This window comes from Gopherus flavomarginatus, chromosome 20, assembly GCF_025201925.1.
Source record: "Gopherus flavomarginatus isolate rGopFla2 chromosome 20, rGopFla2.mat.asm, whole genome shotgun sequence".
NCBI classification, from domain to species: Eukaryota; Metazoa; Chordata; order Testudines; family Testudinidae; genus Gopherus; species Gopherus flavomarginatus.
In genome coordinates this window covers 2,030,267-2,090,226 of record NC_066636.1, presented here as the reverse complement: position 1 = coordinate 2,090,226, position 59,960 = coordinate 2,030,267, and the positions used below count along the sequence as shown (strand labels likewise).

The 59,960-nt window shown below is 49.1% G+C and overlaps 1 pseudogene; it reads right to left on the bottom strand.

Moving 5' to 3' along the window:
* Window positions 1-664: 664 nt before the first annotated feature.
* On the bottom strand, window positions 665-58,448 carry LOC127038019 (interferon-inducible GTPase 5-like; annotated as a pseudogene).
* Between the last annotated feature and the right edge of the window lie 1,512 nt (window positions 58,449-59,960).

The window sequence follows — 59,960 nt, the reverse complement described above, 5'->3', positions numbered from 1 at the left end:
ACACACACACACACACACAGAGCAGGGCTCATCCCACACAGCAGGGACACACACACTTTAGGGGTCTGTCAGCACTAGAAGGAAAGGTGTGGTGTTGTTAACGTGTGTGAGCTCACTGGTGTTAACATCCTAACGCAGGCCAGGCCAATTGTAGCTCTGACATGGCTCAGCTGGCTGAGATCACCCATGAGATCCCCCGTTTAAAGCAAGGCAGCCCTTTTCCCCAAGCCCAGACAAAGCTTTGGCTTCTTTGGAAGTCAGGAGGCTGCTCTCGCCTTCCATTTCTTCACAGATCTAAAAGTTCATCGCAGGACGCACCCCCTGTGTGACTGTCCGCCCCCTTCTTTGGAACCCTGGTTCAGCAAAGCATTTAAAGGCCTGCAGAACTTTAAACCCCTGAGCAGCAAAGTCACTGACGTCTTGTGTTTAAAGCGATGCTTAAGTGTTTTGTTATAGTACTGGGGAGTAGCAGTGTTAACCCACGGGACTCCCTGCCACTGGGAATTAGCGGGGTTAACCCACAGGAATCCCTGACACTGGGAATTAGTGGTGTTAACCAGTGGGAGTTCCTGTCACTGGGAATTAATGAGGTTAACCCACAGGACTCCCTACCCCTGGGTTTTTCTCTCTGACCATTGTCGTCATGATCTACATAGAGGCTTAATTCAGGTTATAAGTGAATTTATTACATGATACGACTATATCTGCACGAGTAGTAATCATAAAGAAACAAGCACACTAATTATTGATACAGCATAAATGCAGTTGCACTGGGTGATAGACTGTACAGAACAGTGGTTTTCAAACCGTGGGTTGTGACCCAGTACTGGGTCGTGGAATGTAAGGCACTGGGTCACGATGGTTCTGGTCAGTGCACCCGACCAGCCCGTTAAAAGTCCCATCGGCGGTTAAAAGTCTCATCCCCGGCCCCACCTCAGAGCCTGCACTCCCAGCCCAGAGCACTGACCCCCTCCCACACACCAACCCACTGCCTCAGCCCAGATCCCCCTCCCATACCCTGAACCCCTCATTACCAGGCCCACCCTGCAACCCTCACCCGTGCACCCCAACCCTGAGCCCCTCCCACACCTCAGCCCCTCAGCCCCAGCTCCATTGGGTCACGAGCATCAACAATGTTCTTCAACTGGGTTGCCAGAAAAAAAGGTTGAAAACCACTGATATAGAATTTAGCTTCTATAACCAGCTTGTAGCAACATGCTGGATTGTCCAAGGGCTCACACAGGCTGTTGGGATCATAATATGATTCAATTGCTCCTCGGATCACCTGATGGAAAACACAGCATTGCTACAGTCGATACAAGAGTGCTGCAAACTCTTGTGATTCTTGTAATTATTGATATTTCCCTTTAAAGCTTCCCGGAGACGTGTGGTCACAGGAGAATCTTGGATTTTATTTAAAAAGAGAAGTTGTTTCTGGCCCTAGTTTCTAGTGGCTGTGCAGAACAGCAGAACAAGGTGACCAGCAAACTCTCAAAACAGGAGTCAAAAGAAAAAAAGCCAAACATTTTTTAAAAATCGTATGATTTTGAGGGGGCTGAATGGTGATTTTTGAATGCTTGCGGTGACATTACTGGGAAATGCTTGTTCCAGCCCCCTCATTCATTTGTAACCCGGCTGCTAGCGCACAAATTAGCCGTCATCTTCAGTTCTTCAAATCAAAGGCATTGTTTAAAAGGGGCACAAAGTCTGCTATAGGCACTGGCTGGACGGTTGTGCAGGCTGGGTACTAAAGAGACAGCAGCAAATGGCAAGGTTGATTGCTACATTGATTTACATAAGTTGAGGATCTTGGTATATTTTGTTGGATTTCCTATATTAGACAAATGGTTTGGCTACCGTAACAAGTCCAACAGAAAGCCGAGAAACCCGACTCACTGGGGGAAATTAAAGAATGAAAAGGCTGCTTCTTTTCGGCTTGATTTTTCACATTTGGGGATGTGGTGGCCCAATCTCCAGCTGAGATTGGGTCTCTCATTCATGAACACGCCTGCTGATCATTTACGCTTTTTCTTGTCTTCCTTCAAGGCGGTCTTCCGAACTCTTTCAGCATCTTCAGCCACTTCACTGAGAAAGCTGGACAGCATGAAGTAGGTGGTTAAAAAAGAGATTCCCACAGTTAACATGGGACCAAGCACTGGTAGATTTGCAGTTAATCCAGGCAAACCCTTCACCTCCTTTAGAAGTAGTTTGATTACAACACCTCTGGTTATTTCTTCTGCCCTGGGAGATATGATAACGGCCTTCAGCTCTGCTATCGGTTTCCCAGCCTGCCTGGCCAGATTAGCCAAGGATCTGTCATCTAAGCCAAAGTACTTGTTGAAGCCAATCATGGATCCTAGCAGGATGCCAATATTACAAGCAACAGAGAGCCCTGGGGTATAGGAATGACATTGACTAAAGCCGAAGCGAGAGAGATTAGCCATATCAGCTTCTTCAGGTGAGCTTTCTTCTTCGCTATGATTTCTGCAGACAGGTTTGGCAGACTGAGCAGATAGGCAAGTCTCTGCAGACCTTGGAGATCATCCTGCAAAGCCTTGACCAGGGCAGGAGCATCCTACTTGGTGAATTCACAGCTGGAGAGAAGGAAAATCTCTGGGTTGCTTATTCCTGCCTTTTGCAGGTGTTTCCTGCAGTCCATCCTGAATCGTCCCAGGACGCTTTCCTGACTGAACTTTCTAGGGTGATCTCTTTGTTGCGCAAGTCTTCATCCACCTTGGAGAGCACAAAATAGAACCTCTTCCCCATCTTCTCGATCTCCCGGGCCAGGACTATGGGGTAGCATTTGAAGCACTCCGAAGCGATGACCACGAAGAAGTCATAGAGTTTGAAGTTCACCTTGTGCTGGTATGTGTTTGGCTGAAAATCCAGGGTGCCAATGCCGGGCAGGTCCCACAGCCTCACATTGGGGCTGTTCGGATAGGGATAAACAGTTGGCTTCTTCGTTGTTTCTGTCACCCCAGTTGGGGCAGCCGCGCCATCCTCAGCAGTGAGCCCCCGCAGGGTGTTGATGAAGGATAATTTCCCGGCGCCCGTCTCCCCGTGATGGCGATGTTGAGCATGGTGGATTTGAACGACTCCAGCTCCGCCTGTGCTATAGAAGCCACTTCAGCCTATTCTTTGTCTTTGAAAAGATCCATGATCTCTTCAAATGCCTTTATGGAGTCATTGAAGAATTCCTTTGGGTCCAACCTTAGATGCAGAGCTTCCATGCGAGCTGAGATTAACTCCATATCCTTCCTGAGCACTGGGGCGGACTCCATATCCTGGCACCTACAAGAGATTCCCTCTTCCCTAGACAAGAAAAGGAAAAGACATGTTTCAGTTAGTGTAAATGCAGCCTTAAAAAAATAAAACTATTCACGTAGCAACTTACAGACTTGCACCCATGGAGCTGGTTTCACCCCCACCAGCCTGTGTGCTGAAACTTGCATCCCCGTCCCCGCTGTGCACAAACCTTAAGCACTGTTAGTACAGGTTAACCTCCCTGGTGCATGGACTATTACTCCTGGGGGAATTCTGTGCTACTGCACACATGTAATTAACAAGCGGTGCATATTTTTTTATATTTTGGCACCGAATTCTCCCAGGAGTAGACTATGGGGCCATCAGTTGTGCTGCTCTGCAGAGCCAGGAGAGCAGGATGTCGCCATGAGGGATGTCTGGTGATGTCTGGAGTATGTGTTGCGTTTTGGGATGTGTTGAAGATGGGAGTGAAAGCCAAGGCCCACCCACCACAGGCACAGGGGGGAAGGGAGAGAGGCTCAGACAGCCCTCCGCCAAGAGTAAACCATTCCTAATTCCCAACTTCCATATGGGGGCAGGCTGCCCCCCCTTCCAGATCCTGGCTGACATGAGGGCTAGTCAGGAGAAGGAGTCTGATACTCTCGGATTTTGGTACACACCTGGGAGGAGACTATGTGGGGCTGACACACTCCTTCACCCCTCATCCCTCCCCCTTTCCCTGCCACTCACCTGTGTGTCACCCATCCTAGCATCCCCTCCCTCTAATCCCCACCCCTTCCCGCTGGGATGGGCCCCAACTCCACCCCATCAACCACCCTATTTATCCCTTTCCCTTCACTGCAGCCCTAAACCACAATAACCAGAATAAAAACCTACTTGGGCAGAGGTCATCTAGACCACTCCTCTGCACTCATGGCAGGACTGAGTATTATCTAGACCATCTCCGACAGGTGTTTGTCCAACTTGCTCTTAAAACTCTCCAGTGATGGAGATGCCACAACCTCCCTAGGGAATCTATTCCAGTGCCTAACCATCCCGACAGGAAGTTGTTTCTAATTCCAACCTAAACTGCTTGTTGTCCTATCCTCAGAGACCAAGGCACAAAATGAGATCAGACTAGCTAGAGACATAAAGGGCACCAAGAAAACATTCTGCAAATACATTAGAAGCAAGAGGAAGCCGAAGGACAGAGTAGGTCCGTTACTCAACGACGGGGGAAAGACAATAACAGAAAATGTGGGAATGCAGAGGTGCTTAATGACGTCTTTGTTTCGGTTTTCACCAAGAAGGTTGGTGGTGATTGGATGTCTAACATAGTGAATGCCAATGAAAATGGGGTAGGAACAGAGGCTAAAACAGGAAAAGAACAAGTTAAAAATGACTTAGACGAGTTAGATGTCTTCACATCACCAGGGCCTGATGGAATGTGTCCTAGAATACTCAAGGAGCTCACCGAGGAGAGATCTGAGCCAAAAGTCAAGGAAGAGGAGAGAAATTCCGGATGACTGGTAAATGGCAAATATAGCACCAATCTATAAAAAAGCAAATAAGGACAACTGGGGAATTACAGACTAGTCAGCTTAACTTCTGTACCGGGAAAGATAATGAAGCCAATAATTAAGCAATCAGTTTGCAAACATCTAGAAGATAACAAGGTGAAAAGTAACAATCAGCATGGATTTGTCAAGAACAAATCATGTCAAACCAACGTGATAGCTTTCTTTGACAGGGTAACAAGCCTTGTGGATGGGGGAAGTGGTAGATGTGGTATATCATGACTTTAGTAAAGCTTTTGATACTGTCTCACATGACCTTTTAAACAATCTAGGGAAAAGCAACCTAGATGGAGCTTGTGACGGGTTCAGTCATGGAGACCCTCCACCCCCTTGGGACTGTCACCTGATGTGCTGAATTTACCTCTGAGCCCATTTTCCCTGACAGCTTGGACTCTAGAACTCTGCCTTGTTGAGCCAGACATGCTAGGTTGCTACAACACAGACTCAGGTCTGGTCCACGCCCCCAAAGCTGCAGACTTTAACCAAAAATTGCTCAGCAGGTCACCTATCTGCAGCACCCAGACACTCAGTTCCCAATGGGATCCAAACCCCAAATAAATCAGTTTTACTCTGTATAAAGCTTATACAGGATAAACTCATAAATTGTCCACCCTCTCTAACACTGATAGAGGGAGACGCACAGCCTTTTGCTCCTCCAGGTATTAATCACTTACTCTAGGTTTACTAATAAACAAAAGTGATTTTCTTAGGTATAAAAATAGGATTTAAGTGGTTTCAAGTAATAACAGACAGAACAAAGTAAGTCACCAAGCAATATAATGCCAAAACACGCAAGTCTAAGCCTAATACATTAAGAAACTGTTTATAGGTAATGTCTCACCCACAGAGATGTTCCAATAAGCTTCTTTCACAGACTAGACTCCTTCCTAGTCTGGGCCCAAATTTTTCCCCTGGTACAATCCTTGTTAGTTCCAGCAGACATCTTAGGTGGAGAACAAGGGTGTTCTCATGACTGGCAGCCCCCTTTGTCCTGCTCCACTCTCTTTCATAGCTTTGGCACAAGGCAGGAATCTTTTGTCTTCCTGGGTCCTCACCCCTCCTTCTAAATGGAAAAGTACCAGGTTTAAGATGGATTCCAGTATCAGGTGACAAGTTCACATGTCCTGTGAGACCCCAGCCTCCATTCTTCCAGGGCTGGCCTGCGTGTACCCAGGAAGGTTTGCAGGTAAACAGAGACATTTACAGGTCATTGATTCTGAAGGACCCTTAATGGCTTCTGCTTGCCATGTTTACATCAGTAACACAAGTTTATATGTTATTCTCCTAACTCTAGACATAGAATTAATACATGCAAACAAAGGAGATGAACACACTCAGTAGATCATAAGCTTTGTAATGATACAAGAGACCTTTTGCATGAAGCATATTCCAGTTACATTCTATTCACACTCATAAGCATATTTCCATAAAACATTATGGAGTGCAACGTTACAGAGCTACTATAAGGTGGGTGCATAACTGGATGGAAAACCACTCCCAGAGAGTCGATACCAGTGGTTCAGAGTCATGCTGCAAGAGCATAACGAGTGGGGTCCCGCAGGGATCAGTTCTGGGTTCAGTTCTGTTCAATGTCTTCATCAATGATTTAGATCATGGCATAGAGAGTACACTCATAAAGTTTTTGGATGATACTGTGATGAACTAGGAATGTTCTTAATGTTTCTCTGAATACTGTGTTGGTGCCTCAGTGTCCCCATGGCAGTTCTTAAGTATCTGGCAGAGCAAAGGGACAGTGCACCTAAATGCCTGACCCTCTGTCTCCTAGCAACTGATGGCCTGGGCCCCTCCTCTGCAAAGGTGCCAGCTGAAAGTGTTGGAGACAAAGGGATCAGGTGACCTCCTGGCCCGGGAAAGGGGCTGAGCAGAGAGGAGGGGCTGGGAGGGGTTGTTAGTCTGGAGCTGGCTGGGGTCAAGGGTGGAGGGCAGACCTGGGGGTCTGGCTCACTGCCCCCCAGAATGGACCCAGCCGAGGGGTCCGGTTCGCTGTATCTACAAGCTCTGTTTTAGACCCTGTTCCTGTCATTGAATAAACCTCTGTGTTACTGGCTGGCTGAGAGTCACGTCTGACTGCAAAGTGGGGGTGCAGGACCCGGTGGCTTCCCCAGGACCCTGCTGGGGTGGACTCGCTGTGGGAAGCGCACGGAGGGGCAGAGGATGCTGAATGCTCCAAGGAGAGACCCAGGAGGTGAAGACGTGTGAGCTGCTTGCCCTGAACAAGTCTGCTCCAAGGGAGAGGAGGCTCCCCAAAGTCCTGGACTGGCTTGGTGGGGAGCAGTTCCAGAGCATCACCCGGTGACTCCGTGGCAACTGGTGGCAGCGGCGGGACGTACTGCACCCCGTGAATGGCGCTGCTTGCAGTAAGTGACTGGGGAGCAGTAAAACAGAGGAGGGATAATGAGGACCAGGCATGCTGAAGGCTCAGAGTGGGACGGTTTCAGGGGGTGGTTAACCTCTGGGAGTGTGTGACCAGCGAGAAGGACTGTTGGAGTAACAGGGTCCCCCTGAGAACTGCAGCGAGCAGTCTCAGGGGCGGAGGAGCTTGCCGCTCGACCCTGGGAGAGAGAAGGATTTTTGCAGTAGCAGGGTTCCCCAGGGGATTGCAGGAGCAGTCCCAGGGGTGGAGGAGTCTGCAGCTCGACCCTGGCAAAGAGGTGGTGATCACGAGAAGGGCTGGCACACCAGGGGTTCTTCCTGGAAACCATGGGGGAGCCAAGAGCACACAGGCCTGTGAGTCCAGAGCCACTTGGGAACGGTGAAGTGATGGCCTATCACCATCTCCTTGAGAAGGACATTGTGATCCTGTGCACAAAGAGAGGGTCACGCATGGGGAAATTCACCAAGGCACAGTTAATCGTGCAGTTGAAGGAGAAGCACCGCTCTGAGGAGCAGATTCCTGGCCCAGATGGGGCTACAAGAGGATCTGAGAGCAGCTGGAGCATCAGCCAGGCATCCCCGGGAGTCTGGTCCCCAATCAGACGAGGGTCTTCACGATTGGGTTCCCCATCAGGAGATTGGAGACGGATGGGATGGGAGCAGAGCCCGAGAGAGCGAGAGGACCGTGAGAGAGAGCAAGAGCCCGAGGAAGAGCTGCAGGAGAAGCAGCAGCAGCGTGGACTGGTGATGGTGGATCAGAGAGACATAGGGGACTGCCCAGGGGTTAGTGGGGAAACACGCCTGCGGGGGCGAGACCCTGGGACAGAGAGAACTGTGGTGGTGCAGCCCCAGATGCTGAGGGACTGTGGGACCTGGGTGAAGTTCCCTGGGGTGAGGCCCCTCGGCCTGCCTATGGCCCAGATCCCTGTGCAGACCCAGAAGGGGTCGGGCTGGCTGGTAGTTGGGGTTCTCCAGGATATCGGCTGGGAGGCCCTGTTGGGGGGTGACTGTCTCCCCATGGGACAGGATCCAGGCCCCGCTCCTGTAACGGCCGAGGGTTTGAATTCAAATCCAGGGAACCAATTGGCTAGGATGGAAATGGTCAGTGAAAATGCAAATGACCTGGCTGGCAGGGGGGAGGGGCTGCTGGGCTCAGGATACCTGCCTACCTATAACCAGCCCCCTGGGGCTGAATGGGAGGGAGAGATGCTCCCCGCCCCCCTGCACACCGGAGAGGGGGCTCACGCTGGCTCTGATGCTGTGACCAGAGCAGAGAGCTCGCTGCCTGCCCCCACTGGGACAGCAAGGGCAGCGCTGAGCACGGGGGGAGCTGAGACCCCAGCTGAGTGCAGGGACACCCGGGCAGGGCAGGTCGGCTGCCAAACAGGTTTGCCTGGTCCAGACGTGCTGCTGGGAAGTGATTACACAGCAAGAAGGGAGCTACCAGGGACAAGGCTCAGGGGGGCTGTGACCCCAGGCCCAGCCAGCGAGAGGGAGCAGGTCCCACTCCCTGCCCCAGCTGCTGGATCCCAGACCGAGCTGCAGAAGGATCCCTCCTTGGAGAAGCTGAGAGAACTTGCTGGCCACAGCGCTGCAAACCCCCTTGGGGAAGGCTGCAGGGACAGAGTCCTGCAGGAGGAGGGATTCCTGTACCGGGAATGGGCTCCCAAAGGGGAAGTAGAACTGGGGGGAATCGGGAGACAGCTGGTGATGCCCCAGGAATCCACAGGGTTCTTCCCGTTCAAGCTGCTGGATGGGAGGAGAGTGAGGGGACCCCTGGACCCGGAAAGGAAGGATTGGGAGGAGAAGGGGGAAGACCCCCTGGGGGATCTCTTCCCTGAGGTGGGAGCCAATCTCCCCATCAGGTGTTCCCCATTCAGAGTCACTGGGAGAGCAGCCCAGAACTTGGAGAGAGAGGTCAAGGACCTGCTGGCTTTAGATGGGATCCAGCCATTTTACAGCCCATGGGCCTCACCCGTGGGGCTGATCCCCAAGGGAGACAGGATTATTTGGTTTTATGGGGGCTATCAGAAGCTTAAAGCCATCACAGTGTCCAATGCCGACCCCATGCCTAGGCCTGGGGAGATTCTAGACAAGCAGAGGGGGATGGAGAACTTGGCCCTGGCAGACACTGATAACATGTGCATCCTTAGCCAGACCTGGGAGGAACAGGTGTCCCAGGTGAAGAGGGGGCTGGGCTGCCTCAAGAAGGTGGGACTGACGTTAAAAGCTGGAAAGTGCAAGGTGGGACGGCAGAGGTGTTGTGTCTGGGCCACAAAGTGGGAAGCGGCTGCCCAAGCCCAGAGCTGGCAAAGGCCAAGATGGGGGCTCTTAACCAAGACAGCCCGAATTGCAGCCCAGAGTGCTGGGAGAAGACCCCGTCCCAGTTTGAACCCCATGGGTATTGGGGTAGCAAAAGGGTTCAAGCCGCATAAACCTTCCCACATGCGGCCTGCAAGTGCCATCAAGCACACCCGACCTAAGGGAGGGCGTGAGACTGGACTGTCCTGGTGTAACTCACAACAAGGAATGGGAGAGATGCTGGGGCATCCATGGGAACGTTGGTGGGTTCGAACTTCCCCAGGTCACTGGCTGAAGTGACCTCGCTCAGTTCGGTCTCGAAGGGAGGAGAGATGTGACGAACTAGGAATGTTCTTAATGTTTCTCTGAATACTGTGTTGGTGCCTCAGTGTCCCCATGGCAGTTCTTAAGTATCTGGCAGAGCAAAGGGACAGTGCACCTAAATGCCTGACCCTCTGTCTCCTAGCAACTGATGGCCTGGGCCCCTCCTCTGCAAAGGTGCCAGCTGAAAGTGTTGGAGACAAAGGGATCAGGTGACCTCCTGGCCCGGGAAAGGGGCTGAGCAGAGAGGAGGGGCTGGGAGGGGTTGTTAGTCTGGAGCTGGCTGGGGTCAAGGGTGGAGGGCAGACCTGGGGGTCTGGCTCACTGCCCCCCAGAATGGACCCAGCCGAGGGGTCCGGTTCGCTGTATCTACAAGCTCTGTTTTAGACCCTGTTCCTGTCATCGAATAAACCTCTGTGTTACTGGCTGGCTGAGAGTCACGTCTGACTGCAAAGTGGGGGTGCAGGACCCGGTGGCTTCCCCAGGACCCCGCTGGGGTGGACTCGCTGTGGGAAGCACACGGAGGGGCAGAGGATGCTGAATGCTCCAAGGAGAGACCCAGGAGGTGAAGCTGTGTGAGCTTCTTGCCCTGAACAAGTCTGCTCCAAGGGAGAGGAGGCTCCCCAAAGTCCTGGACTGGCTTGGTGGGGAGCAGTTCCAGAGCATCACCCGGTGAATCCGTGACAGATACCAACTGGGAGGGGATGCAAGTGCTTTGGAGGATAAGATTAAAATTCAAATTGATCTGGACAAACTGGAGAAAGGGTCTGAAGTAAAAACGATGAAATTCAATAAGGACTAATGCAAAGTGCTCCACTTAGGAAGGAACAATCAGTTGCACACATTGAAAATGGGAAATGAGTAGAAAGGAGTCCTGTAGAAAGGGATCTGGGGATTAAAGTCTGGAGAAGAGAAGACTGAGGGGGGACATAAAACAGTTTTCAAGTACATAAGAAGAACAATTTTTCTCCCTCCTCCTTGTAACAACCTTTTATTTATTTTAAAACTGTTATCATGTCCCCTCTCAGTCTTCTCTTCTCCAGACTAAACAAACTCAGTTCTTTCAATCTTCCCTCATAGCTCACGTTTTCTAGACCTTTCATCATTTTTGTTGCTCTTCTCTAGACTATCTCCAATTTGTCCACATCAATCCTGAAATGTGGCACCCAGAACTGGACACAATACTCCAGCTGAGACCATAGAAGTGTGCTGCAGAGCGGAAGAATTACTTCTCATATCTTGCTTACAACACTCCTGGTAATACATCCCAGAATGGTGTTTGCTTTTTTTGCAAAAGCGTTACACTGTTGACTCATATTTAGCTTGCGATCCACCCTGACCCCCAGATCCCTTTCCTCAGGACTCCTTTCTAGGCAGTCACGTGCAATTTTGTATGTGTGCAACTGATTGTTCCTTCTTAAGGGCTTGGCTACACTGGAGAGTTGCAGCACTGGTGGTGGGTTTACAACGCTGCAACTTACTCACCGTCCACACTTGCAAGGCACATACAGCGCTGCATCTCCCTGGCTGCAGTGCTGGCCGTATTCCTGCTCTGCCTGGGGAATAACGACTGCAGCGCTGGTGATGCAGCGCTGCTCCGCCCAGTGTGGCCACCAAAAGTGCTGTAATTGGCCTCCAGAGTATTCGGCGGTATCCCAGAATGCCTGTTCAGCCACTCTGCTCATCAGTTCGCACTCTACTGCCCTGGCCTCAGGTGATCCACCCTTTAAATGCCCCGGGAATTTTAAAAATCCCCTTCCTGTTTGCTCAGCCAGGTGTGGAGTGCAATCAGTGAATCTTTCCAGCTGACCATGCCTCCACAGGCCAAACGAGCCCCAGCATGGAGAAACGGCGAGTTGCTGGACCTCATCAGTGTTTGGGGGAGGAAGCTGTGCAGTCCCAGCTGCACTCCAGCCGTAGGAATTACGATATCTGTGGGCAGATCTCAAGGGCCATGCTGGAAAGGGGCCCTGACCGGGACACGGTGCAGTGCAGGGTTAAAGTAAAGGAGCTGTGGAGTGCCTATTGCAAAGCCCGCGAAGGAAACTGCCGCTCCAGCGCTGCCCCCACGACCTGCCGTTTTTACAAGGAGCTGGACGCGATACTTCGGGGTGACCCCACGGCCATTCTGACCACCACGATGGACAGTTCAGAGCGGGGAGAGGAGGGGGAGATGGAAGGGAGGCAGGAGGGGAAGGGGAGGAGGAGGTGGGGAGGAAACTGAGACTGAGGGTACTGGGGTGAGGGGGGACATCCCGGAATCCCAGGAGGCATGCAGCCAGGAGCTCTTCTCAAGCCAGGAGGAAGATAGCCAGTCGCAGCAGCCAGTACTTGGTGAAGGACAAGCAGAGGAACGGTTTCCCGGTAAGTGGCTTTTATTTTCAGGATGGAAATGTTTCGAGAGAGGAGGGGGGGCTAGGGCTGCATGCATGCATGCCTAGATGTGGAATAGCCCGTTGATGTGGTCTATCATGTCGCGGTAATCGGCCTCGGTAATCTCTTCGAAAGTTTCAGCCAGAGCGTGGGCAATGCGCTTGCGCAAGTTTATAGGGAGAGCCACTGTGGTCCTTGTCCCAGTCAGGCTAACGCATCCGCACCACTGTGCAGCGAGGGGTGGGGGGACCATGGCTGCACACAGGCAAGCTGCATAGGGGCCAGTTCGGAATCCCCATTGCTGTAGAAGACCCTCCCGCTCTTCCCAGGTGACCCGCACCAGTGAGATATCTTCCAGGATTAACTCCTGTGGAAAATGTTGGGAGACTGTTCAGTGTAGATGCCCCCTGCAGCAGTTTGCTTTCCCCAACACACAGAAACCCCTGCACAGCCCTAAAGCAATCAGTCCCCCTTACTCTCCATTTCGTGGCTCCTGTGGGTTAGGTGCGCTTTGTTTGGTATGGGAAAAGTATGCTAAAGTGAAGACTGTAAACTCCTTCACTCTGTGGGAATAACTGTCTGGGTGAGATTATAAACAATGGTGCCTCTGTTAACTTTTGCCATTTTTGCCTTTCGAAAAGTGTCCTTGACTACTCGACTGCCCGTATCATCCACTGCTCAGAGGCTACAAAACCTCAGGAAGAAGCCGTGAATAAGCAAAGAAGACATGCTGAAAGCAGTTATGGATCACTCTGCCAGAGAGAGTAAAAAGCTGCAGGACTGGAGGGAAAGAGAAAACAAGATCCGCCAGAGAAACGCAGCAGCTAAGAAGAAAAGCACAAAGCAGCTGATAAGCATCCTGGTGCGCCAAGCGGACTCTATCCAGTCACTCGTAGCCATGCAGGCAGAGCACTACCGTGCCAGCCCCTGCTCCCAAAGCTCTTTCCCTTGTGTCCCAATGTCAGCTCCAAACCCCCTTCCCCAGCCTCCAGGTTCTTACCACCACCAGCTGCCTCCAACACCTGTACGTTCCCCTACCAGCCCTGAGAACTACGATCCTTACCCTCTGCACTCAACCCCCATCCCCATGCAGTATAGGCATCCTGAAGTGCAGCAGTCATTGCACAGCCCTCCAGAAAGGACTTGGTTCTGCTAGTGAAGGCAGGGGGCTGGACTCAATGACTTTTCAGGGTCCCTTCCAGTTCTAGGAGATAGGTGTATCCCCATCTATTATATTCTTACTTATTTCCAGAAAGCCTTTGACAAGGTCCTGCACCAAAGGTTCTTATGTAAATTAAGTTGTCATGGGATAAGAGAGAAGGTCCTTTCATGGATTGAGAACTGGTTAAAAGACAGGGAACAAAGGGTAGGAATAAACTTTGGTAAATTGTCAGAATGGAGCAGGGTAACTAGTGGTGTTCCCCAAGGGTCAGTCCTAGGACCAATCCTGGTCAACTTATTCATAAATGATCTGGAGAAAGTGGTAAACAGTGAAGTGGCAAAGTTTGCAGACAATAGTAAACTGCTCAAGATAGTTAAGACCAAAGCAGACTGTGAAGAACTTCAAAAAGATCTCACAAAACTAAGTGATTGGGCAACAAAATGACAAATGAAATGTAATGTGTAATAACCCCAACTATAGATACGATATGTTGGGACCTAATTTAGCTACAACTAATCAGGAAAAAGATCTTGGAGTCATCGTGGATAGTTCTCTGAAGATGTCCACACAGTGTGCAGAGGCGGTCAAAAAAGCGAACAGGAAGTTAGGTATCATTAAAAAAGGGATAGAGAATAAGACGGAGAATATCTTATTGCCCTTGTATAAATCCATGGTACACCCACATCTTGAATACTGCATACAGATGAGGTCTCCTCATCTCAAAAAACATATACTGGCATTAGAAAAGGTTCAGAAAAGGGCAACTAAAATGATTAGGGGTTTGGAATGGGTCCTATATAGGGAGAGATTAAAGAGGGTAGGACTTTTCACCTTGGAAAAGAAGAGACTAAGGGGGGATATGATAGAGGTCTATAAAATCATGAGTGATGTGAAGAAAGTGAATAAGGAAAAGTTATTTACTTATTCCCGTAATATAAGAACTAGGGGTCACCAAATGAAATTAATGGGCAGCAGGTTAAAAACAAATACAAGGAAGTTCTTCTTCACGCAGCGCCCAGTCAACTTGTGGAACTCCTTACCTGAGGAGGTTGTGAAGGCTAGGACTATAACAGCATTTAAAAGAGAACTGGATAAATTCATGGAGATTAAGTCCATTAATTTCTATTAGCCAGGCTGGGTGAAGAATGGTGTCCCTAGGCTCTGTTTGTCAGAGGGTGGAGATGGACGGCAGGAGAGCGATCACTTGATCATTATCTGTCAAGTTCACTCCTTCTGGGGCATCTGGCATGGGCCGCTGTTAGTAGTCAGGATACTGGGCTGGATGGATCTTTGGTCTGACCCAGTACGGCCGTTTTATGTTCTTACGTTCTCATTTTAATTACTGTCTTCACTCAGCCTTGAAAGTGAGCGCTGGGCTTTCATGGAGAGCCCTGGCTCTCATCCTCCCTGCTCTAACCATTAAACCCCACTCCCCTTTGTACACAACCCTGCTGCTGTGTGGCACTCATTGCCCTTCTGGGGAAGCAATGCTGTCACCGATATGCAGGGTGAAAGCTGAATCGATGCTGTGAGAGCCGGGGCCAATTGCGTCAAGGAAGCCCTGCACCAGTCAGTGCAACTGCCCTGAACGCAGCGAGGGGCCACTGGAGCGAATGCCACTGAAGAAGAAAACACAAGTCTTTGGGTGATAACGCTCCACATACAATGACACATTTACTTCAGCGATCTCTGCATCGCCCGCAGACTTATGCTAGCTCCTCCCCGAGTGACATTAGCTGTGACCACGGGAACCCTCATCCGCTGGCATGGCTGGGTCTGCACTGGGCCTTTTGTCAGCAGAGCTACATCAGCCAGTGGTGGGATCCTTTCAGTCCTTGACTCATGCTCAGACCCAGTGTCGTGGTTTTTCTCTGTAGTCTACCTACAGTGTGTCCCCAGCGGAGCTTGGCCGTTGACTGTCGGCAGTGGAGGTGGAAAGCTGGCGGAAGCAGCTCTGAGCATGACCCTGAGAAGAACCTGGGGATGGAGCCTCTGGAGCAGAGATCTCACTGTAGTCAGGCTGGGGGCATGTGTAGTTCATTGGGCACGCAAATGATAGAAAGCCGAGGGAGGTGTCATTTCAGTTGTACACATCCACAGAATCACAATTTCAGTGGTTTCCCCTCTGCAGTGTGTGTGTGTGTGTGTGTGTGTGTGTGGGAAACGCTGCCCCTCAGCTCCAGGTGCTCCGCTTGGTGGAAATTTTGATAATACAGCATTGCTGGAAATGGGACAAGTTGGGTATCACTGAAAAGCCCTTTCCCCCCAGACACCATGGCAGCAACTATGACAAACCTAAAATATTTCTCTAGCTTCATAGACTCGTAGCAGTAGAACTGGCAGGATTGTCCCTAGGTCATCTGGTCCAGGTCTCTGCGCTGAGGCAGGACTTAGCTTTATCATTCTAGACCATCCCTGACAGGTGTTTGTCCGACCTCTTCTTAAAAACCTCCAGAGATTCCACAGCCTCCCTAGGGAATTTGTTTCAGTGTCTAACCACCCTGACAGTTAGGAAGTTTTCCTAAAGTCTAACTGAAATCTCCTTTACTGCAATTTAAGCCCATTGCTTCTTGTCCTCTCCTCAATGATGAAGAACAATTTATCACCCTCATATTTGTAACAACCTTTTACATTCTTCAAGCCTGGTATCATGTCCCCCATCGTTCATCTCTTCTCCAGACTAAACAAACCCAGTTCTTTCAATCTTCCCTCATAGCTCATGTTTTCTAAACCTTCCATCATTTTTGTTGCTCTTCTCTGGACCTTCTCCGATTTGTTCTCATCTTTCCTGAAGTGTGGTGCCAAGAACTGTACACAGTCCTCCAGCTGAGGCCTAATCAGTGCTGAGTAGAGCACAAGAATCATTTCTCATCTCTTGCTTACAACACAGTACATCTCAGAATGATATTTTGCTTTTTTGCAACAGTCTGACATTGTTGACCCATATTTAGTTTGTGATTGACAATTGATTCTTCCTTCCTGAGTGGAGCACTTTGCATTTGTCCATTTTGCATTTCATCCTGTTTATTTCAGACCATTTCTCCAGTCTCTCCAGATCTTTTTGAATTCTAATCCTGCCCTCCAAAGCGCTTACAACCCCTCCCAGCTTGGTATTATCTGCAAACTTTAGAAGTGTACTCTCTGTGCCATTATCCAAAGCAGTTATGAAGTCATTGAATAGACCCAGATCCAGAACAGATCCCTGCTGGACCGCACTTGATAGGCCCATCCAGCTTGACTGTGAACCACTGATAACTACTCTCCAAGTACTGTTTTCCGACAAGCTGTGCATTCCCAATAATAGGTTCTTCTAGGCTGTATTTCCCTAGTGTATGAGAAGATCATGTGAGGTGGTATAAAACACATGTGTATTCGAGGAAATGTTTAAAAATCAATGTTGATTTAATTACACTTTAACACGGGCAAGTCAAACGTGCAGCCCTCACACATTTAAATAGTGGCCCTCGGCTGGCAGTGCGGGGTTAGCCATTAACACTCGGAACGTGAGACCTGCTGAATGTCTGTAATGTTACAGATCTCTGCCTGAGGAGGGAGAGCTTCAAACTGGCTTGTCATCGACAGCAAAACAGAAACCGTTCAGAGCTGTAGATGATCAGCTTTGTGTATTATGCCAAAAAAGAAAGTGCTTGAGATGTCAACATCCAGCCAGAAATAACTGGCTGGATGCTGGAAATTACTGGAATCTGCCCACTGTATGGTGTAGACACAGATCCATAACATAAAACAGCCTGGCCGGCTTCTGAACAAGGAAACTGGCTGCTGTTGTTTGTTTCTCCTGTGTCCGGAGAAACTGGCCTTTGTACACATCTGCAAAGCAACCCGCTAATCCCCCTTCACACTCTCCTCTGCCATCGTGCCTATAAACAGCTTGACAATGGTTAGGGAGCGGGGCTGCTCAGACCCCCTCCTCCCATCTCTCATGCTGACTAGCGTTGTGCGGATAATTGATTGTTCATTTTGTTGGTGGCTCTGAAAAAGATCTAAAGGAAACATTTAAACTTTTTTTGGCGTTTGTAGGGGGGTTTGGGGTGTGACTGAAACAATTTGCTGAACTCCACGCGCGTTCGTTAAGTGTTTCAGTCAAACCGAATCTGCATTTGTTGGCAACATTGTGGCCAAAGAATTTCACCCAGCGCTAATGCTGTCTGATATCGTCTTATTGTTTTCTTGGGCTCCTCCATCTGTCTCCAGTTTTCATCACTTGTCTTATACTCAGGTTGTCACAGCTCTTTGGGGCAGGGACCACATTTTTATTCTGTGTTTGTGCAGCACCTAGCGCAAGGGTGTCCTGGTCCATGGCTGAAGCTCCTGGGTATTACCATAACACAGCTAATAAATAGCAATAATAATGTACAGTGCCTAGCATGGTGGGATCCTGGGCCATGACTGGAGGACCTGGGTGCTACTGTAATACACCCAATAAATAGCAATAATAATGTACAGCTCCTAGCTCAGTGGGATCCTTCGTGGGTGCTGCCCCAATACAACTTTTAAATAATAATAAGAAGCACAAACATTCTCATGGAAAGTGCCTTCTTTCCTCAATTTCCCCCTCACTCCCCTCTCCCCCAGGAAAATTGAATACTGAAGATTTTCAGCTGGAATCTGAATTTTTTTCAGTTTGGTAGATTTAGGCTGAAAGATTTGGGGGGACTGGCAGGTGTTTTGGGGGCTCATTTTCTGTTTTTGATGAAAATTTAATTTTCTACTGAAAATTTTGAGGCAAACCAAAAATTTTCTGCAGAATCCCTCTCCATTTTCCAGCCAGCTCATACCGAGAACGATGCAGTGACCATCTGTGTCACCTGAGCACATGAGTCACCTTTTGGTTCCTTAGACAAAGCTTCCCGGGGCACAGAAGTTGTTGTCATCTCTAAAGAACGATTTGTTTTAGTGGGGGCAGCTCCCAAAGTTGGCACGATAAGCCCCATCGAGTGCCAGCCGAGCTAACCAAAGAATGCACAGGTGTATTTATAGCTACGCTTATGTTTAAATATAACTCCAGGTATTGACTTGGTGAATGGATGACATGGGTGTGGTACAGAGGCCATGTGACTTAGTGGGTAGGAAGCCTGAATAGGAATCTGGGTGCTATTCCTGGCTTTGAGCAGGCAGCCAGGACTCCTGGGTTCCTCCTGTGGCATTAGGAAGGAGGCGGCCTTGTGGGTAGGGAATGGGACTCAGGACTCCTGGGTCCTGTTTCCAGCCCTGGGAGGGAAGTGGAATGAAGTGCTTAGAGTAGAGGGTAGCTGGGAATCAGGATTCCTGGGATTTATAGCAAGGGGAGAGGGCTCTAGTGGTCAGAGCAGAGGGGATGGGAGCCAGGACTCCTGAGTTCTATTCCAGCTCTGGTAGGGGAGTGGGGTCTGGGGGGGTTAATGCAGGAGGAAGGGGATTGCTGGGAATCGGGACTCCTGGGTTCCGCAGAGAGGGGATTATGGTCTAGTAGTTATAGCAGGGGGGAGGGGAAAGACGGTCAGCATTCTTCAGATCTACTCCAAGCTCAACCACTGGCTCACTGCACCGCTCGGGAAAAGCCACTTGCTGGGCTAGACTCAGCCTTGCAAAGCTCAGCTTTGACATGTCCAGGGTCCCCATTCAATGCACGGGGAGAGGGGGCCTGAGAGTGGGACCCACAAAGCCAGCCAGCTGAGTGGTGGAAATGCTGAGAAGAGGGGTGTGGCCTAATGGAGTTAGGCTCCTCCCTCTCCATGGGATTCGCAGCCAGGAGCCCTGTCCTGGATCGCGTTACCCAGAGGGCATAGGATGAATTGCTACCACACACCCCAGCGCTTTGCTCCCAGAGTGAGTCCATGGGTCAGAGCAGAGAGCCCAGGGCTAAATCTGTGGAGACGGGTACTCCCGGAGCTAAGCTCTGGCACCAGGGGATGGGTCCCTCCAACCTGTCTGTGCACCCCAAGGTGTTACACTCAGGTGCCCAGTCCCTCGACTTCTGGACATTGATTCACTGCCTCGGTGCAAGCAGCGTCCCCCGTTCACGAGCTTCCTCTCAGTTCAACCCTCTCCTCAGTCTCGGCACTTAGTTGTGTCTAGAATGAAACCAAACATTTATCAGATACAGCTTAAAAATAAAGATTCCAGTAGAGGCAAGTCTAAGGATCGGACCCAAACGCTCACAGATAAAAGAAAAATGTAAAACCCAACGTAGAGCCTGAACTGATTAACAGGTTCCTCTCCTGTCTAATAGGCTGTTTCTCACCCAAAGGTCAGTCCCTAAACTGCTTGTCCTGGGGAACCAGCTGGGATCTGCTGCTCGTGACCTCCCAGGCTGGTAGAGTGTCACCTCCACAACGCTCCAAAGTCTAGTCAATGATTTATACAAAGTGGCACAGCTTCACCAGGAGAGATGGAGAGAGATTACTAGTTTGGTTGATAAAAGTAACAGTGTTAATGTCATATAATTTGGATCAGCAGAATTCCATTTTTATTTTTTTTATAATTTTCCTGGATAATATTCGAGTTTATTTTTAAGCATTTTCCCCCAATTTTTATTAATCAAAATGTTAACGTTATCAGGAAATTATGTGGGGTGGACTCAGACAATAATAATTTCATAACAGTAGCTGCTGAGATTCAAAAAGTTAAAGTTTAATAATCTGTTAGACACTATCAGCATCCCCTGTTGAAACATACAAAGTAAATAGCCATAAATCAAACCCTAATAAGTTCTCACAGTGCATTTTTCTGACTTTGACTGTCTGTACATTTTGATTACCATGCATGAGAATATTTTTTCATCGGATTGTGTGTATGTGTGTGTGTGTGTGTGCGGTGAAATTAATATTTACCAACAGTTACTCATAAAACACTCATCTTTTCAAGTGTAAGCATACCTCGACTTCTGTAAGGCACCTGACTTGGTACCGCATGACATTTAATTTAAAAAACATCCGAAAGATACAAAATTAACACGGCACACTTTATATGGATTAAAAAGTGGCTGACAGCTCTCAGAACGTAACTGTAAATGATGAAGCATTTTTGAGCAGGTGTGTTTCTAGAGAGGTTCCCCACCAGGATCAGTTCTTGGACCTATGCTATTTAACATTTTATCAATGAAGGAAGCATGAAATCCTGACTGTAAAGTTTACAGATGGCACACAGATGGGGGGAGTGGCAAATGAAGAGGACGGGTCACCGATACAGAGCAATCTGGATCACATGACAAGCTGGGCACAAGCAGACAATATGTGTTTCAATATGGCTCAATGTCAATGTGTGCAGCTAGGAACAAAGGTTTGAGGGTCATGGTGGATAATCAGCTGAACATGAGCTCCCAGCGTGACGCTGTGGCCAACAGAGCTAATGCGATTCTGGGATGCTGGGACAGAATGTACCCTGTGTTCCCTGCTGTAATCTTTGCACAGAGTGAGAATTGTGAGGTACCGTTTGAGAACTCATAACCTGCTGGTCATTATTATCCTGGCAAAATGTGTGTAGCAGCATTGCATGCAAAGGTATAAGATTCCACTGGATGGTGCTGTTCACGCATGTCCCAAACACAGCCCTGGCCAAACAGCAGGTGGCAAACAGGTCTGTCGCAAATCAAAGAAGGTCAGGACAGGACTTAAACTGAACTTAATGAAAGACAGGGACTGAGCCGTAATATAATGGGAAGTTCTTTTACAACTGCTGCTGCACCTTCCTCTGGGTCTCCAGTGCTGGCCACTGTCAGAGACAGGATACTGACGCAGACGGACCTCGGCTCTGACCCTGTCTGGCAATCCCTCCATTCCAGTGATTGTCCCACCCCCATTCCAACTCCATCCCCAGAGTCCCCACCGTAACTCTGCCCCCTCCCTGCCCCTATCGGATCCCTTCCCCAAATGCCCCCCTTGGCCCTCCCTCTTCCCTCAGCATGCCACATTCCCCCCTCCCTGCCCCACGAATCAGCTGTGTCACAGTGCGAGCGCTGGGAGGGAGCAGGGAGAAAGGCTCAGGACCTGTGTGGGGAGATGCAATCCAGCCCACCCTGGGGTGAAGAGCTCAGTGAGGATGTTGCAGGGAGACACCGGCCCCCTGAGTCCCTTTCGTGCATTAAACGCCTCGGAGGCGTTGCTTAGAGGCAACATCCACAGGAACATGCAGAGGCGGCTGCTTCGAATGGAGTCATGTCCACCAGGATGCAAACGACGAGAGCAGCGTCCTGTGAAACCCCAGAACCAGGCTCCCCCCAGAGCCTCCTCTAGTCGAGGCAATCAGTGAATCACCTCCCGGCTGCAGAGCGTAACTACTTAGGCAAGTTATAAAAGGTCATAGAGGATAGGCCCATCCATGGCTATTAGCAGGGTGGCGAGGGACACAACCCCATGCTCCAGGTGTCCCTAAACCTACGACTGCCAGAAGTTAGGAGTGGATGACCAGGGATGGATCACTGGATAATTGCTTTGTTCTGCCCACTCCCTCTGAAGCATCTGGCATTGGCCACTGTCAGACACAAGACACTGGGCTAGATAGACCTGTGGTTGGACTGTGTGAAGGGGTTCTCGGGGTTCATCCTGACTGTGGGACCCACGAGCCCCCGTCCCACCAGCACTCTGACACTGTGATGCAGTGCCAAGCTACAGACCTCTGGCAGGTGCTGCACTTGCACAGCCATCCCCAGGAACATCCAACTGAGTTACATGAATGATTTCCCAGCCACTCATGAACCAACAGTAGGGAGGCTCCAGCCAATTTCCCCCAGCCCTGTACTCCAGAGCTGTGCCTTCTTGCCCAGGTCAGAAGCCTGGCCAGTGTCAGTTCATTACCCAGGCCGCCGCTCCCTTGAGGTGGAGAGGACACACACTACCTTTGTAACCTGAGCTGAGATATCCCACGCACTTCAACCAAACATACTATTTAGGTAGGATATAAAACAAGTTTATTAACAGAGAGATGTTGGCTGATTATAAGCAGTGAGCGTAGAGATCACAGTTGGTTACCCAAGAAATCAAATAAATACACAATCTGAGTACTATAAACTAAACAGGCTTTGAATTAAGCCGCGTAGCACCCTGACTGATGGTATTAACAGGTCCCAAAACTTCTAAATGCAGGCTGGGACTCTCTTCCAGCCCGGGACCTCCCTCCCCAGTCCAGAGTCTTTGTCCTCCAGACGTGTTTCCAGGTATTGAGTCATGGGGGGAGAGAGGCCAAGTCATGATGTCACTTCTCGTCTTTTATAGTTTCTTCCAGCTGGCTGAAAAGATCTATGCTTGTGACATGAGGGTCTGCCCCCATTGGTCAAGCAGTCTCCATTGCCTACGTGCGCTCTCTGAGAAGTGGCCATTGTACCCAGTTCCTGGGATAGTTGATTCTCTTTAAAGGGCCAGTGACAGTGATGAATATGGGGGTGCCAGGGTGCTACTTGAGGTACAGAGTGCCATACTCAGTATGGCCGTTCTTATGTTCTCTCCCTTGTCTTATACCTCCCCTCCTGCCCTGCCCTTCTTTTTCATGGGAAAATGTCAATGCAGATGCATTTTTTCCTCTTGTCAGGAAATTTCAAAATTAAAAATTTCTGAATGTTTGGTGTTTGGAAATGTGCAAGAGTTTGGTTTTCTTTTTCCAATATTTGGCTGTTCATTTTTTCTTCTATTTTAATTTTCCCTTCCCTTTTCCCAATGAAAAGCTTAAAAAAATGTGAGGAAGGAGAGAGAAACCTACTTTTTTCTTAATGATTTAGAACAGGAAAAAGTTGGGCAAAAGGAAGAACTTGTCTACAAAAACTAGGTAATGGGCTCTTCAATCTAGCAGACAAAGGTCCCATTGACTCCGGCTGGAGGTCTGGCTCCATTGCTCCCAGCTGGACCCTGTCTATATTTTACATACCTGCCCCCTCCTGGGTAATCCCAGAGCAGAGCAAGTGAGTGGAAGACACTAGTCCAGTCCCAGCTCTGATGGGAAGCCTGGTCCAGTTGCTCCATGGGAAGGTGCATGACGCCCCCTAGTGGGCACTGATGGAATAATCTGGGCCATGGGGAACTGGCTTTATCCTGCTTCCTCAATCGGAGATTGATGGGCTCAGAAACAGGCAGGCCTGTGTCCCTTTTACACCCATCTCTCTAATGAGGCTGTGGATCATCTCATGGTCCATTGAAATGGCCAGTCATGTCTGAATCCTGGGGCTGGCAGTTTCCAATGGCAGGAAGTTCCACAGGTTAACGAAATCTCAACAGAAAAAAGTTATCATTTATCCTCTTTAAATCTAAGGCATCATCCACATTATCCCAGGTGGGTGGGTCTCTGTTGATTCTGTAAAAGCAGCAAAGAATCCTGTGGCACCTTATAGACTAACAGACGTTTTGGAGCATGAGCTTTCGTGGGTGAATACCCACTTCCTCAGATGCATGATTCTGTTGATTCTCTCGCTTTCCCCCCACCCTTTCAGTGAGATGATTTACTGTAGCACCAATGTAACCTGGATCCATACCAGTGTGTGGCTTTCACTCCCTCTCGTGGCTGGATCCTGTAAAGTGGTTTAGGGAGCTGTGATGCCGCACAGCTGTAGATGGGTCTCCTTTAATTCCAGTGTTAAACACTCCTGTGTTTATTTCTCCCCCCACCCTCCAAGTCCAAGGTTCAATCCTGGTGCCCGGTATCTTTCCAACAAGTGCTCTGTGCAGGAAGCAGAGCTGCCCTGGCATCCCCAGGTGTGACAGGGGGAGGGGAGGCCACTTTAACCCTTTGAGGTCTCCAGCCCTGCTTGGTGGGTCCTGCACAAAAAAATATTTACAATTTAAAAAATTCAGGTTTTTTAGCTGAACGTTTTTCAGTTTTTTGACAAAAACATTGGACTATTCTAAGAAATACCACCTCCACCCCAGTAAACAAACCCTATTTTCCAACAGACTCTAGGATCTGTAGGAGGGTGGGTGTGGCATGGGAGATGGTTGTGTTCCTATAGAATGTATATGCCTGAGTGTGTTTGTGTGTGTGTGCTCTCCTTATTCCACTGCTGGGAGTCATCCTAGTTCCAAACAGCTGCAGAACTGGGCTTCTGATAGCCCCATGACCTTCACACATGCACATACACACAGACACGCAGTATCACAGGGTATGTCTACACTACGGGATTATTCCAATTTTACATAAACCGGTTTTATAAAACAGATTGTATAAAGTCGAGTGCACGGGGCCACACTAAGCACCTTAATTCGACGGTGTGCATCCATGGTCTGAGGCTAGCGTCGATTTGTGGAGCATTGCACTGTGGGTAGCAATCCCGTAGCTATCCCATAGTTCCCGCAGTCTCCCCTGCCCTTTGGAATTCTGGGTTGAGAGCCCAGTGCCTGATGGGGCAAAAATCATTGTCGCGGGTGGTTCTGGGTACAGCCTCACCCCTCCCTTCGTGAAAGCAGCAGACAACCATTTTGCGCCTTTTTTCCTGGGTGAACTGTGCAAACGCCATAGCACAGCAAGCATGGACCCTGCTCAGATCAATACCGCAATAGTGGACGTTGTAAACACCTCATGCATTCTTGTGGAGTCTGTGCTGAACCGGGACCTGCAAAGCCAGGCGAGGAGGAGGCTGTGGCTATGGCAGAGTGGCGACGAGAGTGATGAGGACATGGACACAGAATTATCTCAAACCGCAGGCCCCTGCGCTTTGGAGATCCTGCTGGTAATGGGGCAGGTTCTAGCCATTGAACGCCTATTTTGGGCCTGGAAAACAAGCACAGACTGGTGGGACTGCATAGTTTTGCAGGTGTGGGATGATTCCCAGTGGCTGCGAAACTTTCGCATGCTTAAGGGAACTTTCATGGAACTTTGTGACTTGCTTTCCCCTGCCCTGAAATGCCATAATACCAAGATGAGAGCAGCCCTCACGGTGGAGAAGTGAGTGGCAATAGCCCTCTGGAAGCCTGCAACGCCAGACAGCTACCGGTCAGTCGGGAATCAATTTGGAGTGGGAAAATCTACTGTGAGGGCTGCTGTGATGCAAGTAGCCAAAGCAATCATTAAGCTGCTGCTACGAAAGGTTGTGACTCTGGGAAACGTGCAGGTCATAGTGGATGGCTTTGCTGCAATGGGATTCCCTAACTGTGGGGGGGCGATAGATGGAACCCATATCCCTATCTTGGCTCCGGAGCACCAGGGCACCCAGTACGTAAACTGCAAGGGGTACTTTTCAATGGTGCTGCAAGCACTAGTGGATCACAAGGAACGTTTCACCAACATCCATGTGGGATGGCCAGGAAGGGTTCATGAAGCACTGCTCTGTTTAAACTGCTGCAGCAAGGGAATTACTTCCCAGACCAGAAAATAACAGTTGGGGATGTTGAAACGCCTGTAGGTATGCTGGTGGACCCAGCCTACCCCTTGATGGCATGGCTCACGAAGCCATACACAGGCAGCCTGGAAAGTGGTCAGGAGCTGTTCAACTACAGGCTGAGCAAGTGCAGGATGGTGGTAGAATGTGCATTTGGCCGTTTAAAGGCGCGCTGGCGCACATTACTGACTCGCTCAGACCTCAGCCAAACCAACGTCCCCTTTGTTATTGCTGCTTGCTGTGTGCTCCATAATCTCTGTGAGAGTAAGGGGGAGACCTTCATGGCGGGGTGGGAGCCTGAGGCAAATCACCTGGCCGCTGATTACGCGCAGCCAGACACCAGGGCGATTAGAAGAGCACACCAGGAAGCGGTGCGCATCAGAGAAGCTTTGAAAATGAGTTTCATCACGGGCCAGGGTACCGTGTGACTTATGTGTTTGTTTCCCCTTCATGAACGCCTCCCCCCTTTATTGACTCCTTCCCTGTAAGCAACCCACCCTCCCCCTTCGATTACAGCTTGCTTAAGGAAATAAAGTCACTATCATTTAAAAATCATGTATTCTTTATTAAAAGTCATTCCCTGTAAGCAACCCACCCTCCCCCTTCGATTACAGCTTGCTTAAGGAAATAAAGTCTCTACTGTTTAAAAATCATGTATTCATTATTAAAAAGTAATTATAAAAAGAGGCAGAGAACTGACAAGGTATCCCGGGTGTGGTTTGGGAGGAGCATAGGAGGGAAGGAAAAGGCCATTAAATACATTTCAATGTAATGACAGCCTTTTGGTCGGACTGTCCACTGGGGTGGAGTGGGCGGGTGCACAAAGCCTTCCCCCACGCGTTCTTATACGTCTGGGTGAGGAAGATATGGAACATGGTGAGTGGTGAGGGTGGTTACACAGGGGCTGCAGCGGCACTCTGTGATCCCGCTGCTCTTCCTGAAGATCCACCAGACGTCAGAGGATATCAGTTTGATCACGCAGCAGCTCCAGCGTTGCATCCCGCCACCGCTGGTCTTCCTGCCTACACCTCTGATCTTCCTGCCGCCACCTCTCATCTCGAGCGTCTCTCCTATCCTCACGTTCGTCCCTCCTATCCTCACATTAGTCCCTCCTGTCCTCACGTTCGTCCCTCCTATCTTCACGTTAGTCCCTCCTGTCCTCACGTTGGTCCCTCCTGTCCTCACGTTCACTGGCATCTTTCCTGTACTTTGCTACCACGTCCTTCCAGTCATTCACATGAGCTCTTTCATTGTGGGTTACTTCCATGATTTCTGAGAACATTTCGTCTCGCGTCTTCTTTTTCCTCCGCCTTATCTGAGCTAGCCTTCGGGCTGGAGTAGGGAGGCTTGAAAAATGTGCAGCTGCATGAGGGAGGGAAAAAAGGGAGAGACGTATTTAAAAAGATACATTTTACAGAACAATGGTTAAACTCTTTCACAGTGAACAACACTGTTCACCTTACATAGCACATGTGATTTCACTACAAGATCGCATTTTGCATCTTAATATTGAGTGCCTGCGGCTCTGGTGTTACAGATCTCACAGACGCAGGTCCAGGCATCACAATTCAGCTTGCATGTGGACATGGTAAGCCACTGTCTTTCACCTTCTCCAGCCTTCATATACACAGTGCCCTCTGATGCTTCCTCCTGTTAACATGCAGCAGCAGAAGCCAACCCCCATCCAATTCTCTAGGATGATTGCTTTACCCCTCCCCCCACAGCTTGGCTGGTATCATGGAAGATCACTGCTAATCACCCCCCTTCCCCCTCATCGCATGGCTGGTAGCTGGGACGATTCCTGCTGGCCAAACGCTAAAAAGCTCAGCGCTATCCTTCCTCCCCTCCCCCCGCTTGGCTACGTGCAAGAAAGGATTTATTTTAAGCAACAGCCCAGTAGGAAAATGTCCATCTCTGTCCCCTTAATTAAATTCCTGAATTTCAACCAGGTTACCACAATATCACTCTGCTGAGGATAACAGAGCGAGATAAAGAATGGATGTTTCTTGAATACCAGCAATCACCGGGACCATATGCAGCTATGCTTTGTCATGCTATGATACCCGATTACTTGCTACATGCATGGCGTGGTAAAGTGTCCTACCATGGAGGACGGAACAAGGCTGCCTTGCCCAGACACCTTCTGCAAAGGCTTTTGGAGTACCTCCAGGAGAGCTTCATGGAGATGTCCCTGGAGGATTTCCGCTCCATCCCCAGACATGTTAACAAACTTTTCCAGTAACTTTACTGGCCGCGAATGCATCCCAAGCCCTCATGGCAAATCAATCATTAAAAAACACTTGCTTTTAAACCATGTTTTATATTTACAAAGGTACACTCACCAGAGGTCACTTCCATGGCTTCACTGTCTGGGCTAGTGGCTTGGGAGGGCTGGGAGGGTAATTCCGTCTGGGTCACAAAAAGTTCCTGGCAGTTGGGGCTGATGGAGTGCTGTGTGCTCGCTGCAAGGTCGTCCTCCTCTTCCTCATCCTCCTCGTCATCTTTCCCCTCCGCTGAATCCTCAGCCATGGTTGAAATTATAACCCCCACCTCGGAATCCACGGACAGGGGTGAGGTAGTGGTGGCGCAGCCCCCTAAAATTGCACGCAGCTCCGCGTAGAAGCGGCATGTTTTCGGCCCTGACCCGGACCTTCCGTTTGCTGTTTTGGTTTTCTGGTAGGCTTGTCTGAGCTTCTTAACTTTCACTCTGCACTGCACTGAGTCCCTGGGGTGGCCTTTTCCCATCAAAGCCTTGGAAATTTTTTCAAATATTTTTTCATTTCGTCTTTTGGAACGGAGTTCTGTTAGCACAGAATCATCTCCCCATATAGCGATCAGATCCAGTACCTCCCGTGCGGTCCGTGCTGGAGGTCTTTTTCAATTCTCAGGAGACTGCATTGTTACCTGTGCTGATGAGCTCTGCGTGGTCACCCATGCTGATCAGAGCTCCACGCTGGGCAAACAGGAAATGAAATTCAAAAGTTCGCGGGGCTTTTCCTGTGTACCTGGCCAGTGCATCCGAGTTCAGACTGCTGTCCAGAGCAGTCACAGTGGTGCACTGTGGGATACCGCCTGGAGGCCAATACCATCGATTTGTAGCCACACTAACCCTAATCCGATATGGTAATATCGATTTTAGCGCTACTCCTCTCATCGGGAAGGAGTACAGAAACCGATTTAAAGAGCCCTTTATATCGATATAAAGGGCCTCATAGTGTGGACGGGTACAGCATTAAATCGGTTTAACCCTGCTAAAATCGGTTTAAACGCGTAGCGTAGACCAGGCCTGAGATTCATGATTACAGACAGACACACACAGAGGACAGTTTTCTTCTGTCTGGTTTAGTCAGTTAATCCCACTAAAGGGAAAGTGAATCCGAGCTGGGCGCTGGAGCCTTTGGCAGGGCTGCGCCCGCCAGCCACCTGTGGTGTGGTTATCCAGGGCAGTGTGGCTATGCCGTGGGAGTGGCGCTCAGGAGAGGACGTTCGCCAGTAGGACGGTAACGAGGGCTGGGAGGATGAGTCTGGCTGGTTCTGGAGCCATGCTGGCCACATGGGAGGCTGGTCTGCATTCGGCCGTGGTGAGATTCACATTGACCCCCGGGAAGCTCCGTTTGAATTGTTGTATATTGGTGCAGGCAGACTCGGTGGCACAGCCTTTCATGGTGGTGTGCACGGTTGCCTCACCTGTGGGGGCCAAAACAGGGGGGTCAGTGTCTGGGACCTATGGCCTCTTGCGGCTCTGACCCTATACGACACCCTCCCCCTCCTCCTCCGAGCCACTCCTGCCCATCTAGACCTGCCCCCAAGAGTCTCTTCTCCTCTGCTCTGTTGTAGTCTCATTCTGTGGACCTCTGGGCAAGTCATGTAGGGCCCTGTTACCAGATGTGCCCATTACTTTGTGATACACTCATTTATTAGGGTTATTCTTCAGAGGGGAGGGGGGTTCTGTAATTCTATCAATTACTGGCACAGAGAAGGGGAATAAGCCATGTTGGTATAAGCCACCTTTTACCCATATAACCATGTCCACACTCACAGTTGTACTGGTGTCTCTCTGGGTAGGTCTCCACTGGAAACAGACGCTGTGATTCCCGTTCACATGATCTAGCCACATTATAGATTCATAGATTCATAGACTCTAGGACTGGAAGGGACCTCGAGAGGTCATCGAGTCCAGGCCCCTGCCCTCATGGCAGGACCAAATACCATCTAGACCATCCCTGATAGATATTTATCTAACCTACTCTTAAATATCTCCAGAGATGGAGATTCCACAACTTCCCTAGGCAATCTATTGCAGTGTTTAACTACCCTGACAGTTAGGAACTTTTTCCTAATGTCCAACCTAAATCTCCCTTGCTGCAGTTTAAGCCCATTGCTTCTTGTTCTATCATTGGAGGCTAAGGTGAACAAGTTTTCTCCCTCCTCCTGATGACACCCTTTTAGATACCTGAAAACTGCTATCATGTCCCCTCTCAGTCTTCTCTTTTCCAAACTAAACAAACCCAATTCCTTCAGCCTTTAGCCTTAATCCTTCAGATTAGCTCTGATCACGTGACCATGCTAAAAACAGATGTAAGCAGAGTCAGGATGAGCTTTACCCTGACATCTGGTGGTGAATTATGGTGAGTGTAGAACAGAACTTCAGGGGCTGATCTTGTTCGCATAGGCACACCCACCCCGCCTAGTATGAGCCCACGGCAAACCAAAATGATCACTTTGACAGCTGGGGGATCCCCAATTTCTCTGTTACTGAGGCAGGAGGAATAAAGTGAGGGGGACGGAGACACCCATCTGTCGCCCTGACCGTTCATCCCGGGAGGTATGCTGCCTGCCAGGGGCCCGTATCCGAGATGTTACAGAGGCTTTGTTGAGGATTATCCGGCCTTCTGACTACTATCCCATGCTACTCATCCATGTGGGCACAAATGATACTGCGAGGTGTGACGCTGAGCAGACCAAGAGTGACTACAGGGCTCTGGGAGTACGGGTTAAGGAGTTTGGAGCGCAGGTGGTATTCTCTTCGATTCTTCCTGTTGAAGGTAGGGGTCCGGGCTGAAACAGATGCATCGTGGAGGTGAATGCCTGGCTGCGAAGATGGTGTTGCCAGGAGGGCTTTGGCTTCCTCGACCACGGGATGCTATTTGAGGAAGGACTGCTAGGAACAGATGGCGTTCACCTTTCGAAGCAGGGAAAGGCCTTATTTGCGCACAGACTGGCTAACCTAGTAAGGAGGGCTTTAAACTAGGTTCGACGGGGACAGGTGAGCAAAGCCCACAGGTGAGTGGGGAACAAGACCTGGGAGATGGGTTGGAAACAGGAGGGAGCACGGGCTATAATGGCAGAGAGGAAGGAGGGTCAGGGCAAAGCTGGGAGGCAAGATCAAACCAGTATCTTAGATGCCTTTATACAAATGCAAGAAGTATGGGTAATAAGCAGGAAGAACTGGAAGTGCTAATAAATAAATACAACTATGACATTATTGGCATTACTGAAACTTGGTGGGATAATACACACGACTGGAATGTTGGTGTGGATGGGTATAGTTTGCTCAGGAAGGATAGACAGGGGAAAAAGGGAGGAGGTGTTGCCTTATATATTAAAAATGTACACACTTGGACTGAGGTGGAGATGGACATAGGAGACGGAAGGGTGGAGAGTCTCTGGGTTAGGCTAAAAGGGGTAAAAAACACAGGTGATGTCGTGCTGGGAGTCTACTACAGGCCACCTAATCAGGCGGAAGAGGTGGATGAGGCTTTTTTCAAACAACTAACAAAATCATCCAAAGCCCAAGATTTGGTGGTGATGGGGGACTTCAACTATCCACATATATGTTGGGAAAATAACACCGCGGGGCACAGACTATCCAATAAGTTCCTGGACTGCATTGCAGACAACTTTTTATTTCAGAAAGTTGAAAAAGCTACTAGGGGGGAAGCTGTTCTAGACTTGATTTTAACCAATAGGGAGGAACTTGTTGAGAATTTAAAAGTAGAAGGAAGCTTGGGTGAAAGTGATCATGAAATCATAGAGTTTGCAATTCTAAGGAAGGGTAGAAGGGAGTACAGCAGAATAGAGACAATGGATTTCAGGAAGGCGGATTTTGGTAAGCTCAGAGAGCTGATAGGCAAGGTCCCATGGGAATTAAGACTGAGGGGAAAAACAACTGAGGAAAGTTGGCAGTTTTTCAAAGGGACGCTATTAAGGGCCCAAAAGCAAGTTATTCCGATGGTTAGGAAAGATAGAAAATGTGGCAAAAGACCACCTTGGCTTACCCTTGAGATCTTGCGTGACCTACAAAATAAAAAGGCATCATATAAAAAATGGAAACTAGGTCAGATCACGAAGGATGAATATAGGCAAATAACACAGGAATGCAGAGGCAAGATTAGAAAAGCAAAGGCACAAAATGAACTCAAACTAGCTATGGGAATAAAGGGAAACAAGAAGACTTTTTATCAATACATTCGAAGCAAGAGGAAGACTAAGGACAGGGTAGGCCCACTGCTCAATGAGGAGGGGGTAACAGTAACGGGAGACTTGGAAATGGCAGAGATGCTTAATGACTTCTTTGTTTCGGTCTTCACTGAGAAGTCTGAAGGAATGTCTAGTATAGTGAATGCTTACGGGAAGAGGGTAGGTTTAGAAGAGAAAATAAGGAAAGAGCAAGTAAAAAATCACTTAGAAAAGTTATATGCCTGCAAGTCACCAGGGCCTGATGAAATGCATCCTAGAATACTCAAGGAGTTAATAGAGGAGGTATCTGAGCCTCTAGCTATTATCTTTGGGAAATCATGGGAGACGGGGGAGATTCCAGAAGACTGGAAGGGGGCAAATATAGTGCCCATCTATAAAAAGGGAAATAAAAACAACCCAGGAAACTACAGACCAGTTAGCTTAACTTCTGTGCCAGGGAAGATAATGGAGCAGGTAATCAAAGAAATCATCTGCAAACACTTGGAAGGTGGTAAGGTGATAGGGAATAGCCAGCATGGATTTGTAAAGAACAAATCATGTCAAACTAATCTGATAGCGTTCTTTGATAGGATAACGAGCCTTGTGGATAAGGGAGAAGCGGTGGATGTGATATACCTAGACTTTAGTAAAGCATTTGATACAGTTTCGCATGATATTCTTATAGATAAGCTAGGAAAGTACAATTTAGATGGGGCTACTATAAGGTGGGTGCATAACTGGCTGGAGAACCGTACTCAGAGAGTAGTTGTTAATGGCTCCCAATCCTGCTGGAAAGGTATAACAAGTGGGGTTCCGCAGGGGTCTGTTTTGGGACCGGTTCTGTTCAATATCTTCATCAACGATTTAGATGTTGGCATAGAAAGTACGCTTATTAAGTTTGCGGACGATACCAAACTGGGAGGGATTGCAACTGCTCTGGAGGACAGGGTCAAAATTCAAAATGATCTGGACAAATTGGAGAAATGGTCTGAGGTAAACAGGATGAAGTTCAATAAAGATAAATGCAAAGTGCTCCACTTAGGAAGGAACAATCAGTTTCACACATACAGAATGGGAAGAGACTGTCTAGGAAGGAGTATGGCAGAAAGAGATCTAGGGGTCATAGTGGACCACAAGCTTAATATGAGTCAACAGTGTGATACTGTTGCAAAAAAAGCAAACATGATTCTGGGATGCATTAACAGGTGTGTTGTAAACAAGACACGAGAAGTCATTCTTCCGCTTTACTCTGTGCTGGTTAGGCCTCAACTGGAGTATTGTGTCCAGTTCTGGGCACCGCATTTCAAGAAAGATGTGGAGAAATTGGAGAGGGTCCAGAGAAGAGCAACAAGAATGATTAAAGGTCTTGAGAACATGACCTATGAAGGAAGGCTGAAGGAATTGGGTTTGTTTAGTTTGGAAAAGAGAAGACTGAGAGGGGACCTGATAGCAGTTTTCAGGTATCTAAAAGGGTGTCATCAGGAGGAGGGAGAAAACTTGTTCACCTTAGCCTCCAATGATAGAACAAGAAGCAATGGGCTTAAACTGCAGCAAGGGAGATTTAGGTTGGACATTAGGAAAAAGTTCCTAACTGTCAGGGTAGTTAAACACTGCAATAGATTGCCTAGGGAAGTTGTGGAATCTCCATCGCTGGAGATATTTAAGAGTAGGTTAGATAAATGTCTATCAGGGATGGTCTAGACAGTATTTGGTCCTGCCATGAGGGCAGGGGACTGGAATCGATGACCTCTCGAGGTCCCTTCCAGTCCTAGAGTCTATGAGTCTATGAGTCTATAAGTGGTGTTACTCTAATTATATGAATGAAGGACTCTGAAACTGTTTTATGACAAGTATCAGAGGGGTAGCCGTTCTAGTCTGGATCTGTAAAAGCAGCAAAGAATCCTGTGGCACCTTATAGACTAACAGACGTTTTGGAGCATGAGCTTTCGTGGGTGAATACATGCATCTGAGGAAGTGGGTATTCACCCACGAAAGCTCATGCTCCAAAACGTCTGTTAGTCTATAAGGTGCCACAGGATTCTTTGCTGTTTTATGACAGAGGGTCTCACCATCAGTTAAGTAGCACTTGCTAGACAGAGGACATGGGTTCCAAAACCTAGTGTGGGGAGACAGGTTAGAGATAGGTATGTGTACTTGATGGTATGGGTCCTTTTTAAGGGCCTAGGATACCCATTACATCTCCTCTCTCTCTTTCTCCCCTTTCCCTCTCTGCTGTTGAATAGTAGATCTATTAGGAATCTAACTGGAGGCTGTTAAGCTGAATTCACTTTGGGCCAATGGTTCACTAGCAGTGCGGCTTCCCTACTATAAGCAGAAATCACTAAAAAAGCTAAAATTATTGAACTGAGATCACTGAGTGCTGTGTTGACTAGTGGGGGAGCCTGAAGCTCTATTGCTAAGTGGCTGGCAGAACGGAGCAGTTTGCAGGATGCTTGGAGAACAGTGAGTGGTGTGGAGCTGAGCAGTTTGCGGGGACAGTTGGAGTGGTTCATGCGATGGCTGGCAGAGTGGAGCAGTTTGTGGGATGGTTGGAGCGGCCCATGGAATGGCAAGCGGAGTGGAGCAGAGCAGTTTGCGAGGTGGCTGGAGGAGCGGAGCAGCTGGTGGAGTGGAGCCATTCCTGGCTGCAGCAGAACTCCACGGAGAGGCAGGGCAGTCGCCCTTGGCCCATGTAAAGTGCCCCTTAACCTCCTGTGTGTCTCGCCCATTTACACCCAGGCTGAGGAGAGGAGAGGTAAAACTGCTGATAAATTTTTGAACTCTGGGATTGCACTGGCCATGGTCAGAGACTTTGGGGTTGTTGGACATTGGGGTGATTTGGACTTATGACCCTGAGGGGAAAAGGAAACTGCTATGACTTACTTGGAGGTGGGGCTTTTGGCTCATGGTTTGTGTGAATCCTGTTTGTGGTGTTTCCCCAATGTGATGCCACATTGTCTCCCTCCTTTATTAAAAGGATTTTGCTACACTCAGACTCCGTGCTTGCGAGAGGGGAATTATTGCCTCCTAGAGGCGCCCGGGGGGTGTGGTATGTGAGTGTCCCAGGTCACTGGGTGGGGGCTCGAGCCAGTTATGCATTGTGTTATTGAAATGGAACCCCTGGATACTGAACCCGGCCCTTGTTGGTGCCAACTCAGAGGGGCAGAAGGGTTACACAGAAGTGTGGCCACAGTCGCCCGAGGGGCTGTCAGAGCTAACTTGGGTGTTTCCTCAAGCTGCAAATCACCGCTCCAGCATAGAAGAACTGTATAGCCAGATAAACATCACATCCCTCGCCGAAATAGAGATCCCGGTTAACTTCTAAGGGCAGACCAGGCCTGAGGAGAGGTCTGTCTCCACTGCAGCTGGGCTTCTCAGCACAGATAGACACTAACTTTGCTCAATCTAGCATGCTGAAAAGCATTAAAGAATCAATGTTGGGGCACCGGCGATGGCTTCAGCCTTCGTTAGCCTCCCAAGTCCAACTCTGCCCAACTCCCTGGATCCAAGCTCAGATGGCTGGAGCGTGAGCTCCGTCACCCCTCCTGGTCTGTGCCACATTGTTCATACTGCTATTTCTAGCACAGTAGCTCGAGCACTAATGTGAGTCCATCTGCCCAAGCTGGAGTCGCACCACCAAGCTGCAGTGCGGATGGGACCCGAGATGCTTACGGAGGGCCACATGCCAGGGAACCCTTTTGAAGAGGTGAAGTGAGCACTTGTGAAATCCCAAACACCGCCAGCAAATTTGGGCTAGGGTTTATCTCTGGTCATCAGGCTCATGCATTTGGTGATACACAGGTGACAAGCTGCAGATGTACGGTTCTGATTCTCCACTCCCCTGAAAGCGCTGAGAGATCTGAACTTTGCTACATGCTTAGATCATTGCATTATTTACTTTCACTTTCCATGTTACTCAGAGCTCAGAGATGCCGAGAGATGAAGGAAGGGAGGGACATGGAGAAACACGCTGGGATTATTTTGCTCCTTTGAGTTCATTGAGGAGGTCGGAGGGTCTAGTGCACTTCGGGTAAAAGGTAAGAGACTCTTCTCTGGACTGGCTTTCATTTGGTGGTGCTGCTGCCACTGCTGCCTTTTGCTTCCAGGCACAATCAACATTTAAAATGGCAGCTGCAAAATGACCATTAAAATGGCGGCTGAGCAATGAATGGCAATCGTAGAATCGTAAGGTTGGAAGGGACCTCGAGAGGTCATCTAGTCCAGTCCCCTGCACTCAAGGCAGAACTAAGTATTATCTGGACCATCCCTGACAGGTGTTTGTCCAACCTGCTGTTAAAAATTTCCAATGAGGGAGACTTGCTGGGGTAATTTGTTCCAGTGTTTAAGTACTCTGGCAGTGAGAAAGTTTTTCCTAATTTCTAGCTGAAATTTCCGTTGCTCCAATTTAAGCCCATTGCTTCTTGTCCAGCCTTCACTGGTTAAAGAGAACAATCTATCACCCTCCTCTTTATAACAACCTTTTTCATACTTGAAAACTTACATTATGTTGCCCCTCAGCCTTCTCTTCTCCAGACTAAACAAACCCAGTTTTTTCAATCTTCCCTCATGTCACGGAGTGTGGGGGAGTCCGGCCCTGCACCCCTCTTCCTGGGACCCACAGTGACTCTCGGCCAGCCAGTAAAACAGAAGGTTTATTGGACAACAGGAACACAGGTTACAGCAGAGCTTGCAGGCACAGTCAGGACCCCTCCATCGAGTCCTTCTGGGCTTTCAGGGTGCTTGGATCCTAGCTAGGATCCCCTGAATTCCACCCACACAGCCCCAAGCCCAAACTCCAACTGCTTCCCTCCTGCCACTCCCTTCCTTTGTCCCCTTCCCGGGCAAAGGTGTTGACCTTTCCCCTCCCTTACCTAGCTCAGGTTACAGCCCTGGCATCGTCCATCCCCTAAAGTCCTCCCCTGCTCTCCCACTCCCCACACAGACAGTCCCTACTGCATCACACCTCATACCTCATGTTTTCCAGACCTTTCATCATTTTTGTTGTTCTCCTCTCGGACTTTCTCTAGTTTGTCCACATCTTTCCTGAAATGTGGAACCCAGAACAGGGCACAATACTCCAGCTGAGGCTGAATCAACAGGGAGTAGAGCAGAATGCACAACAACAGAATGCTTTTGTTAAAGCGTCCTATAGAATATAATACAGAATTATATTCCTGCTCATGATGTTTATAGGGTGGTTTAAAAAAACCTGCAGAAATGATCTGGGGATGCGATTTCACTTATGCTGAAATCCTATTGCTCTGTTGTAGTAGTGTCCAAGGAACTGAAAGCAGGAGCAAATGTATTTTTTCACTGATGTTAAGGTCCCTTTTCGCTGCCAAAGTTTTAAAGGGCCTTAGTGTAAATGAGAACCAGGCACTGAGTTACTATTCGATTCTAGAGTTTTTAGTGTAATTTCTGTAGAGTCCCCTTAAGGGTTAGGTGGAAACTGGCATAATCACATTAAGTCCAATGGCGCTATGGCTGATTGACACCAGCTGGGGAACTGACCCCATTAGGGTTGCCAACAGTCCTGTATTACAAGGGACGTCCCTTATTTAAGTAGAAAATGGCCTGTCCCATACTCAATCAGTGAGAGATGCTTTTTATCCTGGATTTCAGCAGCAGGGGGCCAGTATTCCTGGATGCGTCTTTCCTACCCCCACCCCCACCCGACCCTGCTCCTTCAGTGCTGCGCTGGGAAAGCAGACGGGGCCAGGCTCAAGGGCCAGGTTTGGGAGGGGAGTGGAAAGATCCCCTGTGAGTCCTGGTCCCTGCTGGTCAGGGCCCCCGACTGACTCCAGCCTTAGAGCGCGGCTCCGTCTGCTTTCCCTGTGCTGGCTCTGTGTGGCAGGGTGAGTGGAGAGGTCCCTGGGGCTGCACTGAAGGCGAGGGTCAGGAACAGGCTGTCTGGCATGCGGGAGCAGTCTCCGTGGAAGAAGAGGCTGTGGGGGTGTTGCTGTATGTGAGGGGATGGCGGGGGCTGTTGCTCTCATGGGGGTTGGGTAGGAGAGGGGCTGGGGCATGTTGCTGTCTGGGGCCAGGTTGGGAGAGGGCCTGGGGCTGTGATGAGTCACAGGGATGAGCTCGCCCAGTGCTCTGGGGCTGGGGCTGTTCACACACATGGGCCTGGATGATCAATATCCCTTTTCTCAGGCCCCATCACCATCCCCATCCCAACCCCGCCTGTTCCCCCTGCCCCACCACGAGGCTGCAGTCAGGAATCAGGCTTTCGCGTACTATTTGCCTCCTGTGACCAGTGCTGGCCCACACCTCTCACCCCCTTGGCCGTGTGTCCCCAGGGGAGATGGCAGCAGCCTCCGTTCTGACCCCCAAACAGCCCCCCCAATTCCTATCCTGGTGTAAAGGGGTTCCTCCTGATTCTCATTCACACTGAGTCCCCTTTACAACTCTCTGCTCACTGCACGACCCCGGTGAAGGGGCCAGGACGTGACTGAGACTCAGGCCCAGTTAAGCTGCTTTCAGCGGAGTGACTCCCGGTTTGCGCTGGGGTGAGTGGGGCTGCAGGGATCCCGGGGCTGCAGGGCCAGTGTGAGTGTTGTTCCCAGGGGCTGGTGTCTGGAATGCAGCTAATCGGAGCATTTTGTCTCCTTCTCTTGCAGATGCAAGATGGTCAGAGGCAGGGTGGGAATGAGCCCTGGCTGGTCACTGCATTTGATGGTTCTGTGGACTCTCTATGGTAGGTACTTCCTGTTTCTGCTTCACTCTCCTGCTTCTTTTGTGCCATCTGGAGTCATTTTAATTGTCCATTTCCCTAATGAATTTAGCACTAGGGAAGGTGCCTCCCCTGATGCTGCAGGGAGAATTCCCACCCATTCCCAGCCTGCCCCACATATCACTTGGTGATGTACTTCTTCCCTCTATCCTGTAGGCACCCGGTGCAGAGAAAACCTGAGATCAGTCTCTGTGGCCCACTCAATCCTCTCGCTGCTGAAACTGCTACATTAACACAGTTAAAAAAATTATTCAGCTCATTGCCAGGACCCGATTCCCAGTTACACCAAGGGCTGACACAGAGGTTTATACTGCTTCAGCTAGCTCTGTGTGAAATTGCTCCGTGAAAGCAGTAGAATCCTATCATGTGGACACAGTTATAGAAACACAGAACTGGACAGGTCCTCATGTCCAGTCCCTGCTATTGCAGGTTTGTCATAAAATCCCATTTGTAAATTTATCAAATTCCATCTTCAGACTAGTTAGGTTGTTTACACTCACTACACCTTATACCAGTGTAACTGTGCTTTATACTGGTATTGGTATTCCTGTAGGCTTGGTCTACACTACCAGGTTTGGTTGACATAAGCCACTTTGCATTGACCTGGTTGTGCATATGTCGACATAGTGTGGTTAACGCAGTGCAAGTGTAGATAGTGCGTGATCTATGTCAACCCTAACAGTTCTCCAGCAGTTGTCCCACAATGCAGGCTCCCAGTGCCCGTGCCCAAGCACACTGCCACATGAAAGTGCTGCCACGGGAGCGTTCCCGTGGCAGTGCTTTGTACTTCCCAGTGTAGACTTAGCCTAAATGATAGAAAGTAATTGCAGATTTTTCTACAATTGTTGTATTCAAGAAGTGTAACAAAGTTACTAATACCCAGGGCTGGATTAACCTTTTGTAGGCCCAGCCCCACACATATTTCTGGGCCTCCATGGGGGCAATGGAGCATAGGGCAGGGAGGTCAGTCCCCAGAGCGAGGGGCCAGCCAGAGGCAATGGGGCAGGGCAGGGGTGATCCCGCTCCGCCCAGCCCAGTGCAGGGCACTATTTACAAACCGACTGTCGCCAGACGCTGAGTGGCCTGCCCGGCCCTGTGCTGCCAGCATGCCCCTTGCCCTCGGGGGTGGGCCCATGCCGCACCACACAGCCCACCCTCCCTCGCGTGCCCAACACCAGAACAGCCCTCCAATTCCCTGGGTCTACTATGCCCAGCGCCTCCCCAGACCCTGCCACAAATGCACAGCACCCTGCACAACACAACTGCCCAGTACCCCATGCAGAACCCCGACTCCCTAGTGCCCCAAACACAGATCTTCCCCACTCCCTCGCAACCCAGCACCTCCCAGAGACCCAATTCCCCATGCCCTGCCTCCTGGCCCCACTCACCGGCCCTGCTGGGATATGACTGTGTTGGCCGGGCTGAGCCGGCAGCACAGCCAGGACTGGTCCCGGGGCAGGGAATTGCTCTGGCCCCTCGAGAGTGCCGCGATCAGCCACGCCAGGGCCTGCTCTGCCCGGGCTCCCTCAGGACCCATTTGCCTGGAGGTGCCCAGCCAAGCCTCCCTCACTGTCGCCCCTCCCACACTCACACACCTGGCTGAGACTGGCCAGGCTTCTGAACCAGTCCCAGGCAGCTCAGCTTCGGGGAGAGAGGTGGGGCCCACAGGTGATGGGAAGCAGAGACTGCCCGGAGCCAGAGGTGCCCTGGGGTCCGGCCAGGGGACAGAGAGAAGCCAGCGGGTGGGGCCAGGGGGTGGAGAGGAGCCCTCGGCTGGTGAGCAGGCTGAGAGGAGCAAGTGGTGGGCGAGGTGGGAGGTAGGGAGCCAGTGGGCTGGCGGGGTCTCAGGGCACAGTGCAGGCAGAGCAGGCCGGGGCCCCTTCTGTGCATGGGCCCAGCTCCATGGCGCCACTGGTGCTATTGTAAACCCATCACTGCTAATACCTTTCTTTGAGAAAAGAACTGATTTTTTTAGACAAAGGAAATGCAGTAGATCTAATCTACCTGAATGTCAGGAAGGCATTTGATACAGTTCCACATGAGGAATTATTAGTTATGTTGGAGAAGATTGGGATTAATGGAGAGAACTGAAGGGTGGATAAGGAACTGGTTGAAGGCGAGACTACAACAAGTCCTGTTGAAAGGGAACTGTTAGGCTGGAGGGAGGTTACTAGTGGAGTTCTTCAGGGATCTGTCTTGGGACCATGAGACCTTGTTTAACATTTTTATTACTGACCTTGGCACAGAAAGTGGGAGTGTGCTCATAAAATTTGCAGATGACACAAAATGGGGAGGTATTGCCAATACTGAGGCGGACTGGGGGACCATACAAGAAGATCTGGATGACCTTGTAAACTGCAATAATAGAAATGGGATGATATTGTGACTTCTATATTGGGGGGGGGCGACTTCAGTCAGGCCAGTGGGGCTGTGCAGGCAGCATGGGAGTGAGGGGCACCGGAATTCTGTGCCTTCACAGGGGCATGATTTCAGATGTGGGGGGTCAACTTAAACCATGATTCCAGGGGTCACTTAGGCAAGTGAAAACTCTAGTGTTTTTGCAGATAACTTAGAAATATCTGACAGGAGCACTGTATCTAATTTCTATGTTAAAAAAATTAAATATTAGTCCCAATCAGCTCTAATACTAATATGTTCTGACATCTTGTGACAAGTCACTAACTGGACATTGGTTAGGTTTAAAATTGTAATGTATATTCTTACTCAGATACTCTTACTGAAGTCAGAAGGGAGCATTGTGATGATCTAGTCTGACCTCCTGCACAACGCAATCCACAGAATCTCACCCACCCACTCCTGTATCAGACCCCTAACCTCTGGCTGAGTTACTGAAGTCCTCAAATCATGGTTTAAAGATTTTGAGTTACAGAGAATCCACCATTTACACTAGTTTAAACCTGCAAGTGACCCTGTGCCCCATGCTGCAGAGGAAGGCTATCCCCCCCGCCTCCACACCAAGGTCTCTGCCAATCTGACTTTGAGGAAAATCCCTTCCTGACTCCAAATATGGCGATCAATTAGACCCTGAGTATGTGGGCAAGTTCCACCAGCCTGACACAGTGGGAAGGAATTCTCTGTCATAACTCAGAGCCCTCCCCACCTAGTGTCCCGTCTCCAGCCGTTGGGGATTTTTGCTACAGGCAGTCACCGGTGGGCCACACGCCATGGTAGGCAGTCCTGTCGTACCATCCCAGCCATAACCTTATCATGCTCAGTCATGAAGCCAGTTAGGCTTTTTGCCCCCACTGTTCCCCTTGGGAGGTTGCTCCAGAACTTCACTCCTCTGATGGTTAGAAATCTTCAACTAATTTCAAGCCTAAACTTGTTGATGACCAATTTATATGTATTTGTTTTGAGGTCCACATTGATGCTTAATTTAAATAACTCCTCTCCCTCCCTGGTATTTATCCCTCTGATGTATTTATAGAGAACAATCCAAGTAGGGTTACTCTTCTGTGTGTGTGTGTGTGGGGTGATTCTGTAATTCTATTAATGTGCTGCTTATGTCACGCGTGTGTTCATACAGAGCTCTACTCCTTCCTTCTGCAAGTCCCCTCCCAATGGAGCTACCCTTCAGGACCTCAGTTTCCCAGGGCTGGGTTCCTCCAGCCCTAGAACTAGATGAACACACACACACACACACACACGTCTTAGCGGACCAGGTCAATCAGCAGTCTCCAGCTGATCCCCTCATATGTCCCTGTACCCAACAGGCTGGGTTAAGCAGCACGTTCAAGCTAGTACCCTTATGCACCCCGGTCTCGATAGGCTGGGTTAAGCAGCACTTTCAGCTGCCCCCCCCTTATGTGCCCCAAGTTTAACACATCCCTATCCCACTTTCACGTTACAGTTATACTGGCAGTAACCAGTATAACTGTAACGTGAGCAAAGCCCACAGTATTTTTGGGTGCTGCAGGGATCTCTAGCTTAGGTAAAAGAAGCATTACTGCAGAGTGAATGAGGGAAGCTGAAAACACCAAAGAGTAAAGTTCAGAGGGAGAGGGAGAGAAGCAAACAGCTGAACCGTAAAAGTTATTTATTGAATACTATGATAACTACACAAGGAGGCTAAACCAACATAACAGTCATATGATTAAAGGTTAATACCTGAAGGAGAAAAGAAAAGAGGGAGGGAGGGGTATCACCCACCCCATGAGGCTTGAACTGGTCGGAGTTCCTAGGTGATGATGGGAACTCAGGGTCCTGATTGCTGGAGACAGGCAGAGCCCCCAGCATGATCAGTCAGGAGATGGAGTCCCAGTAGAACTGCTGCAGAGTTTTCAGTCTATGGCCTTGGCTACACTGGAGAGTTACAGCGCTGGTGGTGGCTTTACAGCACTGTAACTCACTCCCCGTCCACACTGGCAAGGCACATATAGCGCTGTAGCTCCCTGGCTATAGCGCTGCTTGTACTCCACCTCCCTGAGAGGAATAAAGAGAATAGCGCTGCTGCTGCTGCTGCTGCTGTGCTGGGGCGCCAGTGTAAACAGGGAATAATCTTACTACCCTGTAACTGACCTCCGGAAGCTTCCTATAATGCTTTTAAGTAAAGATTACTCTCTTTGTTTTGTTGTGAACTCGGGGCTCCCGAAGCTGCTTATCAAAAAAAACAAACACAGCTCCTGTTTGTTCGAGCAGAGGTAGGGAGCTCCCTTTGGAAAGCCCACAGCTAGTGTTTGCTTGGGGAAGGAAGGGGCTTGAGGAGAGAAGCAGCACGGCGGGTGGGGGGAAATCTGTTTCAGAGCGGCTGCTTATATGGTCTGTGAGGCAAAAAACAAAGAGGGCTATTTGCTTTCAGTGAATGAGAGAGGGGTCGGGGAAGGGGTTGGAACTTGCAAGGCAGCTGCTGACAGAGTGTCAGCTCCAAAAATCAACTCTCTCTGTCTCCCCCATGCTCCGTGTCACACTCCACCCTCCCCCTTTGAAAAGCACGTTGCAGCCACTTGAATGCTCGGATAGCTGCGCATAATGCACCACTCCCAATGCCGCTGCAGATGCTGCAAATGAGGCCAGGACACTGCGCTGGTAGCTGTCAGTGTGGACAGACTGCAGCGCTTTCCCTACTCAGCTGTACAAAGACAGATTAACTCCCAGCGCTGTACAGCTGCAAGTGTAGCCATGCCCTATGCCTCAGAACACTGACTTGGGCATGGGTAGGAGTTTTTGTAGAGAAGATATAATGGTTCAAGGGAGAACACTCGATTTGTTTATGGGTAAACTGATGACTAAAGGGTTTTATTTAGGCTAGACAATAGGAGCTGATCACTCTTGGCTATGAGAGGTTTTCCTTCCAGGGAGCTCACAATGCAATTAGGCTGCTTCATTATTTTGGATACCAATCAAAGATTTATTACTAGAATTGGTCTGATCACTGCTGAGCTGGGTGTGGGCAGGCATAGGTTCATTAACATCTGGAGCAGAGATCCCCCATGATGCAGTGCTTCCCTGCTTCGCTGGTCCCATAGTTCTGTGTGGTTCTCTGTTCTTCATTCTTTATGCTAATCCCCGTCCCATCTTCCATGCAGATGAGGCTAGGGGAGTTATCGGCTCTCCATTCTGTATGCTAATAGAGATGTCTTAATCTTGTCACCCTTGGCAGGAAGGGTCTAGGTGTGTCTCCCAACACCCTTCACTGCTCTCTCCAAGACTTTTCTTGATAGGTTTTGGTTCAAACAGAGATTGCGGGGGGGGGTGTCTTTCATGAGTCAGATAACCTAAATACTGTGCCCTGGTTCCCCAAAAACACAGAGTTGACTGGTATCACCCTGCTGTTCTGCTTGGGAGGTTGCTCCAAAACTTCACTCCTCTGATGGTTAGAAACCTTTAACTAATTTGAAGCCTAAACTTGTTGATGGCCAATTTATATGTATTTGTTCTGAGGTCCACACTGATGCTTAATTTAAATAACTTCTCTCTCTCCCTGGTATTTATCCCTCTGATGAATTTATAGAGAGCAATCTGATCTCCCCCTCGGCCTTCTATTGGTTAGACTAAACAATCTTTGAGTCTCTTCTCATGACAGGTTTTCCATTCCTCAGATCATCCTAGTAGCCTTTCTCTGTACCTGTTCCAGTTTGAATTCATCCTTCTTAAACATGGGAGACCAGAACTGCACACACTATTCCAGATGAGGTCTCCCCAGTGCCTTGTTTAATGGTACTAACACTTCCCTGTCTCTACTGGAAATACCTCCCCTGATGCATCCTAGGACTTTATCGTTAGCCCTTTTCATGGCCGCATCACAATGATGGCTCATAGTCATCCTGTGATCAACCAATATACCCAGCTCTACGGCAGTGGAAAAAACTCTTCTATTGCTGTAGTTTGCGTCTATAGTATGGGATTATAGCAACATAGGGTGACCAGACGTCCCCATAAAATCGGGATTGTCCCAATATTTAACCCTTTGTCCCACATCCTGACTGATGTATGACTAATTGGCCCGATAATCAGGTAAGCAGGTGAGCAGGAGGGGTGAATAGGTGAGTGGGGGGCAGGGGTGAAGAGGTGAGCGGCAGGGTGGGGTGAGCCAGCGGCTGGCCGGCTGGCAGAGGGGGGTGAATACAAGAGCAGCGAGCCACCAGCTGGCGCGGGGGGGGGGGGTTGTGAAGATGCGAGCCGTGAGCCAGTGGCAGGCAGGGGTGGGGGTGAAGACGTGAGCAATGAGCCGGTGGTGGTGGTGGGGGAGATGAGGTAGGGAGGTGAGCAGCAGGTGGGAGAGGATGGGTGAGAAGGTGAGCGACGAGCCAGCAGGGGTTAATCTTGGGGTGGACATGGTGGTTTCTGGCAGGGGAGGGGGTGAGAAGAGGCAAGCGGTGGGTGGGGAACTGAGGAGGGATGCAGGAAGCCAGCAGCAGACCAGTGGGTGAGAAGGGGTGCAGTGATGGGGCCGAGCAGGGAGGGGGCAGGACCTGGAGCAGAGTGGGGGCAGAGCCTGGGAGGAGTGGGGTGGACTGTGGGCAGGGCTGATGGCACCCCAATGTGTCCTGATATTTTACTGTTGGTGTGATCTGGTCACCCTATAGCAGCATAACTACAACACCATATCCATGTCACTATAGCTCCTGCAGTGTAGACACAGCCTAGACTGGCAAAGTGCTGCTAGAGTAAACATGGCCTGGGTTTCTACTGGGGGTTATAGTGCTTTAAATAGACCAGTAGACTCATAGACTCATAGACTCTAGGACTGGAAGGGACCTCGAGAGGTCATCGACTCCAGTCCCCTGCCCTCATGGCAGGACCAAATACTGTCTAACCATCCCTAAAAGACATTTATCTAACCTACTCTTAAATATCTCCAGAGATGGAGTTTTCACAACTTCCCTAGGCAATCTATTGCAGTGTTTAACTACCCTGACAGTTAGGAACTTTTTCCTAATGTCCAACCTAAATCTCCCTTGCTGCAGTTTAAGCCCATTTCTTCTTGTTCTATCATTGGAGGCTAAGGTGAACAAGTTTTCTCCCTCCTCCTGATGACACCCTTTTAGATACCTGAAAACTGCTATCATGTCCCCTCTCAGTCTTCTCTTTTTCAAACTAAACAAACCCAATTCTTTCAGCCTTCCTTCATAGGTCATGTTCTCAAGACCTTTAATCATTCATTGCCTTAATCCCTTAATCATTGGCCAACCTGGAACAACGCTTCCTCAGCTCTCGTCCACTCACACCCCTTCTCTATCTACGCTACATTGATGACATCTTCATCATCTGGACCCATGGGAAGGAGACTCTGGAAAAATTCCACCATGATTTCAACAGCTTCCACCCCACCATCAACCTCAGCCTGGACCAATCTACACGGGAGGTCCACTTTCTTGACACCACGGTGCAAATAAGTGATGGTCACATTAACACCACCCTATATCGAAAACCCACCGACCGCTATGCCTACCTTCATGCCTCCAGCTTCCATCCCGGGCACATCACATGATCCATTGTCTACAGCCAAGCACTGAGGTACAACCGCATCTGCTCTAACCCCTCAGACAGAGACCAACACCTACAAAATCTCCACCAAGCATTCTCAAAACTACAATACCCGCATGAGGAAATAAGGAAACAGATCAACAGAGCCAGACGTGTACCCAGAAGCCTCCTACTGCAAGACAAACCCAAGAGAGAAACCAACAGGATTCCACTGGCCATCACATACAGCCCCCAGCTAAAACCCCTCCAACGCATCATCAAGGATCTACAACCCATCCTGGACAATGATCCCACACTTTCACAGGCCTTGGGTGGCAGGCCAATCCTTGCCCACAGACAACCTGCCAACCTGAAACATATTCTCACCAGTAACTGCACACCGCACCATAATAACTCTAGCTCAGGAACCAATCCATGCAACAAACCTCGATGCCAACTCTGCCCACATATCTACACCAGCGACACCATCACAGGACCTAACCAGATCAGCCACACCATCACTGGTTCATTCACCTGCACATCCACCAATGTAATATACGCCATCATATGCCAGCAATGCCCTTCTGCTATGTACATCGGCCAAACTGGACAGTCTCTACAGAAAAGGATAAATGGACACAAATCAGACATTAGGAATGGCAATATACAAAAACCTGTAGGAGAGCACTTCAACCTCCCTGGCCACACTATAGCAGACCTTAAGGTGGCCATCCTGCAGCAAAAAAACTTCAGGACCAGACTTCAAAGAGAAACTGCTGAGCTTCAGTTCATCTGCAAATTTGACACCATCAGCTCAGGATTGAACAAAGACTGTGAATGGCTTGCCAGTTACAGAACCAGTTTCTCCTCTCTTGGTTTTCACACCTCAACTGCTAGAACAGGGCCTCATCCTCCCTGATTGAACTGACCTCGTTATCTCTAGCTTGCTTGCTAGCACACATATATATACCTGCTCCTGGATATTTCCATTACATGCATCTGAGGAAGTGGGTATTCACCCACGAAAGCTCATGCTCCAAAACGTCTGTTAGTCTATAAGGTGCCAGAGGATTCTTTGCTGCTTTTACAGATCCAGACTAACATGGCTACCCTCTGATACTTAATCATTCTTGTTGCTCTTCTCTGGACCTTCTCCAATTTCTCCACATCTTTCTTGAAATGCGGTGCCCAGAACTGGACACAATACTCCAGTTGAGGCCTAACCCAGGCTCTGCCCCCACTCTGCTCCAGGTCCTGCCCCCACCCTGCTTGGCCCCACCACTGCACCCCTTCTCACCCACTGGTCTGCTGCTGGCTTCCTGCATCCCTCCTCAGTTCCCCACCCACCGCTTGCCTCCTCTAACCCCCTCCCCTGCCAGAAACCACCATGTCCACCCCAAGATTAACCCCTGCTGGCTCGTCGCTCACCTCCTCACCCATCCTCTCCACTGAGAAGGATAAACTTGCCAGTGGAGACAAGGCCATTATCAGTTACCAGGACAGTGAGCTGAGGTGCAACTCACTCAGCTGTTTTAGTAGAGGAATGTTACGTGATGGTTTTGTTATTAATTCATAGATTCCCAGCCCAGAAGAGTCCACTGAGATCATCTAGTCTTACCTCCAGGCCAGAGAACTTCCCCCAAACAACATTTAGAGGAGATATGTTAGAAAAAACGTCCCATCTTGATTAATAAATTGTTGGTAATGGAAACTCCACCCTGAGTCTTGGTAAATTGTTCCAATGGTCAGTTACTCTCACTGTTAAAAATTTACATCTTATTTCCAGTCTGAATTTTTCTAGCCTCAGTTTCTAGCCATTGGATCTTGTTAGACCTTTCTGTGCTTGACTGAAGAGCCCGTTATCAAATATTTGTTCCTCATCTAGGTACTTAGATTGTGATCAAGCCACTCCATAACTTTGTTTTTGTTCAGCTAAAAGCTGGAGCTCCTGGAGTCTCTCACTCTTGGGCAGGTTTTCTAACCCTTTAAGCATTCTCGGAGCAGTTCTCTGATTCCTCTCCAATTTATCAACGTCCTTCTTGAATTGTGGGTCCCAGAACTGGATTCAGGATTCCAGCAGCCCTTGCACCTGGACAAAACCCAGAAGAAAAATAACCTCTCTGCTCCTACTCTAGATTCCCCTGTTGATACATCTCAGGATCTCCTTAGTCCTTTTGGCCATAGCCTTGCACAGGGAGCTCATGTTTAGAATGATCATATTTCAACAATCAAAAAAGAGGATGGGGGAGCCCCGCCCTAGCCCCACTCCCACCTCGCCCCCATCCACTCCCCCTGCTCCTTGTCCCCTGACTGCTCCCTCCTGGGACACCTGCCCCTAACTGCCCCCCTAGGACGCTACCCCCTACCTGTCCCCTGACTGCTCTGATCCAAATCCCCGCCCCCTGACAGACCCCTGGGACTCCGAGGCCCCATCCAACCGCTCCCCGTCTCCCACAGACACCCCCCTCTGAACCTCCGCCCCATCCACTCCCCCCACTCCCTGTCCCCTAACAGGCCCCCCAGAACTCTCGACCCATCCAACCCTCCCCAGCTCCCTGTCCCCTGACTAACCTCTCCAGAACCCCCCTGCCCCTTCTCCAACCCCCTGGCCCCCTTAGCGTGCCGCTCAGAACAACGTGTTGGGCTCCGCGTGGAGTGCTGCACTCCCCAGCAGAGTGCACAGCCCGGTCCCTGGCCCGCAGAGTGCTGCAAAGCGGGGAGCTGAGCAGCTGGCTGGGGATCTGAGAATGTGGGGCTGGGGGAGCGGGGAGAGAATGGGAGAGGAGCTCTAGAGCTGCTGGGCAACTGCAGGGGAGAGGAGGGGGAAGCGGAGGAGGGGCTCTAGCTGCTGGAGGGAGCCCCATGCGAGTGACTCGATGCAGCCGGCTGTGCTGTCAGCCCTGCCACGCTCTGCGTGGTGGGAGGGGGAAATCTGGACATTTACAAATTCCCCCCGACACTATTTTTAACTCAAAAAGCCGGACACGTCCGGGGGAATCTGGATGAATGGAAACTCTACTCATGTTCAGCTAATTACCTATTATGACCCCCAAATCTCTTTTAAGAGGCAGCGAAGAATCCTGTGGCACCTTATAGACTAACAGACGTATTGGAGCATGAGCTGTCATGGGTGAATACCCACTTCGTCAGCTGCATGTGTGTCTTAAAGGTGCCACAGGACTCTTTGTTGCTTTTTACAGATCCAGAGTAACACCGCTACCCCTCTAAATCTTTTTTAGTTACTGCTTCCCAGGAGAGAATCCCCCATCCTGTAAGTAGGGCCTGCATTAAATAGTAACTCTGCACTGGCTGTGTGTCTCTAGGAATGGGGTGCATCTTTTATGGATGTGCATGTCCTCCAGTGTCAGGTTTTTCAGCTAGTCAATGCAATGGGGCAGGAGTGGAAATGTGGATACAAGTTGAAAGGTTCTGTGGTGAATGGGGGAGGGAGGCACCATTTTCTGGATGTTCCAGCCATTCAGTTAGCAAGAATCTTTGTCAGTGGTTAATTCTTTAGGCCTAACTTTTAAATTGCCTTGGCTGTAAGGGTTAAAACCTTAGATAGTGAGTCCTAGAGAGTCCCAGGTTCCAGGAATACTTAGGGAAGCAGGAGGTGAGTTGGCAGGAGACCAGGAGAGCCAATGAAAACAAAGCATGGGATTTTGAATTGGAAGCAGCAGCCCTCTCTTTTCCTGTGTTTGGGAGGCAGAGCTGCTGAAAGGGCATGAAATAAGACCAAAGACCAGGCATGGGGAATCCAGCGAAATCCATGCCTAAGAAAGGATTAAATCTTGAATTACAGATATGTGAGTAGAACAGGGAATGTTTAGTTAGACATGATCAGGTTTATTTCTTTATTTTGGGTTTGTTGGATTCTCTGTGCTGAGCACATGTAACCAGGACCACCAAGAGTGGGTTCGGGCCCCGGTGAAAAATTTTTTTTCGGGCCCCCCAACAAGGGCAGACTGGTTAAATGGGGCTGACGAGGGGGTGGGGGCGGGAGCCGGGCCCTGGCCCCCTTCCAGACTGCTGGGCCCTGGTAATTTGCAGCGGCTTCCCCCCACTCTCGTCAGCCCTGCGTGTAACTTCCCCCTTGTTCTGTAACTTTTCAAGCTGAATCCCAGGGAAGCAACACTCTGTGTTTTTTAAACCTTCTTCTTTAGTTGTTCTATAACACCTGGCAAGCAAGCAATGTTTTGCCAGACCTGTTTTCTTTTTGCTTAATAAAAATCATTCTTTTGAGAACATGACCTGATTCCTGTGTCCTAGAAGGTGGAGGTTCTGTGTGCAGGTGTCTAAGACTGCACAGCCAGCTATGAAGAAGAATTAAGAAATTAAAGTTCCTTTTTCAGCTCATAGCAGCAGCTGGATTTTTTTTTTCAGGTTCTCTCCAGCGGGAGGCTTAAAAGAGCTTGGGGGCACCTCACAGGAAGGAATTTCCAAATGCGCCTTCCTTAGTTCTCAAAGAGGTTTTTGCATTTGGGTAGTGGCAGCAATACCCATCCAAGGCCAGGGAGTCTGTAACCTTGGTGCTTTAATGAAAGCCTTTAGTCAGTGGCAAGTACTTTTAAGGTCTTTTGCGGGCCCCCACCTTCTGCACTCAAAATTTCAGAGTGGAGAAACAGCCTTGATAGGCTCTCACACTGATGTTTGCTTCTTTTTAAGGGATCACCGGAGCTCAGTCATCTGTCACAGCTCAGTGTGCAGAAGATGTCATCTTGGGATGCAACTTCCTCCATATACATGAGATAAAACTCCATCGATTGAACATCACCTGGAAGATGCAAAATGCTGAGGGGGTGGATCTCCTGGTTCACAGCTACTATGGGCAGAGGGACCTGTGGCGGGGACAGGACAAGGCTTACCAGGGCCGGACACAGCTGTATCCAGAGAGATTTGCCACGGGAAATGCCTCCCTGAAACTCAGGAATGTCCGCATCCAAGATGAGGGATCCTACATCTGCAGTGTCACTTCTGAGCTGGGTGAATGGTCTGAGACAACACTCCTCACAGTGCTGAGTACGACTCCTCTTCCTGTGCATTTTTCGGGCATCTGTTGTGCTTCCATTCTCCTCTGTAGATGAATACCATCAAAGCTCCATATCCACTGTGGTTACAGGGCTGCACAAATGGCTGTATAATTCTCCTCTTTGCAAAGCCACAGTGTAAATCCCTGTCAGTGCTGCAGAAAGCAAACAAACTGCCACACTCTTCTGTAACTGCATCTTGTTTGCCCACTTCTCTAGCCATAATAAGCTGCAACTGCAGAGTGGCTCCTTTGAACACCACACTGTAGATGGCTCTGTCTTTAAGATGCTATTTAGCCTTATGCATGAATCAGCCCCCCAAAAGCATGCAATTTAAAAATAAAAGGGAAGTTCTGGGTTCTTTTCCTTTTCTTTCTAATTTCAGAGTATTTAGGTTGCACTCGCTTCACTTTTCAAACTTTTTTCTGCAGCTCTAATAGCTAGAAACGTACTGATTTTTTTTTAATGAAAACTGAGTTTCTTGTGTAAACATGATTCCAGGAGCTGGGACCTTCAGAAAAATATCAAACTTTGCAAAACTCATGATAAAAATTGCAAGACTTTCCAACACTGAGATCTTCATAGTATTATTATCCCTCTCCTTTATTGTGTGCTTTGATCAGCAGCAAAATAGTTAACAATGTTGGCACATAGTCAACAGCCCTTGAGGTAAACAGAAATAGTTCCCACTTCTGAGAGATATTGTTCCATGCTAGGGACTAGATCAGGGGTTGGCAACCTTTCAGAAGTGCTGTGCCAAGTCTTCATTTATTCCCTCTAATTTAAGGTTTCACGTGCCAGTCATACATTTGAACGTTTTTAGAAGGTCTCTTTCTCTAAGTCTAAAATGTAGAACTAAACTATTGTTGTATGTAAAGTAAATAAGGTTTTAAAAATGTTTAAGAAGCTTCATTTAAAATTAAATTAAAATGCAGAATCCCTCAGACCAGTGGCCAGGACCTGGGCAGTGTGAGTGCCACTGAAAATCAGCTCGCATGCTGCCTTTGGCATATGTGTCATAGGATGCCTACCCCTGGGCTAGATGGTAGATGCCAGGGAAAAGTTACCAAACCTGCCTATTTTGGCCCCAGCCAATGGATGTCATTTCCATGTATATGTTGGTAGTAGTTTTTTGCAAAACTCAAATTGAGCTGGGATGAATAAATCTTCTTTCTATTTAAGGTTCTACAACAAAGTTGCCCATCATAACTCAGTCTGGTGAGGACATCACCCTGAACTGCTCCTTTGAACCTGGTTCAAACCTCCAACTATTGACCATCATGTGGCAGAAGAAAGAAGCCAAGGGACCAGATCTCCTGGTTCATAGTTACTACAATGGGATGGACCAACTGGAGATACAAGATGAGGCTTACAGGGACCGGACCCAGCTGGATCATGATGCATTCTCAAAGGGAAATGCATCTCTGAGACTGAGAGGCATTCGCTTGGCTGATCAGGGAATCTACACTTGCCATGTCAAACCTCAACTGGGGAGGTTTACTACACAGATGCAAGTTATTGTGGAGGGTATGTTTCCTCACAGATGGTGTAGTACCAGCCTGTGTTGGGTAGTAGGGACAATTTGAATGAGTTATACCCACTGGTAGGATCTATATAAAGTGTTGGTTTCCACAGAGAAATGGTCTCATTTCAAAATCAGAAGTGTTCACAAAGCCATTTGTTTTTTTCCCGAAAACTTCTGTCCCCTTCCCCCAAAGTTTTTTACTGGAAATTTTTGATGAAAAATTTAGCTTTTTTGTTCTTTATTGTGGCTTGGGTTTTTTTCACTTGATGGTTGCTGCAAGGAATGGTTACCTGATGTGCTGTGTGCTTGTTTATTTCTCTTTGGGGTTTTTTTTTGCATTGCCAATTTTGATTGGCCAGTTCAGTCCAGAGCTGTTGGGTCTACTTTTTCCCCAAGACTCTTCTGTTTTAGGTGCCTTCTTATGAGCCTCCCGCAAACTCCAGAGAGTTTGACTGCAGAATAAAACTGTAGTATGCAGTGGTGGTGTAGCTGTGTCAGTTCTAGGATATTAGACAGACCAGGTGGTGAGGGAATATCTTTTATTGGGGCATCTTCTGTTGGTGAGAGAGACAAGCTTCTGAGTTTATACAGAGGCCAGCCCTGAAGAAAAGCTTTGTGTCAGCTTGAAAACTCGTCTCACTCACCAACAGAAGTTGCTCCAATAAAAGATATTCCCTCACCCCTTTGGTCTCTCTAATAAAATTGTAATGATTTAATTAAGAGTTGAAAGCAACAAAAATGTTAAGTTTAGAAAACATGACCTATGGGAAAAGGTTGAAAGAATTGGACATGTTTAGAGAAGGCTGATAGGGGACATGATAACTTTTATATATATGAAGCCTTATTATAAACAAGATGGGATCAATTGTTTTCCTTGTCCACTGGAGGTAGGACAAGCAATGGGCTTAATCTGCAGCAAGGGAGATTTAGATTAGATTTTAGGGAAAAAACTCTCAACTCTCAGGAGAGTTAAGTTATGGAATTGGCTTCCAGGGAAAATGCAGAATCCCCATCCTTGGAGAGTTTTAAAAACAGGTTGGACAAACGCCTGTCAGGGGTGGTCTAGGTTTACTTGGTCCTGCCTCAGCATAGGGGGGAATGGACGAGATGACCTCATAGACTCATAGACTTTAATGTCAGAAGGGACCATTATGATCATCTAGTCTGACCTCCTGCACAACACAGGCCACAGAATCTCACCCACCCACTCCTGTAACAATCCCTAACCTATGTCTGAGTTACTGAAGTCCACAAATCGTGGTTTAAAGACCTCAAGGTGCAGAGAATCCTCCAGCAAGTGACCCATGCCCCACGCTGCAGAGGAAGGTGAAAAACCTCCAGGGCCTCTGCCAATCTACCTGGGAGGAAAAATTTCTTCCTGATCCCAAATATGGTGATCAGTTGAACCCTGAACATGTGGGCAAGACTCACCAGCCAGCACCCAGGAAGGAATTCTCTGTAGTAACTCAGATCCCATCCCATCAGACCATTGGGCATATTTACCTGCTAATAATCAAAGATCAATTAATTGCCAAAATTAGGCTATTCCATCATACCATCCCCTCCATAAACTCCTCAAGCTTAGTCTTAAAGCCAGATATGTCTTTTACCCCCACTACTCCTCTTGGAAGGCTGTTCCAGAACTTCTAGTGGTTAGAAACCTTCCTCTAATTTCAAGTCTAAACTTCCTGATGTCCAGTTTATACCCATTTGTTCTTGTGTCCACATTGGTACTGAGCTTAAATAATTCCTCTCCCTCCCTGATATGTATGCCTCTGATATATTTATAAAGAGCAATCATATCTCCCCTCAACCTTCTTTTGGCTAGGCTAAACAAGCCAAGTTCTTTGAATCTCCTTTCATAAGATAGGTTTTCCATTCCTCAGATCATCCTTCTTGGAGTCCCTTCCAGCCCCAAATTTCTATGGTTCCACAAGATAATGAGTAGAATAGAAACAGCTTGAGAACATCTGATCATCCTTTGTCATAGCAGAAGGACAAGGGGAGATTCAGTGAAATGGAAAGACAGAACTTTTAACATCAAATGAAAGGCAGGAGATTTTCCTTGCACAAACAAGAATTAGCTTGTGAGACTCACTGGGTGGGAGGATCCTAGAGGTAACTGAGAGGGAAGTTGTGCAGTAGGAGAAAGGTGTCATGGACCCTGAAACTGGGGCAGAAGCACACAATTGTCATGGAGACGTGCCCCCAGCAGTTCCCCAGGACCTGCATGGATCTCAAGGGGGTTTTAAGGCAGAACACTTCATTCAATAGATTCCTAGATTCCAAGGCCAGAAGGGACCACTGTCATCATTTGGTCTGACCACCTTTGTAACACAGGCCAGAGAATTCCACCCAGGATTAGGCATGGAAGAGAGGCTTGTTCAACCTTTCCTTGACAGAATAATTTTGACACTTTTCCATTCTCCCTCATCCTCTTATTTTTATTGTTCAGTGGGAAGGATGATTTGAACCTGGGCAAGTAACCTGACCTATGACTTGTCTCAGCTAGAAGCAGCCTAAGGCCCCTAGGGAGTTCTCCTTTCTGTACTCACAGGATTTCTCTGCTTGTTTATCTTTTACAGAGTCTCCAAGTGTCCTGTCACCGTGGATCTGGCTCTGTTTGTTAGTTATTCCATTATTATTCTTTATCATCCGGATAAAGAGTTGTTCTTTCCTGCTGCTGAAATGGCAATTGTCTAAACCGTTACCCAAAACTGAGCCCAGCAAAGAGACACTACTGAAAGAGATGTATGAAAAGAAGCTAGAGGAGCTCAGAGAGAATGTATGCCAGAGTCCATCTGCAGACTCCCCCAAGGTAAGGATCCAGACATTTTGGCTTAGATTCTCATTCATGCTTGGGGACATTTATACCACTTTTGCAGAGTGAAGGAGCTTGGGTGCCAAATGCACTTTTAAGCCAGCAAAGCAGTGTAAAAAAAGTCTCAGCATGGCTGAGAATCAGGATCTCATACCTTGAAGACCAAGGGCTTGTCTATATTTAGAATTCACACTGGTATAAGTTATACGGGCTTAGTTATATTTATATATCTGTTTCAATTGAATGCATTCATCCTGTTGCATTTCCATCTGTGCATGTTGCAACATGTATCCATTCCACACAGCAACCTGCTGCATCCATATAAATATGGTGCATTGTGATTATGTCTACACTACAGTCAGAGGTGTGACTGCATCATGTATAGGCATACCTGAGCTAGCTTTGATCTACATAGCGTGAATAATGATAGCCATGTAGCTGCAGCTCGGGCTGTACAAGCCAGCTCAGGTATGTCTGCACTTACTTCAGTCACACCTCTTATTGCAATGTAGACATACCCTGCGGGCAGGATTTCAGGATCTCCTGCATTGCCTGGCCAGTGTCATTCAGAGAGGTTACCAAACAGATCAGTTCTTTATGGAGCAGTACAGTGGGGAACATCAGTGGGATAACCTATAAGTAGGAGTCCATGTTGCCCCTACATCAGTTTAACTCCTCTGATGTAGAGTTGAAGTGGCAATGAAAGAGGAATGACTACACCAATTTGATTCAGGGACATACTGACTGGAGACAGATGCATGTGGATACATGCAGGGCCATTCCTAGCTATTCTGGGGCCCTATGCAGCCCCCTGTTGGAGTACAGGCCTCTGCGGGAGGGAGCCAGGGGGCTGGCCATGGGCCTCCATGGGGGAGAGAGGGCAGGGCTGGCTTGGGGAGCAGGAGGGAACCGACCCCCAACACTCACCAGCTGAGCGGCTGGGGCCAGGTCACTGCACTCCTGCTGCTGGTGAGTGCAGCCCTGGTGCTGCTGCAGTCCTTAGGGAAGTGGGGGCAGGAGCAAGAAGAGGCAGGGCAGGGGCAGAGCAAGGGTGGGGGCCCTGGGGAAAAGCCAGAGCAGGGGCTGGTGCCCCAAATTTCCTGTTGCCCTATGCATCTGCGTACTTTGCGTATTGGTAAGGACAGCCCTGTGTACATGCTAGCTTCCTAGACTGGAGTGCAGACCAGGCTTAACTGGCTTCCAGGGAGCTACTCTGGGTTCAGAGCTACATGTCCTGCACAGGGCTGGGCAGTGAGATGGTTAATCTCTTTGGCCTGAGATACTGTCTGAACTGTCAAGCATGACCTCCAAGTGAAGGTAATACTACCCATGGCAAAAAACCTCAATTTTGACATACTGTCTAATACTGGAAAACTTGGTCTCCTAAAAACTGATGCCATATTTGGTCACAAAGTGATCAGTTTCTGTTATAATGGTTAGGTACAGCAAGGAACTAGGGATTAATTGTTCTTCCTAAAAGGGGGATATTTCAGCCCCCACCCCCACCCCCCGCTGGGGAAATGATGATTTACTATAATTTCATATCACTAATCCTAGCAAACACTAATTGACAAGAGATTGAGATCACTTTATCAGTCAAACCAGTCCTGTATTCCTTGCATATCCCAAACTCTTGTTGTCCTAAGTGCATGCGTGGGGACAAAAAAACCAACAAACTTGAAGGAAGCATTTAAACTAGACTTAAATATATATTTTAAAGTCTCCATGTGAAGACAACCCGAGGAATTACAGACCAGTCAGCTTAATTTCAGTACCCAGAAAGATAATGGAGCAAATAATTAAGCAATCAATCAATCAGCAAACACCTAGAAGACAATAAGGTGATAAGTAACAGCCAACATGGATTTGTCAAGAACAAATCTTGTCAAACCAACCTGATAGCTTTGTTTGACAGGGTAACAAGCCTTATGGGTAGGGAGGAGGGGGAAGTGATGTACGTGGTATGTCTTGACTTTAGTAAGGCTTCTGATACTGTCTCGCATGACCTTCTCATAATCAAACTAGGGAAATACAAACTAGAGGGAGCTACTATAAAGTGAGCACATAACTGGTTGAAAAACCATTCCCAGAGAGTAGTTATTAGTGGTTCATAGTCATACTGGAAGGGCACAATGAGTGGGGTCCCGCAGGAATTAGTTCTGGGTCCGGTTCTGTTCAATATCTTCATCAACGATTTAGATCATGGCATAGAGAGGACACTTATAAAGTTTGCAGATGATACCAACCTGAGAGGGGTTGCAAGTGCTTTGGAGGATAGGATTAAAATTCAAACTGATCTGGACAAGAAATGGTCTGAGGTAAATAGGATGAAATTCAATATGGACAAATGCCAAGTGCTCCACTTAGGAAGGAACAATCAGTTGCACACACACAGAATGGGCAATGACTGCTTACAAAGGAGCACTGCAGAAAGGGATCTGGGGTCAGAGTGGATCACAAGCTAAATATGAGTCAACAGTGTAACGCTGTTGCAAAAAAAGGGAACATCATTCTGGGCTGTATCAGCAGGAGTGTTGTAAGCAAGACACGAGAAGTGATTCTTCTCTACTCCACGCTGATTAGGCCTCATCTGGAGTTTTGTGTCCAGTTCTGGGTGCCGCATTGCAGGAAAGATGGGGACAAATTGGAGAAAGTCCAGAGAAGAGCAACAAAAATGACGAAAGGTCTAGAAAACATGACCTAGGAGGGAAGATTGAAAGAACTGGGTTTGGGGGGGAGCTGAGGGCTCCGTGTGTTGCCCTGGCTTCCAGGCACTGCCCCCTAGCAGCTCCCATTGGCCGGGAACAGGGAACCACGACCAATGGGAGCTTCAGGGGAGGTACTCAGAGGAGTGGCAAGCAGGACGTGGAACGCTCTGCCCCCCCCCCCCCTCCAGGGGCCGCGAAGACATGGTTCCAGCCGCTCTGCGGAGCGGCGCAGGGCCAGGGCAGGGCAGGCAGACAGGCAGCCTGCCCTGTCCCCGGTGTGCGCCGCTGCCACCTCGGAGCTGCTCTAGGTAAGCGGCTCTGCGCCAGAGCCCAAAGCCCTCCCTGCCCTGAGCCTCCTGCCTGCACCCCAATCCCCATTCCTGAGCCCCCTGCTGCATCCCACATACCATCTGCACCCCAACCTTCTGCCATGAGCCTCCTGCCGCACTCCTCCTGCACCCCCTCCCACACCCTGCACTCCCTCCTGCACCCCAATCCCCTGCCCTGAGCCTCCTGCCTGCACCTCAACCCCCTACTGCACCCCAACTCCCTACCCTGAGCCCCCTGCTGCACCCCAACGCCCTGACCTAAGCTCTCTGCCTGAACCCCAACCCACTTCTGCACCCCAACCCACTGCCCTGAGCCCCCTGACACATCTCACACCCCTCCTGCACCCCAACTCCCTGTGCTGAGCCCCCTGCTGCACCCCACACCTCAACCCCCTGCCCTGAGCCCCCTGTTGCATCCCACACCCCTTCTGCACCCCAGCCCCCTCTCCCAACCACCTGCTGTACCCTAACTCCTTGCCCTGAGCCCCCTGCCTGAACCCCAACCCTGTGCCACACCCCACACTCCCTCCTGCACCCCGCACCCAAACTCCCTGCCCTAAGCCCCTGCTGCACCCTGACCCACTGCCACACCCCAACTCCCTGCCCTGAGCCCCCTGCCACACCCTGCACCTCAACTGCCTGCCCTGAGCCCCCGCCACACCCCTCCTGCCCCCTCTGGGGGAAGAGAGGAGGCGGATTTGGGGTGGGGACTTCGGGGACAGAGTTGGAATGGGAGCAGGGAAAGGGTGGGAAGAGGCGGGAT